This window comes from Pogoniulus pusillus, chromosome 42 (assembly GCF_015220805.1).
Source record: "Pogoniulus pusillus isolate bPogPus1 chromosome 42, bPogPus1.pri, whole genome shotgun sequence".
In the NCBI taxonomy this organism is placed as follows: Eukaryota; Metazoa; Chordata; class Aves; order Piciformes; family Lybiidae; genus Pogoniulus; species Pogoniulus pusillus.
The window spans coordinates 1,689,706-1,756,009 of record NC_087305.1 but is presented as its reverse complement, the minus strand read 5'-3'; the positions used below and the strand labels follow the sequence as shown (position 1 = coordinate 1,756,009).

At 62.7% G+C, this 66,304-nt stretch overlaps 4 protein-coding genes across 10 annotated transcripts in view; 2 read left to right on the top strand and 2 right to left on the bottom strand.

The window, feature by feature from the left end:
- Positions 1 to 10,424: 10,424 nt before the first annotated feature.
- On the bottom strand, positions 10,425 to 20,422 carry LOC135192548 (peptidyl-prolyl cis-trans isomerase A). 3 transcript variants are annotated; one of them, XM_064175774.1, is made up of 21 exons: positions 19,450 to 19,574; positions 19,248 to 19,362; positions 18,905 to 19,107; positions 18,627 to 18,819; positions 18,291 to 18,545; positions 18,033 to 18,206; positions 17,874 to 17,939; positions 17,621 to 17,792; positions 17,055 to 17,199; positions 16,016 to 16,226; positions 15,824 to 15,929; positions 15,259 to 15,416; positions 15,111 to 15,178; positions 14,964 to 15,032; positions 14,610 to 14,851; positions 14,352 to 14,527; positions 14,019 to 14,237; positions 11,398 to 11,428; positions 11,203 to 11,291; positions 10,864 to 11,036; positions 10,425 to 10,734 (listed from the first exon to the last, which is right to left on the bottom strand). In XM_064175774.1, exons 1-21 carry the CDS (start codon positions 19,497 to 19,499, stop codon positions 10,599 to 10,601), a joined length of 3,051 nt encoding a protein of 1,016 aa, XP_064031844.1. In that variant the 5' UTR covers positions 19,500 to 19,574; the 3' UTR covers positions 10,425 to 10,598. The 3 variants fall into 3 exon arrangements, with proteins under 3 accessions (XP_064031844.1, XP_064031846.1, XP_064031845.1); XM_064175775.1 differs by lacking the exons at positions 10,425 to 10,734; positions 10,864 to 11,036; positions 11,203 to 11,291; positions 11,398 to 11,428 and adding exons at positions 13,388 to 13,897; positions 20,342 to 20,422; XM_064175776.1 differs by lacking the exons at positions 14,019 to 14,237; positions 14,352 to 14,527; positions 14,610 to 14,851; ... (12 more) ...; positions 19,248 to 19,362; positions 19,450 to 19,574 and adding an exon at positions 12,596 to 12,732.
- Positions 20,423 to 21,358: 936 nt separating this feature from the next.
- Positions 21,359 to 59,316, bottom strand: OGDH (oxoglutarate dehydrogenase). Of its 5 annotated transcripts, none has more exons than XM_064175663.1 (24): positions 59,231 to 59,316; positions 55,877 to 56,125; positions 48,430 to 48,618; positions 45,076 to 45,166; positions 40,968 to 41,012; positions 38,521 to 38,636; positions 36,371 to 36,525; positions 35,800 to 35,946; positions 34,549 to 34,639; positions 33,170 to 33,349; positions 31,740 to 31,868; positions 31,141 to 31,320; positions 28,353 to 28,505; positions 27,719 to 27,821; positions 27,450 to 27,578; positions 25,776 to 25,926; positions 25,544 to 25,671; positions 25,262 to 25,440; positions 25,028 to 25,099; positions 24,549 to 24,674; positions 23,333 to 23,405; positions 21,913 to 22,076; positions 21,664 to 21,818; positions 21,359 to 21,579 (listed from the first exon to the last, which is right to left on the bottom strand). In XM_064175663.1, the coding sequence occupies exons 2-24, from the start codon at positions 56,096 to 56,098 to the stop codon at positions 21,459 to 21,461; spliced, it is 3,099 nt and encodes a 1,032-aa protein (XP_064031733.1). In that variant the 5' UTR covers positions 56,099 to 56,125; positions 59,231 to 59,316; the 3' UTR covers positions 21,359 to 21,458. The 5 variants fall into 5 exon arrangements, with proteins under 5 accessions (XP_064031733.1, XP_064031731.1, XP_064031732.1 ...); XM_064175661.1 differs by lacking the exon at positions 45,076 to 45,166 and adding an exon at positions 44,819 to 44,921; XM_064175662.1 differs by lacking the exon at positions 45,076 to 45,166 and adding an exon at positions 44,819 to 44,921 and having other exon boundaries at positions 55,877 to 56,128; positions 59,231 to 59,310.
- Positions 59,317 to 59,434: 118 nt separating this feature from the next.
- Positions 59,435 to 63,319, top strand: LOC135192369 (interleukin-1 receptor antagonist protein-like). Its single transcript, XM_064175459.1, has 6 exons — positions 59,435 to 60,974; positions 61,059 to 61,107; positions 61,199 to 61,385; positions 61,486 to 61,656; positions 61,752 to 61,897; positions 62,799 to 63,319. The coding sequence occupies exons 1-6, from the start codon at positions 60,934 to 60,936 to the stop codon at positions 63,009 to 63,011; spliced, it is 807 nt and encodes a 268-aa protein (XP_064031529.1). The 5' UTR covers positions 59,435 to 60,933; the 3' UTR covers positions 63,012 to 63,319.
- A 1,217-nt stretch (positions 63,320 to 64,536) lies between these two features.
- The window catches only part of CKAP2L (cytoskeleton associated protein 2 like), an 8,503-nt gene continuing 6,735 nt past the window's right edge, over positions 64,537 to 66,304 (top strand). The window contains exons 1-2 of the mRNA XM_064175437.1: positions 64,537 to 64,599; positions 66,240 to 66,288. Coding sequence (XP_064031507.1) covers positions 64,590 to 64,599; positions 66,240 to 66,288 — 59 coding nt within the window. The 5' untranslated portion in view covers positions 64,537 to 64,589. The remainder of the gene's footprint in view (positions 64,600 to 66,239; positions 66,289 to 66,304) is intronic.

Here is a 66,304-nt window from a genome sequence, read left to right as displayed (position 1 = left end):
GGCAGACTGAGCAGGACCAGCTCTGTTAACTGATCCCCTGCTGTTCACCAGCCAAGTGGCTTCTGCAAGGTGCTTCTCCCAGTTTCTGAGAGTTCCACCTCCCATAGCCTTCAGGGTGGTTTCCAGCAGGCCATTGTGTCGCTCAATCTTTCCTGCAGCCTGTGGGTAGTATGGGATGTGATAAACCCATTCTATCCCATGCTCTTTTGCCCAGTTGCTTACAAGGTGGTTCTTGAAATGGGTCCCATTGTCTGACTCAATTCTCTCTGGGGTACCGTGTCTCCACAGGATGTGGCTCTGCAGGCCCAGAATGGTGTTACGGGCAGTAGCATGAGGTACTGGGTAGGTTTCCAGCCACCCCGTGCTTCCCTCCACCATGGTTAACACATACTGCTTGCCACTACGAGACCGAGGCAGAGTGATGTAATCAATCTGCCAGGCCTCCCCATACCTGTACTTTGACCACCTTCCCCCATACCACAAAGGCTTCATGCGCTTGGCTTGCTTTATGGTGGCACAGATGTCACATTCATGGATAACCTGAGTTATGGCCTCCATGGATATGTCCACGGATCTGTCTCGGGCCCATTGGTATGTGGCATCTCTTCCTTGGTGACCAGAAGAGTCATGTGCCCACCGAGCTAAGAACAGTTCACCTTTGTGCTTCCAGTCCAGGTCAATCTGGCAGATGTGGGCAGCCTGGTCAGCTTGGTGGTTATGCTGCTGCTCTTCAGTGGCTCTGCTCTTTGGGATGTGAGCACTGATGTGTCGGATTTTAACTGGCAGTTTGTCCAGGCGTGCAGAAATGTCTTGCCAGAGATCAGCAGCCCAAATAGGCTTCCCTTTTCTCTGCCAATCATTTCTCTTCCACTCCTTCAGCCACCCCCATAAGGCATTTGCTACCATCCATGAGTCGGTGTAGATGTATAGCATTGGCCACTGCTCTCGTTCTGCAATGTCCAGGGCCAGCTGGATGGCTTTCACCTCAGCATACTGGCTGGATTCGCCTTCTCCATCTCTTGCCTCTGCAACCCTGCGTGTAGGGTTCCAGACGGCAGCCTTCCATCTCCGCTTGCTGCCTACCAGGCGGCAGGATCCATCTGTGAAGAGAGCATATGCCTTTTCCTCCTCAGGAAGGTCACTGTATGGAGGGGCTTCCTCGGCACGGGTCACTGTCTTCTCTTCTGCTGGCTTTCCAAAGTCAGTGCCCTCTGGCCAGTTGGTGATGACCTCCACAATGCCTGGACGCTCGAGAGTCCCCATCCTAGCCCTCTGAGTTATCAGAGCCATCCACTTACTCCAAGTGGCATCTGTGGCATGGTGCGGAGTCGAACCCTTCCCTTTAAACATCCAAGTCAGGACTGGAAGCCTTGGAGCTAAAAGGAGTGGTGACTCCGTCCCAATCACCTCAGAAGCAGCTCTAACTCCCTCATAGGCAGCTAGGATTTCTTTCTCTGTGGGGGTATACTTGGTCTCTGAGCCTTTGTATGCCTTGCTCCAGAACCCGAGTGGGCGGCCTCTTGTCTCATCAGGAGCTTTCTGCCATAGGCTCCAGCTAGGACCATTCTCACCGGCTGCTGTATAGAGAATGTTCTTAATCTCTGGGCCGGTTCGAACTGGTCCCAAGGCCATGGCATGGACCACCTCTCGTTTGATCTGGTCAAATGCCACCTGCTGCTCAGGTCCCCACTCAAAGTTATTCCTCTTTCTTGTAACGTCAAAGAGGGGTTTCACAATTTGACTGTACCCGGGAATGTGCATCTTCCAAAAGCCCACAAACCCCAGGAAGGATTGTGTCTCCTTCCGGTTAGTGGGTTCCACCATAGTGGCCACTTTATTCACCACATCCATAGGGATGTGGCGTCGGCCATCCTGCCATCGAACTCCCAGGAACTGGATCTCTCTGGCAGGACCTTTCACTTTGCTTCTCTTAATGGCAAAACCAGCATCCAACAGGATATTAATGATCTTCTCACCCTTCTGGAAGACCTCCTCTGCTGTCTCACCCCATACAATGATGTCATCGATGTACTGCAGATGTTCCGGAGCTCCACCCTTCTCCAGTGCAGTCTGGATGATGCTGTGGCAGATTGTAGGGCTGTGCTTCCACCCTTGAGGCAGTCTGTTCCAGTGGTACTGGACTCCTCTCCAGGTGAAGGCAAACTGCGGCCTACATTCTTCTGCAATGGGGATGGAGAAGAAAGCATTAGCAATGTCAATTGTGGCATACCATTTGGCCTCCTTCGTTTCCAGTTCATACTGCAGCTCCAACATGTCAGGCACGGCTGCGCTGATTGGAGGAGTCACTTCATTCAGGCCTCGGAAATCCACCGTGAGTCTCCACTCCCCTGTCTCCTTTCGCACTGGCCATATCGGGCTGTTGAAGGGCGAGTGGCTCTTGCTGATGACAAGCTGCTGCTCCAGGCGGCGAATCAGCTGCTGTATGGGTAGCAGGGAGTCTCTGTTGGTGCGGTATTGCCTGCGATGAACTACACGAGAAGCAATAGGTAACTTGACATCTTCCACCTTGTGGGTACCAACCACGGAAGGGTCATCTGACAAGCCAGGCATGATAGACAGCTGCTCTTTGTCTGCAGTCTCTACAGCTGCTATGCCAAATGCCCACTTGTTCCCCTTCGGATCTTTAAAGTACCCTTCCCGGAGAAAGTCGATCCCCAGGATGCAAGGTGCATCAGGGCCAGTTACTATGGAGTGCTTCTCCCACACATTCCCGGTGAGGCTTATCTCAGCCTGCAGCACAGTCAACTCCTGAGACCCCCCTGTGACTCCTGCAATTGTAACAGTATCTGTCCCCCTGTGGCTGGAGGGGATCAGAGTGCATTGGGCACCGGTGTCTACCAACGCTCTGTACTTCTCGGCTTCAGAAGTGCCAGGCCATTTCACAAACACGTCCCAATATACTCTGTTATCCCTGGCCTCCGCCTGGCTGGAGACAGGGCACCTCTAATTCTGAGCAGTGTGACTGCATGAGGCACATGGACCTGAGTTACTGGCTTCACCACCCCTTGAGCGTGAGCGCTGCCTGCGGGACACTGGGGCAACCCCTCTTCTGGAGGAGTTATTCCCTGTGTTTGTCCCCTGCAGTTCCCTTACCCTGGCCCATAGAGCTGAGGTGGGCTGGCCATGCCATCTATCCATGTTTTCCCCATGGTCACACAGTGTTCTCCAGAGTGACCCCCTGTGTGTACCCTGTCTGCTCTGGGCTGGTCTCCTGCGGGGAGGAGGAGGAGCACGGCGGCGTGTGTTCCTTACAGCTGAGACTTGCACCCATTCTGAAGGTGAAGAGCAGTCATCCTCTGCCTTCTGCATTTCAGAGAAAGAGGCTTTCAGCTCGTTCATTTCTTGGGTGAGGGTCTCTACAGTGGCAATTAAGGTTTTCCTCGACAAACTGTCTTCAAACTGTCTTAGGTCATTCACAAACTCCCTGATTGTGGGAAGGTTGTTGGGGTCTCTGCCCAGCAGCAGTGCTCCCAATGTGGGGGCATATGTGGAAGGGGCACACTGAGTCAGTTTCTTTAAGAGGGCTGGCTTCATGCGGACATCATCAGGGTCCGAGGGCCTCTGGTCGGCTCCATAAATTATCTCTTGAACCGCCATTTGCCTCAGGTATGAGATCCCCTGTTCCATATCTGTCCATCTAAGGGGATGGAAAATCATGTCATCCTTAGTCGGGTACCTGTACCTCACAGCTATCAGAAGCCTGGCCCAAAGTGAGTGGGTACCATCGAGCCTTCCCAGCTCCTTATCCACACCTCCATCCCTCGACAAGGATCCCAGCTGCTTCGCCTCCCTGTGATCTAGGTCCACTGTTTCTGCTCCTGCATCCCAGCATTTCAAAAGCCAGGCTAAAAGGGACTGTCCGTTTGCCCTTGCATACTCCTGCCTTATGTGCCTGATTTCCTTTCTGGGCGTGGAGCTGATAAGGATCACTCCATTATCAGGTCCATTTCCAGCTGGTTGCTGTTGCTGGGGGGTGCTGGTTCCCGAAGAGGTCCCTTGCCCTGGATCGGCATCTGCGGGAGGGTTTTGATTTGATCTTGCGGGCCGCGTCGTAATTGGCGCTAGGTGAAGGGGGCTGGGCTGAGGGGGCAGGGTCCGGGGGGCTGCCCTGGGCGGGACCGGAGGCGGAGTTCGGGGCGGAGCCGCGCTAGGGGCGGTCTGCCCTGTCGCCCATCCCCCGCAGTTGCAGCTGGGGCAGTGAGGACCACCCCTCCCCCTAAGCACCCTAATGGCGGCGCCCACTCGATATTTCCACGTGTCCCAGTTCACCGCTATCTTATTAATTCCCAAACCCACATTTACACACAGTGAAATAACAGCTATCCAGTACCATTTTTCCCCCAAAATATCTGGAGCTTCTGTGCTCCAATGCATATACTCAGATTGATTCCATGTTCCAGAAACATTTCTAAACACAGTGATATTACTAACAGAATTCAGGAAATAGGCATAGACTCGGGCAGGCAAATGCTTAGAATATTCCCAGAGCATATCAATGACAATCCAGAAGACATGGTAACTTATAAACTTTAACAGCCAGCCCCACAACAGCCATGCAAAAGCGTTAATGATTAAGACTTTCAGAATATCCATTTTTTAACTTCCAAATCTTCTCTGAAAGAATTCTTTCTACCTAGCCCCACGTTGAGACGCCAAATAAATTGTTTTGGGTTCAAATGCAGGTTCCCAGAGACTCTTATAAATTTGGTAGACCCAATGACAATTTATAGAATTTATAGAGTTTATAGAGTGCCCTCCCCCTCCTCCCCCTCCTTTCCCCGAAAGACAGGGAGAGAGATAAGAGGTAGGGACACCCCCAATAAATCAATCTCACTCGATTTGGAAGTTAAAAAGGAAAAGTTTAACAATAACTTAGAAAAAAGGGATTGGAGGTAGGGGAGTTTACAAAGGATAAGGAAGGGAAAACAGCAAAATACAAAACAGGGATGGATACAACCCGAGTAGTGTGATGGTGTCTCTGCCTCGTGGCTGGTATGCAGTATCAGTGTGTGTGTGTATTCGTGAACGCAGGTAGGGAGAAAAGAGGGCGAAAAGAGAAAAGAGAGCGAGGAGCAGGAAGTGCTCCTCTTTTATACCGCAGGAAGTGGGGGGAGTGGGCTAACCATCACCTGGAGTGTGGCCCACCCCTGAGGAGGGGCCGAGACCCCTAGGGTCAGGTTCAGGGTCACTCCCCCAGGAGTGTTAACCCTATACATAAGTTTGAGCTGCATGGAAAAAAAACCCAGTTGAAAGAAGCAGGAAAGCAGAGCCCCAGCCATGGCTGGAGTTTGAGGTGCTGCAGGAGAACAACACTTCAGAAGCAGCAGAGACCAGGTGGAGCACTCTGCTTGCCTGCCTCACCTCCCCAGCTGTGCCTGAGGCCCTGGCAGCAGGTGGCCATTCTAGTGGGGATGTGGATGATAGGCAGCCTGTGTCAGAGGGCTTAGCATGGTCAGAGAGGCCTCCAACCATGTAACAACCTCTTCCACGAGCAGCAAAGAGTCTTTGTGGGGGAGTCACTTCTAAAGTGAGCAGAGTGCCCAGATCAGGGCTGTCACTGCCCCAGCTCAGAGCAGGGGTCAGACTATTGCCTACTACTGATCTTCCAGACAGGTGGGGAGGAAGGTGCATCCCATAGTGTGAGGGAAATGAAGAGAGACTTCAGGGCTTTGGGACTTTTGGTGCAAGAGCTTGGGGCACAGGTGATTTTCTCTTCCCTCCTTCCAGCTGCAGGTGATGGCATGGGATGGAATCGCAGGCTCCAGGCTGTCAGAACCTGGCTCTGAGGCTGGTGCCACAGGCAGAGCTTTGATCCTGGCTGCTTTTATGAGAAGAGCCCAGGCCTGACAGTGCTGTGTGGGAAAAGCTTCTCTGGCAGGGGTAAGAGGGTTCTAGGACAAGGATTAGCAGAGCTCCTTCACAGAGGTTTAAGTAGATTGGAAGTGGCTCAGGGTGGGCCTGGTTTGGCACCAGTGGGGCAACCTTCTGGTGTTCACCAAGAGCAGAAGGCCTCTCACTGCCCTAAGGTGGAACTGTTGTGCTCAGTTCCCTCCCTGCAGTGCCTGCACAGCAGTGCCTGCAGCATGGGGAGGAAATAGGAGCAGTCAGACATCTGTGTGTGACCAAGGGGGTCTGATCTGGTGGCAGTTCCAGAGCCGTGGTGGCACAGTTGACATGACTGGGACATGGTCAGGGATGGCTGTGACCTATTCAGGAAAGACCTCAACAAGGTGTGCTGGTTTGAAAGTAGCTGGAATATTGTGGTGAGAGGAATTAGATATTAGGCTGTGAAAAGGAAACAGTGCTGATGTCTGCTTCACCCACAGGCTTGCTGAGATGGATGAAAACAAGAACATAGATATAACAGAGTTGCTCTCTGGCTCTGGCTGCCTGCACTGCTCTCTCTAACCTGCTGTCTGTGTGCACAAAAGGCAAAGTCTGGGGTAAGGTAGAGGGGTAGAAGGGAGATTGAGAGCCCCTCCTGGGGACTCTGGTTTCTGGGAGGGCTGCTGTGTTCCTGTATCACCTTTTACATGTCTATTCCTGTCTCTAGCTGTATGGGTTGTATGCCAGGATGAGGCACTTGGTGCCATGGTCTAGATGACTGGCTAGGGTTGGGTGCTAGGTTGGACTGGATGGTCTTGGAGGTCTCTTCCAACCTGGTTGGTTCTAGGATTCTATGATCTGCTTGTATCCTGTGCTAAGCTGTCACTATAAGGCTTGATTCTAATTTCCAGCTCAGCTGAGCCCAGCCTGGGTGAGTGGGCAGCTAACACCCAAACCACTGCACAAGGGGAGCTGGAGGAGTTGTTATTGACATGAAAGAGCAACACTGAGTGCTGCCCAAGGGCAGGTGAGGAGTTGAGCATTTGTGGGTGCAAGTTAAGGGGCAGGCTGGCATGGGTGGTACTGCTGTGGCTGTCTGTTACCACCACCTGATCAGGCTGAGGAAGTTGATGAGGCCTTCTATGGGCAGCTGGCAGGAGCCTTGACATTACAGGACCCTGGCTGGTGCAGGGGGAGCTGGCAGAGGTCATTGCTAGGGCACACTGCAGTGTCTTTGGTAAGTCCTGGGGAACAAGAGAGGGGCCTGAGGACTGGGGGAAAGGAAATGTCACTCCAGACTTCAAAAAGGGCAAGAAGGAAGCCCTGGGTCACTGTAGACTGCTCAGCATCACATCCATCCCTGGCAAGGTGATGGAGCAACTTCTCTCAGTGCTGTTTCTTGCCACATCAAGGATGAGAAGTTCAGTACTGGGCCCAGTAGTAGTCAATATATCCATCAGTGACCTGGGTGAGGGAACAGAGTTTGCTGATGACACCAAATTGAAGGCTGTGCTGCCATTCTTCCAGACCTGGACAGCTTGGAGAGGTGGGCAGAGAGACACTCAGTGAAGGACAAGTGTAGAGTCTGGCACCTGGGAAAGAACAACCCCATGGAGCAGTACAGGCTGGGGACTGACCTGCTGGAGAGTAGTGCAGAGGAGAGTGTCCTGGTGGACAGAAAGCCAGTGGCACCCTGGGGTGGATTAGAAGGGCTGTGGTGAGTAGGTTGAGAGAGGTCCTCCTCCCCCTCTGCTCTGGCCTAGTGAGGCCACAATCTGCAGTATCCTGTTCAGTTCTGGGCCATTCAGCTTAAGAAGGACCTGAGGGGACTGCTTGGAAGAATCATAGTATCAAGCAGGTTGGAAGAGAGCTCCAAGCTCATCCAGCCCAACCTAGCACCCAGCCCTGTCCAGTCAACCAGATCATGGCACTAAGTGCTGCAGCCAGGCTTGCCTTGAACATCCCCAGGTGACTCCACCACCTCCCTGGGCAGCCCATTCCAATGCCAATGTCTCTGTGAAGAACTTCTTCCTAACACCCAGGGCCTCCAGGGGACATTCTCCCTCCTCCTCTGTCTGCTCTTGTGTCGCTGAGTTGCTGCTGGCAGCCTGGGGCACACTGATCTGCCCCCCCTGAATGCAGCTTCAGGTCTTCCTCTCCCCTTTCAGGTGTTCTCCACGCTGCTGTTTTGCAAAGCAAATGCAGTTACCATCCTCATGCTCCCTTCTTGGGCCACACAGCCCTTAAGTAGGTCTCGCTGCAGGTCCTTATCTCTGATGCTCCACAAGCAGGGAGAGGTTTGTGTATGCTGCAGGAGCTGAGACGCTGCCACGATCCCTGCGGTGCTGAGGGCTGTGGTTTAGCACTGGGTTTGGTAGCTGGAGGATGGGTGGACTCCAGGATCTTCTATGGTTTGGGTAGCCCAAAGCTGCTGCTTCGGGACAAGGCTGGTTCTCCTCCTTCCTCTGAGTGAGGTCCTTCAGCCATGCCGAGTGAACACCAACTGGGTGCTGGTGTAAGGACCTCGTCCTCAAGACAGATCAGTGCAGCAGTGAGACGCTGAGGTTCCTGAGACAGCCTCTGAGCACTGCCCTGGGGCAGAGAGGCAGTGCCTGGGTGGGGAGAATTGCTCACCCCACGAAGAAGATGCCAGAGCCAAAGCCCTGACGCTAGTCCTGTGTGATGGTTTGGGTGTTCCCTGCCCCCCCACACTTTGTCAAAGCACCCAGACTAGCCTCAGCTGGCTCTGGGAATATGAATGAAGCTATTTATTTACAGCTAGCACAATGTACAAGCAGATATTCACAGTACATACAGTTACAGACAGAAATAGACAGGGGAAAAGGTGATACAGAAACACAACTCCCCTCCCAGAAACCTGAGTCCCCAGGAGGGGCTCTCGACCACCCCTGCACCTTCCCCCTGCCCCTCTCAACCTTACCCCAGTCCTAAAGGAGAACAGAGGTTCAGCCAAGGGGTTAAGCAGCAAAGGTGAGTGGAAGGTGAGGTTAGGGAGCTGCAGCTCAGTCAGAAGCCCAAGGCAGAGAGTGACAAAAATGGCCAGAGTGTTAGCTAATGTTTCCTTTCTTCTTCAGCAAGGCTCTGAGGGAAGCAGACATCACCACTGTCTTCCTTTCACAGCCTGTGATCTGGTTCTCCTCACCAAAGCATTCTACCCTGCTTCCACCTAGCAGAGTCCTGGCATCCAGACCTCACCACAGCTGTGCCTCGCTGCCAGGGGAGCTAAGCTCTGCCCCAGGAGCAGCCCCAGCAGATGCTCAGAGGCCGCCGGAGACCCTGAGCGCCGCCGGGCTGGGGCTCCGCAGCAGGCTCCGGGCACAGCGCCTGAGAGCCGGCAGGGGAGGAGGCCAAAGAGCGGCGCTGACCCGGACAGCTCCGGAGGCAGACACCGGGAACAGCTCAGCACCGAGCGCCCGCCACGGGCACCGAGCGCCCACGGCTGCCGCCGGGTGCGGCACGGAAAGGCTTTCCCCGACCCCCTGCGTGCAGCTCAGAAAGGCTTCCCCCGGGCTGCCTTGGTGCAGCACAGAAAGGCTTCCCCCAGGCTGCCTCGGTGCGGCATAGAAAGTCTTCCCCCAGGCCGCCTCGGTGCAGCTCAGAAAAGCTTCCCCCAGGCCGCCTCGGTGCGGCATAGAAAGTCTTCCCCCAGGCCGCCTCGGTGTAGCACAGAAATGCTTCCCCCGACTTCATGTGTGCAGCACAGAAAGGCTTCCCCCGGGCCGCCTCAGTGTGCCACAGAAAGCCTTCCCCCGACTCCATGGGTGCAGCACAGAAAGGCCTCCCTTGAGGCGCCTCAGGGCCGTCTCTATCGGCCGGGGAATGGCTTCCCCAGTGCCAGCCTCTGCCTCTGCCTTGTGCACCCAGCAGCCGCCGCTCGCCCCCTCGGGCTCTGCACCCTGCTGCTGCTGGCCCTGCCCTTGGCAGCTTTCACAGCCCCACCCGTGCCGGAGCTCAGGTTCCTAAGGGACCTCATCACCCGGCGAGGGTCGACTGGGGTCCTGCAGGTCCCAGCACCACCGGCTTAGGGCCCAGGTGCTGCTGCAAGCACCCTCCACGCAGGAACAAGGCTCAGTGATCTGCCCCCACCCATCACCCCCAAAGCCCAGCACTGCAGGACTCTTGAACTGGGAGCACCAATTACTAACCCATGACTACAACAGACGTCCTCAAATTGGGACCCCTGGGGTGCTCCCAACACAAACCTCCCTCTCAACCGGGTTGCTCGAACTAGAATCGTCCTTGACTGGGCTCTCCCTTACTGGGACCCCACAGCGCGGGGCAGCAGAGACCTGCAGTCCCCACTGCCTGTTAACACAAACCCACAAGCTGCAGATAAAGAGCAGCAGAGCTCTAAGGAGGAAAAACACTGCAGCAGGGCCCACAGCCTTTCCCCACTGGCAGCACTAAAACCTCAGGCACCAGCCACCCAAGGACCAGCTACCTGCCCCTCTCCCCCTCTGGACTCAGCACCCACAACCCCAGCACCACTTTCTCCCTCCCCCCACTAGCCTCACACCCCACCCCCACTCGTGAAGGGGCAGAGAAGGAATCTCTGCCATGATTTAATTCGTTTATTGACTCAAAGGTAACTGCAGCCCAGCTGGGCTGTGCACATGGGGCCGAGCCCCAGTAGAAACGCAGCAGTAAGTCAGGAGCAGGGGGGAGGGGGTGAGCTGCAGCGGGGTGCAGCACCCAGGCTGCTGCAGGAATGGTCAGTTGGGAGCAGGGGTTCACGAGAGCTGCCCGCAGTCGGTGATGGTGATCTTCTTGCTTGTCTTGCCATCTTTGGAGCCGCAGCGCTCCATGGCCTCCACCACGTTCATCCCTTCCTTGACACGGCCAAAGACAACGTGCTTGCCATCCAACCTGCAGGAGAGAAACGGCTCACAGCTGCCACCTGCCATCCCCCCCACGCACCCTGGCACCCCATCTGTCACATCACCTCCCTGCTGGAGCGGGTGCTAGGAACCCCCCCATGCTTGCCTCCCAACTTACCACTCGGTCTTGGCAGTGCAGATAAAGAACTGGGAGCCATTTGTGTTGGGGCCAGCGTTGGCCATGGACAGGATGCCAGGGCCTGTGTGCTTCAGGATGAAGTTCTCATCAGGGAACTTCTCCCCGTAGATGGATTTGCCGCCGGTGCCATTGTGGCGCGTGAAGTCACCACCCTGCAGGGAAGAGAACCCTCAGACCAGGTGCAGGAGCCCTGCAGAGCCTGCAAACAGCAGAGCTCCTTCCCACCCCAAACCTGCAAGCACCCAACTTCAGAACACACCCAAGCACTTCATCTCCTCCCCCAGCCACCTCCCCTGCTGCGGGAAGGGCACCACGCACCTGGCACATGAACCCTGGAATGATTCTATGGAAGCAGGACCCCTTGTAGCCAAATCCCTTCTCACCAGTGCTCAGGGCACGGAAGTTTTCTGTAAAGGAAGGAGAAAAGCACCGTGAGAGGCTCATTTAGCCTAGAGCTGGGGAGAGCAGCAAGGTCTGGTGTAGGCACAGCGTGGCCAGGGCCACTTTACCAACCTGCTGTCTTCGGGACCTTGTCTGCAAACAGCTGCAAAGAGAGGAGAGGACGTTAGGGCAGGGTGAAGAGCATCAACCACCCTTCCCCGGGGGTACCCGCAGCACAGCAGGCATCCTCCCTCCCCCTCGCTGCTCCCAGAGGTGATCCTAGCTGTGTCTGCAGCTGCAGAGGTCTCTCCACCTCACACTCGCATCTGGAGGCACCCGGGAACTCTGAGCTAACACAAGAAGCATCCAAAGGACGCCGAGCAGCAGGGCAGACGCGCGGCAGCTCCGTGCCCGGCATTCCATTCAATCCCTCCTCGACTCGAGCCTGCCCAGGCAGGGGCCAAGCTGCCTCCCAGTCACACCAGCTGGATTCGCAGCGAACAGCATCTGCGCTCCGGGCAGCTCCCCGCGGGCTCTGCGACAGCCGCAGTGCAGCCTCCCGGAGCTCGGCCCCGGCCGTGCCGGAGATGCTTCGCCGTCCGGGGGGGGCCAGCTCGGCAGGGCGCGAAATGCTTCGCTTCGGCCGCGACAATCCCGCCGAGATCGGGTTGCAGCCGCTCTCGCCCTCCGCTCCGACATCCAGGAGCGCCCCGGGGCCCGTGAAAGCATCCCCCGGTGGGAGCGGGCGGCTGGCTGGGATGCGGAGCGTGGCTGCGCGGCTGCTGCGGCCCCGATGTGGCGGGGGACGGGGACAAAATGGCGGCACGGGCAGCCGCGGCCCCGATTCTGCGGCGGGGGAAGCCGCCGCGCCCCCCCCTCCCCCATCCCCCTGGGGCGGAGCAGGGCGGCGCGAAGCCTGCCCGACGGTAATGGGCCGAGGCTGCCGCCGGCCGAGGGCAAGGCACGCTGCGGCGGAGCTGCCCGCGGGCGGCGGCACGCCCCGGGCTGGCTATACGCAGCCGCCACTTGCAAAGCGACTCCCGCCGCATCCTCCGCCCGGATCGGCGGAACCGGAGGCTATGCAAGGTCCTTTGTTCCCTCCGCGCCGGGCCTTGGCGGTCCGGCATCGCCATCCCTGCAGGAGCCACGTGGGAGCCGCCAGCCCCCCGCCGCCAGCCCCCTCCCCAGCAAGGACCCCGCAGCGCCGAAATGGCGGCAGTGCCCCTCCCCCGCCCGCGGCGCCCCCTGCCCCCGCCAGGAAATGGCGGCAACTCCCACCCCCCACCAAGCCTGCTCCCTTCAGCCCCCAGCCCTCAGACTCCCATCCCACCTCGAAGGTGACCCGACCCAGGGGTTCACTGTTGGCGGCGATATCGAAAAAGACGACAGGGTTGGCCATGGCTGGGCGTGCGCTGGGCAGCAGCAACACAACGGGGCGGCGGGCGCGGCGCAGCGGAAGGAGCTCCGCTCCCCGCCGAACCTTATATAGGGCTGGGAGAGCCCGCCTCTGCCGCGGCACTAGCCAACCGCTGCTGGCTTTTCCTCGGAGTGGCGGGACACACAGCCAATCGACGCTGGCGTGTCTGAGTCGGGGGGAAGAACGGGGGCGAGGGGCTGCCGAGCTTCGCGGCTGGGCAGGGCGGGTCGCGCATGCGCGGTGCCTGCGGGGAGGTGGGAGGGGGAAGGCAGAGCCGGGGCTGGGGGCTGGGCTGGGGCTGCGGGACCGGAGGCGTGGGGCAGGGCGGCGGCTGTGGGGCTGTAGGCGGGTACGGCAGGCCTGCGGCAGGCTGCCGGTTGCCTGCTGCCCTGCGATAGGGGTCTCGTGGGAACGGCAGCCACGGGCTCCATTTGGGTCGCCCACCGTGTTTGTGGGGCCATGGCGCAGCCGGGCTCCGCTACAGACCCGCCAGCCGAGGGCACGCCGCTGCCGCCACGCCGCGCAGGGCCTACCGGCAGCGCTGCCCGCGGGTTAATGATTGGCAGCAATGGTCACGGTTCACCGCCTCGCCCGGACACGCTCCCGCGGGAGGGAGCAGGATCCCTCCGGGCACCCACCGACCGAGGACCTCCTGCCCGCGATGTGGGGAGGGAGGAGGCCGTGGCCGACAAAGGACGGCGCAAGCCTCGCCGAAACGAAATCCTTTAATAGCCAGCGATGAGGAGACGAACGGGCAGCTCTGCGGGGGGGCCGCGGGGCGGCTGGGGGCCACCCCCACCCCCCGGGCCGGGCGCGGATGGTACGGGAGGAAGCAGCGTGTGCACATGGAGGGGGGCGCAGGCCGCCCCCAGCGATGCCTTTAAATAGGGGAGGGCGAGGGGCAGTAGTGTTTCTACACTATGTACAGCCTTGTGCTTCTGGGGGGAGCCCGGGCCCGGCTGCCGCTCCCATCGCAGCCCTGCGGGACAAGTCCTCGTGTGGCGGGAGGGGGTCCCGGTTCTACGGCAGGCAGGGGCACGCCAGCGCTGCCCCCCCCGGGCTCGTGGGAGGTTTGGGAGGGATCCGGTGCTGGGAGGTGAGGATGGCTCAGTTGTTCTCGAAGAGGGAGAGGAGGTCGTCGTTGCTGCTGCTGGGGAGGTCGGGGGGGCCCAGGTAGGAGAGCAGCTCGTCGGGGTTCGTCAGCTCGGGCAGGAGCTGGGGGCGGCAGCGGGTCACTACCGGGACCCCCCTCAGCTCCTCTCCACCCACCCCGCCGCGGATGGGGTCCCAAACCAGCAGCGAGACCCCCCCAGCCACCCCTCCCCGGGGTACTCACGTCAAGGGCAGGCTCTGACCCGTCGCCCGTGCCGGCCATGCCGGGTGCGGGGGGGAAGGCGAGGTCCGGGGCGTGCGCCGGGCCGGGAGGGGCCAGGGGAGGCCGTGCCGGGGCGCTCCGGTGGTGCAGTGGCTGCGCCGGCTGGCTGCCCGCGGCGGGGGTGTGCAGCCCCGGCTGCACCGGGGGATGGGACGGCTCCATCCGCCCCGGCAGGGGCAGCTGGCAGGTAAAGTGTAGTAGTCAGACCCCCTCTCCAGCGAGACCTCCCCCCTGCTCCCCCTGCAGGGAGAAGGAGAGGCCTAGAGAAGCCCCCATACTCACAACCCAGCTGACCTGTGTGGGGAGTGGGGGCGCGGGGGGCTTCTCAGGGGCCAGGAGGCTGCCCGGAATGTCAGACTGGTAGGAGATGGGGGGGGGAGCCGGGGCAAAGTCGGTCAGCGTTGGTGTGCCCGGGGCACCCGGGGTTGGGAAGGGCTCTGGAAAGCCTCCCGGGCCCGGAAAGCTGGAACCTGCGTGGGGAAAAGAACTGAGTGGGGGTGGGGTGGGACAACTGACAGGTACTGCCCCTGTCCACCGTGGCTCCCCCCGTACCCGGGGCACCGTAGTCAGCAGCAGCACCGGCCGGTGGTGGCAGTGCCGGGAAGGGCACAGAGCCGGGCCCCAGGGCTGCGATCATCTCCATGATGTTGGGCAGCACCATGTGCGTGGGGCTGAGGGTTCGGCACCGCTTCAGCACCGGGCCCTCGGGCTCCTCCTTGACGTGGATGTCAGGTTTGACCGGGACGGGTTTCCAGCTACAGGTCGGGTCGATGGTGATCTCCTCATGCTCGGAGCTGATGGGCATCAGGATGGCAAAGGGACTCAGTTTGGAGAGGCAACTGCACAGCCTCCCAAGGGGTGGCATAGTGCTGGCCACAGATGGACAGACAGGGCAGGGATGCTTACTTCTGGATGTAGATCAGGATGCCCAGCATGTACTGGTCCACCTCCAGCCCCTCCAGCAGGGCTGTCTTACTGCGGGCAGAGAAGAGCAGGGTGAGGACAGGGAACCACGCCCGCAGGCAGGGCACTTGAGGCACAGCCCCCACTCACTTGCAGACAGGACACCGCCACGTCCCCCGCTCACAGTTCAGCTGCAGGTAGGACTCCAGGTCGAAGCACTGCAGAGGGAGAGCAGCAGCTGAACCAGCTGGGGGGAAACGGGGTGAGGGACACACCCCAGACCTGCCACCACACCTACCTGTATGTGCCGGCAGTCGTGGCCCCTGGCAGGGAGCTGAATCCTCCGGAAGGTGATGGGACACTTGAGGGACACCTTGATGGCTGTCTGCTCCACCCCGTCCTCGCCATTGGGCCCTGGGGTCCCGGGGATGGTCCCACTGCTGAAGTTGCGTTTGACTGGGGGAAGCAAGAGAGGTCAGCACTAGGATGCTGGTGTAGTGGTGCCACTGTGGTGGCGTCTGTTGCCTTGTCCCCCATATCGTGCACCAACCCCAAACCAGGATGTCCCCTGCACCATGCTGCAGCCCTGGACCAGAGTGTACCCCCAGACCACACTACAGCCCCAGACTAGGGCGAACCCCAGACCACAATGCAGCCCTGGACCAGAGTGCACCCCCAGACCATGCTGCAGCCTCAGACTAGAGTGAACCCCAGACCACGATGAAGACCTGGACCAGAGTGCACCCCCAGACCATGCTGCAGACCCAGACTAGAGCGAACCCCAGACCACAGTGCAGCCCTGGACCAGAGTGTACCCCCAGACCATGCTGCTACCTCCCACCCCTAGGGCCCCAAGGGCTCACTTTTGGTGATGCAGTGCTCGGCAGGCAGCAGTCGCTTCTTGATGAGGCCCTGCAGCACGGAGCGCACCGAGGGGCGGTGCACCAACTGCAGCACGAAGAGGTGGGACTGTGGGGACACAGGGCAGGGGGCGTTGAGCCGCGGTGCCAGCTGCCTCCCGCCGGGCCCGCGGCACGCCCCGCGCCGTGACTCACGCAGCAGCAGGCGGTGACGGTGATCTGGATGGTGTTCCTGCCGGGCTGGCACACGTGCTTCAGGTAGAGCGGCTTGTGCGAGGTCTTGTTGTCGCCGCGCTCGATGCTCAGCGGCGTGGCGTTGACGCTGACCTGCACCGACGCCGGCCAGTTGGTGTTCATCTGCCGGTCCTCGTGGTGGTAGCATTTGAACTGCAGCTCCAGGTCAGGCCTGGCGGGGCGGGCAGCGGTGTGGGCAGGCAGCAAGCATGCCTGCACCCCTGCTGCTGTGCCGTGCTGAGCCGTGCCGCGCACCGCCATGTGACAAACCGCACTGAGCGCCACCGCACGGCGCCGTGCCAAGGCACGCTGTGTACCATCGCCCCTTACAGCGCTGTACAGTGCCAAGGCATGCTGGGCACCGCTGCATCACACAGCACTGTGCCATGCCAGTGCACACCGTGTACCACTGCCCCATACAGCAGTGTGTGCTGTGCCAAGCCATGCCATGTACTACTGCCCCATACAGCAGTGTGTGCTGTGCCAAGCCATGCCATGCCATGTACCACTGCCCCATACAGCAGTGTGTGCTGTGCCAAGCCATGCCATGTACTACTGCCCCATACAGCAGTGTGTGCTGTGCCAAGCCATGCCATGTACCACTGCCCCATACAGCAGTGTGTGCTGTGCCAAGCCACACCATGTACCGCTGCCCCACACAGCACTATGCTGTGCCAAGCCACACCATGTACCACTGCCCCATATGGCACTGTGCCATGCCAAAATGTGCTGGACACTGCTGCATAATACAGCACCATGCCATGTTGAACCATGCCATGTAGCATGACAGCACCATGCCACGCCACACCAGGTACTGCCATGCCATGCACCAGGTGACAAGCTGTACCGCATGGCACCGCAGCATGCACTGTGCCACACAGCACCACACCAAGCAGCACTGCCTGACACTGTGTTGCTCTGCCACACGGCTGCCATGCCCTGCAGTGCCGTGCCATGCCATGCCATGCCATGAGGCTTGCAGCCCCCCTGCCACCCCCACCTCATCATGAGGGTCTTGTAGACGGAGTCGCGCAGCTGGAAGACGTGGTTGCTGACGGCCAGGTTGTGCTGCAGGCGGAAGGGCTCCAGCACCACCCCGTCCCGCACCGGGAACGTCAGCCGCAGCTCCTCCCCGGGGGCCGGCCCTGCTGGCGACACCATCAGCGGGGACCCCGCGCCCCGGCCGCGCCCCTGGCCACGCCCCGGCAAGCCCCACCCACTAGTTAAGGCCCCACCCTGCGGGAAGCTCCGCCCCACAGAATCGCCTCTCCTTCGTGCCCACTCTGCTTGGCAGCCCAACTCCAGGTCTCCCCCTAAAGCGCGAAGGCTCCCGGCACTGGCAGCCTCTCCCGAGCCCACTCTTGTCATAAGCCTCAGGCTGCCCACCCACCGGGCACCGTCTTCAGGACATCCCCGCAGCCTTTGGCAGTGCCCACACCCCCTGTGCCAAAGCCCCATCCCCTCCTTCTCTCCCCTCGGCCTGCCAGCCGCTGGGACACTTGCAGGGCCCCGGGGGTATGGAAGGGAAGGGTCGTCTGTGATGTGGCCCCCACGCAGGACACCTACCCGAAGGGGACTGGTGCAGGGAGGTGACGTTGGGCTTCATGTCTGGCAGGAAGGGCGACTTGAGCTCCTGCCCAGGCGATGTGTACTGTGGCATGCCGCTGCCTGGTGTCATGGGTGGTGTGGGGTTCCCTGCCAGCGGCGAGCTGGGGTACCCTGGCAGCGACCGGCTCGGCTGTGGAGGCACCACGCACCCTCAGCACCCAGTCGGGCTGGCACTGCCACCCCCCACACACACCCTGGTGCTGGCACTCACCCCGTTGACAGCTGCCTGGCTATAGCTGCCGAAGCTGGCACCCTGCCCGTTGAACTGTTCGGCTGGCTGCAGGGGAAGGAAGGTCCGCAGGGGCTGTCACCGAGGGATGGCAGACACTTGCCCCCCCCTACCCTGTGCCTGCTGCACCCCCTGCAGTACCTTGTAATAGGGTCCGGCGTTGCTGGAGGCGGAGAGGTACTGGCCCACGCCCTGCTGCAGCCTGTGGCCGGGGTAGGAGGGCGACGGAGTGGAGGGCTGTGGGGCACTGGGGGCATACTGGGCACCGGCCGCAGCATACTGCCCACCCTGCAGGTACTGCTGTGCTGGGTATCCCTGCGAGGCCAGAGGGTTCAGTGCCAACGGTAAGGAGGGGGCTGGTGCCAGCACGCCACGGGCCCCACCAGCGTGTCCACTCACCTCGCTGGAGTATGCCCGCTTGAGGCCCTGCCGGGACACCTGCTGGCTCGCAGGGGGGCCGGGGTAGGCATGCTGGGGCATCCGCTGCCCGCCGTACAGGGGGCCAGCGCTGGGTGCCCGTGCGGGGCTCATGCTCACAGGGGAAATGCCAGAGGGAGCCATGACGCCTGCCATGCCAGCAGGGCTCATGCCAGCAGGCCCACGGGGTCCGGCATGGGGCAGGAACTGGCTGCTGAAGGGCTGTCCCGCGCCCATCTACAGCACGGAGAAAGGGGTGGTCACAGCGGGGCCGCGGTGGCAGCTGGCTCCCTGGCCGTGCCACGGCTGGGCTCTTACCGCGCTGTACTGGCTCAGTTCCTGGCTCTGCTTCTCCTGCAGCGCCGCCACTGTCGCCGTGGCCGTGGCCGTGGCAGTGGCGGCGGCGGCAGCCACGGCGGCGGCAGCAGCTGCCTGGGTGAAATCAGCTGGGGGCCGGCCGGTGTGTGAGGGGAGCCCCATGCCACCCGGGCCAGTGGGGCTGCCGGCGTAACTGCAGGACAGAGAGGTAGAGAAGGGGCACATGATGCCCCCGCAGCAGGGCGGCGCCGGGATGGGGTGCGCAGGGACACCCTTACCTGGCGGCAAAGCCTGGCCCGCCGGGGTAGGCGCTGCGGCCGTAGATGCCCGGCTGCACGTAGCCCTTGCCAGGTGCCCCCTCGGTGAAGGGCTGCTGCGGTAAGAACGGCGGCGAGCTCATGCCCGAGCCGGTGCCAGCCATGCCAGGCAGCAGCGGAGTGCTGGAGCTGCCTCCCCCGGGGCCCATGGGGCTGCCGAAAACCTAGAGGATGGCATCGAGAGGCAGGGGGTCAGGCAGAAGGACGGCACTGGGTGGGCAAGGGGTCAAGTGGGGCACAACCCTGCCAGTTTGCAGGGCAGGGTGGGGAGCCCGGGGTGGGGGCCTCGGGTGCCTCCGGGTACCTGGCTCTGGGAGGTGTTGCTGACACCCCAGACGGTGGTTACCACGGAGAGGGATCCCGCGGGCTGATTGGAGCTCTGTTGCCAGGGAACAGCCTCGTATGCAAATGAACCATCACTGGAATAAACCCAAATTAATGAAGAGCAGGGAAGGAGGGGCCGGGGGGCCGCGGGCCAGGGGGCACCCGGGGGTGCCGGCTCTCACCCGTGGGGGGTGGGCGGCAGAGAGGGTTTCATGGGGTTCATGGGGTTCATCGACGGCAGCCGGGCGCGGGCTGGGTCTTCTGAGGCCGCGGCGGACGCTGCGGGACGGCGTCACCGTCACCGAGGCTGCGGGAGTCAGAGGAAGCGGCGGGTGAGGGGGCGGCCGGCCCCGGAGGGCCAGGAGCTGGGGGCGCCTGGAGCCTACATGATCCCCCCCCCCAGCTCCGGCACCGCCACTTAGTGTCCTGCTCGGTCTGGCACGGGGACACGGCCGGCACGGCTCGGCCCCGCCGCCGGGCGAGGAACGGGGAGGTGCCCGTGGGTCCCTCGGGAGCCTCCCCGGAGCCAGCCCACCGCGGTTCCCCCCGACATCCCCGCGGACACCGACTCGGCCTCGGAAGCCGCAGGGCCGGGGGCTTTCCCCACGCCCGTGGGTGGGGGCAAGCCGCGGGGACTTTCCAGGGCGTGACCCGGAGCGAGGGGCAGGACGCGGCCCCCTTGACATCGCCCCCCAGCGCCGCCCGGGGCACGTCTAAAGGAGGGGGCACCCGGGGGTGCTGCTGCGGGGTCACCCTGGCGCCTTCCGTTCCCCGCGGGAGGGCGGCGGGGGGCGTGGTGGTGGCCACCCGAGCCACCAGGAGGTGCCACCGGCCACGGCGCGCCCCCGCCGACGGTGACAGCCTCTGCCTCACCTTCCCCGGCCGCGAACCCGGCAGCACCGCGGGGCCAGGCCCCGGGCCCGGACCGCCCTCCCCGCACCATTGCCACGGCAACAGCCCCCGGGCACAGCGCCCGGAGGGGCGCGGGGCTGCGCGCGGGGCCCCGTCCTGCGCGCCCCCCGCCGGCCCCAGCCCGCCGCCGCCCGGCCCCGCCGGCCCCTGCCCCGCACTCACCGTCGCGATCGGCCCAAAATGGCCCTGGCGGCGCCGGGCGCGCGCGGCTGCGCGGAGGCTGCGCGGGATGTTCAGCCCGCGCGCGGCCGCGGCCCCATGGCGGCGCGGGCGGGACGGGGCGCGCGGGGCCGGGGCGGGGCCGGGCCGGGCCGAGCCGAACCGGGCCGGGCCGAGCCGAGCCGAACCGAACCGGGCCGGGCCGAGCCGAGCCCGCGCCGCCGCCGCCGCCGCCGCCGCGCACAATGGGGCCGCGCGCTCATCGGTGTGCTCGGCGCGCCCCGCCCCGGCCAGGCGCAGGCAGCCGAGCACCGAGCGCGGGAGCGCGGCCACACGGCGCGGCCAGGGGCGGCTGTGCCACGCGTGTGCGGCAGCCCGGCCGGGGCCGAGGGCTGCGCGGGGCGGCAGGGCGCACGCGTGTCCGCGAGCAGGGCGGCGCACCCCGTGTCCGGGTGACCGTGGGTGGCGTGCGGCAGAGCGGCCACCTCCGCCGCGGCCGCGTACCCGCTGCCAGCCTACACCCGCGCCCACGGCGGCCCCGGGTGCCCCAAGAGGACTCGGTGCGAGCCTTGGCCGGGAGGCTCCATCCTGCGCTCTCCCGGGACTCCCCCCGGACCAAGCCCCATTGCCAGCCCAGGGCCTCTAGAGCGGGGGGGGCAGCTCCAAGCCAGGATGCACACAGCGCCCGGGCTGCCTGAGGGCCTGCGGGTGCTCTGGGAGCTGGCTGGGGGCCGAGGTCCTCCAACCCTGCCTGGGCCACCCCGTCCCGTTCCCCTGGAAGCAGCAGGGGCCGCAGGGCCAAGTGCAGCACCAGCTGAGGCTGGCTGGACCCACGGCACTCGGCCTTGCCAGAGATAAGCTCCTGGGCCTGACCCCCCTCCTGGGGGACCGGAGAGGCTGCGGGTCCCACCCGTCACGGCTGGGGTGGGGCTGCTCCTGGCCGCTCTTGACCGAGCACCGGAGCAGCTGCTCCGACGGCAGCGCCGGCGCAAGCTAGACAAGGACTTGCAGGCACCAGCGTGGGGTTTGACAGGCTCTGTAGTTGAGGAGGGAGCGGGGAGACGAGCGAGGGACAGACGGACAGGCAGACGGGAGCGTGCTGCCGCCAGCGGGCTGGCGCTCAGGCCAGATCCTTGAAGGCGTCGAGGTTGAAGGCCGTGTCGAGGAGCCGCTGCAGCTCCGTCAGGTGAGTCTTCTTGTTGCCGGTGGCAGGGGCAGCTGCCGGCTCCCGCCCTGCGTACCTGCGGGCAAGAAGGTGGCAGTGAGGGTGGGCTCTGTGCTCCGGAGCGTGTCCCCCAGCGCCACAGCCGCTGCTGGCTCCCTACCAGACAGGCTTGGCGCGGTTGATGGTGGTGCGCAGCCGGGGTTTGACGTAGTCGTAGTAGCCCTGGTTCTTGTGCTCCTCCTGGCACCACACCAGCTCGGCCGCGGGGTACTTCTCAGCCTCCTGCTGCAGCAGGTCGAAGGGGAAGGGCGAGAGCTGCGGGGAGGGATGAGGAGGGGAACACAGGAGCGGTGTCACGGCAGGGGTGTCACAAGCACCCGCGGCAGCCCCGGGCCCGGACCGTGCTCACCTGCTCCACCCTGGTGATGGCCACATCGGCCTCCATCTGCCGAGCCTTGCGCTCCCGGGTCAGGTCGTAGTAGACTTTGCCGGTGCAGAGCAGCAGGCGCCGAACCTGGTCGGGGCGCTGCGCCGCGGGGCCGCTCTCGGGGATGACGCGGAGGAAGTGAGTGCCTGGGGAACCACAGAGCCGCCCGCGTTGGAAAGCCCTCGGGGATCGAGTCCAGCCCAGCACCGCCACGGTCACCAAACCACCTCCCCAAGTGCCATGGCCGCAGGGTTCCGGAACACCTCTCCAAGGATGGAGACTCCACCACTGCCCGCGGGCAGCCTGTGCCGATCCCTGACCACTCTTGCGGGGCAGGAATTGTTCCTCATCTCCAACCTGAGCCCCCCCTTGGTGCAGCCCGAGGCCACCTCCTCTGGCTCTCCAGCACGGTGCAGCAGCCGTTCCCTCTTGGCCCGCGGCAAGACGGCAGCGGAGCCGCTGCAGACCTTGGAGGTCAAAGACTCTGAGGGGTGCCCATGCTGGAGCCATCCGTGGATGAGAAAGGACCCACGCCCGTGGGAGAAGCCTGTGCAGAGCTGTGGGAGCTGCAGCAGTGCCCAGGAGGAGGAGGAGCAGCAGGTGGTGACTTGGTAGGGGTTTGGTGTAAATTAAAATGCTTTTGTTTGCCCAGGCCACAGCAGCACAGAATGGGTTGGGTGGGGGTGGGATGGATTGGGTTGGAACAGCCTCTGAGATCCTCCACTCCAGCATCGACCCAGCACCACCACGGCACCAAACCATGGCCCCAAGTGCCATGGCCACACGTTTCTTGAACACCTCCGCCAGTCCCCTGGTGGGGAGGATGCCACAGCAGAGCATGGCACCATCACCTACAGCAGCCTAGGGCACCATACTGACAGCTGCCTGCACCTGCATCCTGTGCCAGCCCCTACGGGAGGCCAGCCTGGGCAGGCAAATGGGCAAGGAGCACCAGGCAGGAGGTGCTGGGTCTAGCTCCTGGTACGAACCATCACAGCTCGATGGCACTCAGGGCTGCCAAACCCCAGCCATGGCACTCTGATGGGTAGCAGCACCATGGCAAAACCTGCAAAGCTGAGCCTCATCTCTCCAGGGTGCCAGCCTGCACCAGCAAGGGGCAACTCCATTCTACTGGGTAGATGGCCACAGCTGGCACACGCTGCCCTGCCACTTGGGTGCTGGCAGGGAGCAGGGAGGGCAGAAGGAAGCCCCTGTGCCACGCTGGTGCAGAGCTGTCTGCATGTGCTGTCTGCAGAGGCCTGATGCCTGTGGTGTCAGCCTCACATGGCTGCCCTTTGGCATGGAAAGGCTGCTGCCAGGTGGACTTTACCCAGGGCAGCCAGCTCCTGCCCTTCACCCTTCATCCCATGGCAGGCAGTGGGCACCTCTGCCCTGCTTGTACCTGGCAGCATGTCATCGAAGCTGGAGCGGGCTTCAGGGTGGCGCAGCAGCGACTTTGGAGTGAAGATGATGAGCTGGGGAGGGGAGGAGTCAGAACAAGGTGGTCACAGTCTCATCTGGGCATGGAGCTGCTGCCCTCCCTGCCCAGGCACAGCAGCAGCAGCCACAAGAGGTTAGCTCCTGGCTCAGCTGCCATGCTCTGCCAAGCTGGGCATTGCTTTCTCGTGGCAGCAGCTTTCCCAGCTTGAGTTTCCCCTGAGAAGACTGAGATGGTGCCAGGGACCTGCCTGCCCCACAGCTGCAGCTGAAGGCAAGTGGCTGGCATGAGGCACTGACTGGTGCCTGCCAGGCTCAGCACCTCTGGTGTCCCTGTGGAGAGCAAGGAAGGGGCTGCGGGCACTCTGGCCTGCCCCCAGTCAGTTGGCAGCACATCATGAGCCAGCCCTGACCACCTCGAGGTCCTTGGCCTGGGCAGAGGCAAACTGCCCAGGTTGGCTGCCAAGCTGCAAGAACAGGCCTGCTGTGAGTCCTGGCCAGAGGCTTGGCAGAGATGTGTGGCAGGGATGCCCTGGGAGCAAGCTGGGCACAGCGCAGCTGGCACTGACCGGTTTGGGGAGGGGCAGCAGGGGCTGGCACTGACTGGTTTGGGGAGGGGCAGCAAGGGCTGCACTGAGCAGCTTCTGGATGGGCAGCAGGGCTTGGCACTGACTGGTTTGGGGAGGGTGGTAGGGGCTGGCACTGGCTGGTCTGGGGAGGGCATCAAGGGCTGACACTGGCACTGACTGGTTTGGGGAGGGCAGTAGGGGCTGGCACTGGCATTGACTAGTTTGGGGAAGACAGCAAGGGCTGGCACTGCCACTGTCTGGTGCGGGGAGGGCGGCAGGGGCTGACATTGGCACTGACTGGTGCGGGGAGGGTGGCAGGGGCTGGCACTGCCACTGTCTGGTGCGGGAAGGATGGCAGGGGCTGACACTGGCACTGACTGGTGTGGGAAGGACGTCAGGGGCTGGCACTGCCACTGGCTGGTGCAGGAAGGACGGCAGGGGCTGGCACTGCCACTGGCTGGTGCGGGGAGGGCTGCAGGGGCTGGCACTGCCACTGGCTGGTGCGGGGAGGGCTGCAGGGGCTGGCACTGCCAGTGGCTAGTGCGGGGAGGGCTGCAGGGGCTGGCACTGGCACTGGCTGGTGCGGGGAGGGCTGCAGGGGCTGGCACTGACCGGTTTGCGGAAGGGCAGCAGGATCTGGCGCCGCAGGACGTGGAAGAAGTTGGCAGGGGTGGAGCAGTTGACCACGATCCAGTTGCAGTCGTAGAGCTGCCGCACATCGAAGTCCTCCAACAGCTTCTGCCTCGGTGGGCAGGGGGATGACAAGGAACAGGAGGTGCCCCTTGGCTCACAGCTCCAGCAGTGGGCAGAAGTGCCCTGCTCAGCCCTCCCACCCTCCTCTCCTCCTTCAGAGCACACCCGGGGTGGGGGCTGCAAGCCTGTGCCCTTCACCACGGGCTGGGCACAACCTCTGCCTCATGACACCAGCAGTGGTGAAGCTGCAGCCTAAGTGCCAGCTTCAGCCCCTTTGCCCTGAAGCCTCCAAGCTGCAGCTGCAGCTGCAGCCACACCTTCCCCCCGCCCCCCCGCTGTGGCTGCCTCCCCTGCCCCCTGACAGGCAGTGGCTGGGTGCCCGGGAGCTGCCCACTCACAGGGAAGACGTCAGGGTCATCGTTGCACATCTGCAGGAAGCGCTCGGGGCGGGCAGAGGAGTGCTCGGGACCCTGCGTGGGGACAGCCAGCGTGGGGCACGGCCGGCACCGGGAGCCGCTGCCGGGCGGTGCCGTGCTCCCGGCGGTGCCTCCTGCACGCCGCTGCCCTCAGCTCGGCTTCTGGTGCAAGCGACGGGCACCGCGGGGCGCCCCTGAGCTGGGAGGGGTCCTTACCATGCCCTCCATGCCGTGGGGCAGCAGCAGGACGATGCCATTCTGCCGCACCCACTTGGCCTGCCCGGGGCAGATGAATTGGTCGATGATGCACTGCGCAGTGTTGTGGAAGTCCCCGAACTGTGCCTCCCACAGCACCAGGGCGTTGGGGCTGGCCATGGCGAAGCCCAGCTCGAACCCTGAGGGCGAGAGGAGAGGCCCAGGGCGTTGGCTAAGGGCGTGGGGGCAGGGTGGGCGCCGGCAGGGGGCAGGGTGGGCACAGGCAGCGGGCAGGGAGCTCACCCAGGACGCCGTACTCCGAGAGGGAGCTGTTGCAGACGGTGTAGGGAGCTTGGTTGGGCCAGAGGTGGTTCATGGGGATGCAGGTCCTCTTGTCCACGTTCTGGTCGTGCAGGACGTGGTGCCGGTGGCTGCCGTGGGGTCGGGGCGGGGGGGAGAGTACAAAAGAATCACTTCAGTGCCACTGTCTCCCGCGTGGGCTGCAGTTGGCCTGCGTGGGCAGCAGAAGCTCTACCTGAAGGTGCCCCTCTCCACGTCCTGCCCGCTGAGGCGGATGTGGATGCCCTCCTTGAGCAGGGAGCCGAAGGCCATGTACTCTGCCAGCGCCCAGTCCACCGTCCTGTTCTTCACCAGCTCCCCGCGGGTCTTCAGGATCCGGCTCAGACCTGCCGGGCAGACCCTGGGTCACAGCTGCGGGAGCCTCACAGCTGCAGGAGCCTCACAGCTGCAGGAGCCCCACAGCTGCAGGAGCCTCACAGCTGCAGGAGCCCCACAGCTGCGGGAGCCTCACAGCTGCGGGAGCCACACAGCTGCGGGAGCCTCACAGCTGCAGGAGCCCCACAGCTGCAGGAGCCCCACAGCTGCAGGAGCCTCACAGCTGCGGGAGCCTCACAGCTGCGGGAGCCCCACAGCTGCGGGAGCCTCACAGCTGCGGGAGCCTCACAGCTGCGGGAGCCTCACAGCTGCGGGAGCCTCACAGCTGCAGGAGCCTCACAGCTGCAGGAGCCCCACAGCTGCAGGAGCCTCACAGCTGCAGGAGCCCCACAGCTGCGGGAGCCTCACAGCTGCGGGAGCCACACAGCTGCGGGAGCCTCACAGCTGCAGGAGCCCCACAGCTGCAGGAGCCCCACAGCTGCAGGAGCCCCACAGCTGCAGGAGCCTCACAGCTGCGGGAGCCTCACAGCTGCGGGAGCCCCACAGCTGCAGGAGCCTCGAAGCTGCGGGAGCCTCACAGCTGCGGGAGCCTCACAGCTGCGGGAGCCACACAGCTGCGGGAGCCTCACAGCTGCAGGAGCCTCACAGCTGCAGGAGCCTCACAGCTGCGGGAGCCACACAGCTGCGGGAGCCCCACAGCTGCAGGAGCCTCGAAGCTGCAGGAGCCTCGAAGCTGCAGGAGCCACACAGCTGCAGGAGCCCCACAGCTGGGTCACAGCCTGCCCGCACCCCACCGCTGCCGGAGGGCTGAGCCATGACTGCAGGGAGGGAAGGATCAGCCCCCAGGAGCTGCTCCCGAGTTCACTTCCCTTAACCACAGCTCCCTCAGGAGCCAATTCTCACAGACTCACAGAAGAGTTTGGGTTGGAAAGGACCTCCAGAGGTCACCTAAGGTGCTATGGGCAGGGACATCTTTAACCAGAGCAGGTGGCTCAAAGCCTCATCTGACCTCACCTTCAACTCTTCTGACAGTAGAGCATCCCCTGCTGCTCTGGGCAGCCTGGGCCAGGCTCTGCCCACCCTCAGTGCCAAACATTTCTCCTTCTCTCCACTCTCAGTCTCCCACTTGGAGGCCCTGGGCCTGTCCCAACAGGTCCTGCTCAAAACTCTGTCCCCAGCGTTCTGCTCAGCTGCTTGGAGCACTGCAAGGCCCCCAGAAGGTCTCCCTGGAGCCTTCTCCAAGCTGAACTCTTCTCCAGGCTGAACTCCCTCAGCTCCCAGCCTGGCCTCAGGGCAGAGCCCTCCCAGCCCTTGCATGGCTTTATTGTGACCTCCTCTCGACCTGCTCCAGCAGGTCCTTGTCTGTCCTGACCTCCAGGAGAGCTCTCAGGAGGCTGAAGTGGAGGTGCAGGATCCCTTCCCTCCCTCTGCCAGCCACACAGATCAAAGCTCCCTCCCGGGCCCCATTCCAGTCCTATCCCACACCTTCCCTGCCGCAGAGGCCCAGCCTGGCACAGCTCCTGCCAGCTCCTACCTCCGTGGATAGTGAAGTCCTCCACTGGCACGGAGCTGGCCACTTGCCCGATGTGGGTCAGGTCCTCCTCGTTCAGCCCCGTGGAGGGGCAGCTCATGCTCCGTGGTTGCCCATCCAGAGTGAAGAAACCTGCAGGGGAGGAGCAGTCCAGTGCCCAGCACCACCCCCAGAGCTCAGGGCACCCTCAAGCACCAGTAGGTGTGCCAGGAGCTGTCTGGAGAGCCCAAGCTCTCTGCTGGCAACCCCCCAGCAGCCTGCTGGTGACTGACCAGGCCAGGGTGAGTCCAGCCAGTGCTTGATGTGCAAGATCTTCTCGTCCTTGGACCTGGCATGGGCCTCCTCACAGATCTTGTCATACTTGGCAATCTCCTCCTGAAGGGTAGAACCAGGAGGTGGAAAAGCATCACCGAGGGTGCCAAGTCTGGAGGCCTCGTGGTGAGCTTGCCAGGGTGCTGAAGGGCACAGCTGGTCCCCATGGTGCTGAGCAGCCTGGCCTTGGAGAGCAGAGCTGCTGCTGGAGGCCCCTGGCCCCAAGAGACCACAGCCCTGGGGCAGAGCTGCTGCCAGGGCCCCACACACCTGCAGAGCACAGAGAGCCTGAGGGCTGCAGAGCCCAGGTGAGCCCCAGCCATGCTCCAGGGGCACGGTGCCATGTGGCCTGTGCTGCCCTGGCCGTGGGGGCAACCCTTGGACGAAGGCTTCTCAGAGCTGACAGGGTCCAAGCCCAAGCCCTGGCATCTACCCAGGGCCTGCAGCTCTTGCCCAGCCCTTTAGGTGACAAAGCAAAGCAGAAGCAGGCACAGGCCCTGGCACAGCCTTCGCTGCCAGCTCTGACCCAAGGGAAGTCGTTTTCCCTGCTGATGCTGCCTTCAGCTTCCCCCCCCAGCCCCCAGGGGCCAGTACCTCATACTCTGGCTGATTGACCACCCCCTGGGAGATGAGCAGCTCAGCATATTTCTGCAGCACAGGCTTCTGCTTGCGGATCTGTTTGTACATCAGGGGCTGGGTGAACATGGGCTCGTCCATCTCGTTGTGCCCATTGCGCCGGTAGCAAACCTGCAAGCAAAGAGCTCTCAGGGCAGCTCTGGCAACCTGCAGCTCCAAAAGCAGCCACAGACTCACAGCAGGTTAGAAGCTCCGTGGAAGGGACCTCCAGAGATCTTCCAGTCCAATCCCTGCCAGGGCAGGGCACCCAGAACACATCCAGGTGGGTTTGCAAAGCCTCCAGAGGAGACTCCACAACCTCTCTGGGCAGCCTGCTCCAGGCTCCAGCACCCTCACAAAGTCTCCACTTCTATTCCTGTGGCACCTCCTCTGCTCCAGCTGGCACCCAGTGCCCCTTCTGCTGTCCTTGGGCACCCTGGGCAGAGCCTGGCTCCAGCCCTGCACATCTCTAGCACAGCACTGAGGGCAGCCCTCAGGCTCCTCTGCTCCAAGCCCCCAGCCCCAGCTCCTCAGCCTGGCCTCAGAGATGTTCACTGCCTGCAGCAGCTCTGGCTCTGGGCTGGGCTCTCTCAAGCACTTCCCTGAGCTCCTTCTTGAGCTGAGGGGCCCAGAGCTGGGCACAGTATTCCAGAGGTGGCCTCAGCAGGGCAGAACAGAGGGACAGGAGAACCTCTCTGACCTACTCAGCACACCCAGGATGCCCTCAGCCTTCCTGCCCACAGGGGCACACTGCTGGCTCTGGGCATCCTTCCATGCCCCAGGTCCCTCTGCTCTGCTCTCCAGCAGCTAAGTGCCCAACTCTGCTGCTCCCTGGGGTTGTTCCTTCCCAGATACAAGAGGTGCTAGGAAGGGTCTGAAAAAGCCCAGGAGGGACCTAAGTGCATCCCCCTGAACACAAGAGGTGAGGGCATGCTCCTGGCAGGGAGCAGTCACAGGCTTACAGGATATCAGGGGTTGGAAGGGACCCACAGATAAAGTCCAACCCTCCCTGCCAGAGCAGGACCACACAATCTAGCTCAGGGCACACAGGAACACATCCAGACAGGCCTGGAAAGGCTCCAGAGAAGCAGACTCCACAACCTCTCTGGGCAGCCTGTGCCAGGGCTCTGGGGTCAAGAGGTTCCCTCTTGTGTTGAGCTGCAACCTCCTGTGCTGCAGCTTCCATCCATTGCTGCTTGTCCTGTCCCAGGGAGCAGTGAGCAGAGCCTGTCCCCCCCTCCTGACCCCCAGCCCTCAGAGAATTACAGACATTGATTCAATCCCCTCTCAGTCTTCTCTTCTCCAGACTCAGCCCCAGGGCCCTCAGCCTCTCCTCACCAGGCACTGCTCCACTCCCCTCACCATCCTCATAGCCCTGCACTGGACTCTCTCCAGCACATCCCTGTCCCTCTTCAACTGCCTGACCAAATCCACCACCACCACCTCCTGATGGGAGCTACCTGACCCAATCCACCACCACCACCTCCTGGTGGGAGCTGCCTTACCAAGTCCACCTCCACCTCCTGATGGGAGCTGCCTGACCAAATCCACCACCACCTCCTGATGGGAGCAGCCTGACCCAATGCACCACGAACTCCTGATGGGAGCTGCCTGACCAAACCCACCACCACCACCTCCTGATGGGAGCTGCCTGACCAAACCCACCACCACCACCACCTCCTAGTGGGAGCTGCCTGACCCAATCCACCACCACCACCTCCTGATGGGAGCTGCCTTACCAAGTCCACCACCACCACCTCCTGATGGGAGCTGTCTGACCCAATGCACCACCACCACCTCCTGATGGGAGCTGTCTGACCCAATGCACCACCACCACCTCCTGATGGGAGCTGTCTGACCCAATGCACCACCACCACCTCCTGATGGGAGCTGTCTGACCCAATGCACCACCAACTCCTGATGGGAGCTGTCTGACCCAATGCACCACCACCACCTCCTGATGGGAGCTGCCTGACCAAACCCACCACCACCACCTCCTGGTGGGAGCTGCCTGACCAAATCCACCACCACCACCTCCTGGTGGGAGCTGCCTGACCAAATCCACCACCACCACCTCCTAGTGGGAGCTGCCTGACCAAATCCACCACCACCACCTCCTGGTGGGAGCTGCCTGACCAAATCCACCACCACCACCTCCTGATGGGAGCTGTCTGACCCAATGCACCACCACCTCCTGATGGGAGCTGTCTGACCCAATGCACCACCACCACCTCCTGATGGGAGCTGTCTGACCCAATGCACCACCACCACCTCCTGATGGGAGCTGTCTGACCCAATGCACCACCACCACCTCCTGATGGGAGCTGTCTGACCCAATGCACCACCAACTCCTGATGGGAGCTGTCTGACCCAATGCACCACCAACTCCTGATGGGAGCTGCCTGACCAAACCCACCACCACCACCTCCTGATGGGAGCTGCCTGACCCAATGCACCACCAACTCCTGATGGGAGCTGCCTGACCAAACCCACCACCACCACCTCCTGATGGGAGCTGCCTGACCAAATCCACCACCACCTCCTGGTGGGAGCTGCCTGACCCAATCCACCACCACCTCCTGATGGGAGCTGTCTGACCCAATCCACCACCACCACCTCCTGGTGGGAGCTGCCTGACCCAATCCACCACCACCACCTCCTGGTGGGAGCTGCCTGACCAAACCCACCACCACCACCACCACCACCTCCTAGTGGGAGCTGCCTGACCCAATCCTCCACCACCACCTCCTGGTGGGAGCTGCCTTACCAAGTCCACCACCACGTCCTTGTGGAAGGTGCTCCTCCACTCTGCTGCCACGTTGCAGACGTAGACCACGGCCTCGGGGTCGTCGGCGTTGACGTGGAAGATGGGGGCGTTGACCACGCGTGCCACGTCGGTGGGGTAGGGCGAGGAGCGAGCCATCCTGGGGTCTGTGGTGAAGCCAATCTGCAGGGGCAGGCAGGGCACGGCGCTGGCACGGCGCTGGCACAGGTGCAGGCCTTGCAAAGCAGCAGCCAGGGCCCGGAGGGCAGCTCGGGAGCTGTGCCATGGCACTGCCCCTCAGCACAAGCCGCTCCACCTGCCTGCCTGCTTGCACCCCTGGGCACAGCCTGGTCCCAGTGAGAGGGCTCTGGCTGAGAGGGGGGCACAGCAGGGCAGGCCTGCATGCCCTTGCAAGATGAGCGTCAGCTTGTGCCACCCCTGTGCCAGGCTGGATGCCAAGGGCTGCTGCTGAGCTTCCTTTACGTGCAGCTGGGTGTAAAGCCCAAGCCTGTGGCTGGGGTCAGGCTGCAGCCAGCACCCACCCAGCCCTGAGCTGGCAGCAGGGCCCAGGCAGGGTGCCCTGGTGGGCAGCTGCTCCTCACCTGGTTGTTGACCACCACGTGGACGGTGCCGTGGGTGGTGTAGGAGGGCAGGTCGCTCAGGTGGAAGGTCTCATACACGATGCCCTGCCCGGCGAAGGCAGCGTCCCCGTGCAGCAGGATGGACATCACCTGGCAGGGGCAGCAGAGAGCTCAGCCTGGGCTCAGGGCAGGGGCAGCCACCAGCCGAGGGCACAGCTCTCATCCCCATCAGCCTCTGGTGTCCCAAGGAGGACAGAGCAGCTGGCTCATGCCTCTGCTGCCCTGCCAGGGGGTCAGAGTGCAGCTGGGCATGGGTGGTGACCCCTCCACTGAGGGGGCTCTGGCCTCCAGGTGACTTGTGCAGGGGCAGCACTCAGGGAGCCTCCAGCAGGCACACAGGGCCCAGGAGGTGAATGCCAGCCCCAAGCACACACCTCAGAGCCATCTGCTGATGAGGGCAAGATGGCAAAAATGCTCCATGCCCTGCGACTGTCACCCCAGGAAGCTTTGGGCAGGAGCTGGGCCAGGAGCCTGCCAGCCAGGGCCAGGCTTTGTCTACAGCCAACCCCCGGGGTGCAGGAGGCCCTTTGGGCCTCACCCTGCCACCTCTCGGCGCTGGAGCCAGGTCTGCAATGGACCAACCCTCAAACAACTCCCCCTGCAGCCCCCTCCCCACCTGGCTGCAGGCAGCTGCCTCCTGCTGCCAGCTCCAGCTGCCCCCTGCTTAGTCCTGGGCACGGTGAGGTCCCTCAGCTGCCACTGCTGAGCCCCCCCAGGCTTGGGTTGCCTCCTGCTCCCCACAGCCCTGCCAGGGGAAAGCAGAGCCTGGGCTGGGCAAGCCCTTGCCAGAGCTCTCCCCCAAACCAGCAGGGAGCAAAGGCAGAGTGATGGCAGGGTGGCAGCAGAGGAAGGGGCACGATGGCCAAAAGCCATCTGGCTTTCTTCACCTGCCCACCAGCCTGCTCCACCCAGCCTGGGGGACCTCACTGCAGGGTGCCAGCACCACTCAACCTTCTGCTGCCATCCCTAAACTTCTTCTGAGGTGGTCCCAGCACCACTCAACCTTCTGCTGCCATCCCTAAGCTTCTCCTGGGGTGGTCCCAGCACCACTCAACCTTCTCCTGCCATCACTAAACTTCTTCTGCCATCACTAAACTTCTTCTGGGGTGGTCCCAGCACCACTTAACCTTCTGCTGCCATCCCTAAACTTCTGGGGTGGTCCCAGCACCACTCAACCTTCTGCTGCCATCCCTAAACTTCTGGGGTGGTCCCAGCACCACTCAACCTTCTGCTGCCATCCCTAAACTTCTGGGGTGGTCCCAGCACCACTCAACCTTCTGCTGCCATCCCTAAGCTTCTCCTGGGGTGGTCCCAGCACTGCTCAACCTTCTTCTGCCACCAAACCCCACCCAGCCTGGAGGCCCTCATGGGGGGGTGCCAGCCCCACTCACCTTCTTGCCCTCTGTGTCCCCACAGTAGAACTGCTCTGCCTTGGTCTTGCCCTGCACCACAGGGTCGGCTGCCTCCAGGTGGGAGGGGTTTGCCACCAGGCTGAGGGTGATGTTCCTGTCGGTGACGCGGTTGATCCGCCGGTGGTACATGCCCAGGTGGTACTTGACGTCCCCAGAGCCCTGTGGAGGGGCAGAAGGAAGTGAGCCCAGGGTCGTGGATGGCTTCTGAAGCACAGGAGAGGGCCTGAGGCAGGGCAGCAGTGTGCCCTGGCTGCGTGTCCTGCTGGCACTGGCGGCAAGCGGTGGGCACTGGCTGGCTGCAGGAGCTGTCCTGGCACCCAGCAGAGCAGAAGTGGCCTGCTCCAGGTGCCAGTGGGGCACCAAAGCTCAAGGGAAGACCAAGCCCAGCTAGGGAAGGCTGTGGGTGCAGGGAGAGGCAAAGAACAAACTCACTGAGCTCTGTTCTGGCACAGTACAGCCATGCCTGGCACCACTGGCAGTACCCTGCAGCTGCCAGCTGGAGCACCTGGATGCCTCAAGCTGCTGCTTCCTCACCTCTAAAGCCCATCTGAAGGCCATGGCAGGATAAAGCTTCCCAAAAGCCAAATCATCCCAGCTCATGGAGCTGGAATCATGGAATGGGGTGGGCTGGAAAAGCCTCTGAGGTCATCCAGCAACTCAACGCCTCCCTGGCATCAAACCATGCCCCCAGGTGCCATGGCCATAGCTTTCTTCAACACCTCCAGGGATGGGGACTCCACCACCTCTCTGGGCAGTCTGTGCCAGTCCCTGACCAGCCCTACAGGACAGGAACTGTTCCTCATCTCCAGCCTAACTCCCCAGGCACAGGAACCTTCAGAGCATGGGCACATTGCACTGGCACAGCCTACAGCAGTTCAAGCTGTGGGGCTTTTAAGACCCTGCATGAGGACCAGGGGCTGCTGCATGCCAAGCTCTGCCTCTGCCCTCCTGCCCCTCACCTCCTTCACCCCAAGGCTGCTTTGGCCCCGTGGGGAGCTGCTGAAGGCCCAGTCTGTGCTGCAGGCACCAGCAGCAGCCTGGGTGCAGGTCACCTCCAGGCCAGGCAAGAGCAGCCCAGCACTGGCACTGCCGTGAAGGCTGCAGCCACAAGGGCACAGCTCAGTCACAGGGGCACAGCTCAGTCACACGGGCACAGCTCAGTCACACGGGCACAGCTCAGTCACACGGGCACAGCAGTCACAGGGGCACAGCTCAGTCACACAGGCACAGCAGTCACAGGGGCACAGCTCAGTCACACGGGCACAGCTCTGCCGATGCCACCCAGCGCCACCGCAGCCGGCGGGCACCAGCTGGGGCCAGGCCAGAGCAGGCTGCTGCGGGCAGCAGAGGGCACTCACCTCATCGGCAGCCTCCAGCTTGGAGTCGAACTGGCAGAAGATCTGCTCCAGCTCCTTCCTGATCACGTTGGCAAGGACGTTCAGGCGGCCCCTGCAGACCCAAGACTGCTGTTGGCAGCCAGCAGCACCAGGGAGCTGCCACCCCACACTGGCACACGGAGGCTGTGGCAACCTCACAGCCCCTGCAGTGGCTGCAGGGTGACCCAGGGAGGAGGCTCTGAGAGGAAGGCTGCAGGTGGTGATGGAGCAGCATGGAGCAGACAGACTGGGCTGGGTCGGAAGGGACCTTCCAGGCTCACCCAGTCCAACCCCCTGCAGCCAGCAGGGGCAGCCCCAGCCAGAGCAGGCTGCTCAGAGCCCCAAGCAACCTGACCCAGAATGGTGCCAGGCTTGGGGCATCTCCCAGCTCTCTGGGCAGCCTGGACCAGGCTCTGCCCACCCTCAGTGCCAAACATTTCTCCTTCCCTCCACTCTCAATCTCCCACTTGAAGCCCAAACCCTCACCCCTTGGCCTGGCCCAACAGGTCCTGCTCAAAACTCTGTCCCCAGCTTTCTGCTCAGCCCTTGGAGCACTGCAAGGCCTCCAGAAGGTCTCCCTGGAGCCTTCTCTTCTCCTCCAGGCTGAACTCCTCCAAATCCCAGCCTGGCCTCCCAGCAGAGCACTGCTGTGGCCTCCTCTGGCCCTGCTCCAGCAGGTCCCTGTCTGTGCTGTGCTGAGGGCTCCAGAGCTGCCCCAGCACTGCAGGGGGGGTCTCAGCAGGCACAGCAGAGGGGCAGAATCCCCTCCCTGCTTCTGCTGCCCACACTGCTGGGGACCAGCCCAGGGCAGGGCTGGCCCTGGGACTCATGTCCAGCTTTGCACCCCCAGCACCCCCAAGTCCTCCTCAGGGCTACTCTCCAGCCCTTCACCCCCTGCCTGGATTGATGCCAGGAGTTGTCCCAGTCCTGGCACTTGACCCTTGCAGCCCCTCACGAGGTTCACACAGCTCACACAGCCTGCCCATGCTGAGTCTTGGCCTGGCACTTCAACTCTGCCACCCAAACCTCCACCCCTTGCAGGCAAATTCACAGCCAAGCTGAAGCTAAACTCCCCAGGGTGGACAAAGAGCAGAGCCAGGGGCTGAGCTCTCTGGCTAAGGCTCAGCCCCAGCCAAGCCCAGTTAGAGCTGGCAGCAGCCACTGTGCTCCCCAGCACTGCACCTCCCCCCCTCCTCCTCACCCCCAGCACCACCACGGCAGAGGCAGAGTTACCTGTGGGGCATGCCCATGATCACATAATCCACTCCCTTCTCACTTGACTTATCAATGATGGTCTTTAAGGCTGGGATCAGCACCTCACAGCCCTCCAGACCAAAACGTTTCTCTGAGGACCATTTTCGATGGAGAAACTCCTCAAACCTGGAAGGCAAAGGGACAGGAGGGGTCAAGGTCAGAGCCAGAGCTGAGGGCACCTGGGCAGAGGATGGGGATCGCACCAGGGAGCTACAGCAGCAAGGATGCTTGAGCAGACTTGATGCAGCAGCAGCCCAGCAGCCCTCCCAGCCCCCTCCTGCAATGCCCAACTGGCCCAAGAACCCTCCCCTGGCACTGTGCTGCATTCAAACCTCATTTTGAGACCTTTCCTTTCAGACTCTCCCAGGTCCTTGGGCTCTCTGCCAGCCCCAAGCCTGCCAGCTTCACTGGCATCACCCTGCTGATGAAGCCAACCACGACAGCTGACGTCAGCAGGTGACTCAGGTGGAAACTGCATCGCTCCAGCTGGCAGCAAACCTCCCCCCGGGGATGGCAGGAGCAGGGAAGCAGGGCAGGGCAGGGCTGGCACCTGGTGGAGCGGACCAGCCTGGCCAGCAGGGTCCTCTTCTCCTCGTTGGTGAACTGCATGATGCCAGGGGTCTCGAACTTCTGCCGGATCCACTGGCACTGCTCCAGGTCGTTGATGAACATGAACTCCACCCCGATGTGCTGGCAGTATGCCATCTGCCCAGCGGGAGGAGAAGGGCAGTGAGTCAGGGGCCAGGGCTGCAGCACCTCCTCACCTCCCCCAGCCCTGCAGGCACAGCCGGGCACGGGCACGGGCACCGCACAGGGGCCAGGCCAGGGGCTCCCTAACTGCCCTCTGCCACCTTCTGGGCAGCCAGAGCCCTCCTGCAGCAGTGCAGGCACAAAATCTCTTGCTGCCAGCTGCACCAGGCTGTCAGGATGGCAGCCTGGGGGGGATCACAGGATGTTAGGGGTTGGAAGGGACTCAAGGAGCTCATCGAGTCCAACCCACCCCTGCCAGAGCAGGACCACACAATCTAGCTCAGGGCACACAGGAATGCATCCAGGCAGGGCTGGAAAGGCTCCAGAGAAGGAGACTCCACAGCCTCTCTGGGCAGCCTGTGCCAGGGCTCTTCAGTATCTGAAGGGGGCTCCAAAAAAGCTGGGGAGGGACTTTTGAGGCTGTGAGGGAGTGGCAGGAGTGGGGGGGATGGAGCAAAGGTGGAGGTGGGGAGAGTGAGGCTGGAGGTGAGGAGGAAGTTGTTGAGCAGGAGAACGGTGAGAGGCTGGAATGGGTTGCCCAGGGAGGGGGTTGAGGCCCCATGGCTGGAGGTGTTTGAGGCCAGGCTGGCTGAGGCTGTGTGCAGCCTGCTCTAGGGTAGGGTGTCCCTGGGCATGGCAGGGGGGTTGGAACTGGCTGCTCCTTGTGGTCCCTTCCAACCCTGCCTGATTCTGTGATTCTATGACCCTTACAGTCAAGAAGTTCCCCCTTGTGCTGAGCTGGACCCTCCTGTGCTGCAGCTTCCATCCACTGCTCCTTGGCCTATCCCAGGGAGCAGTGAGCAGAGCCTGTCCCCTCCTCCTGACCCCCAGCCCTCAGAGAGTTATCGACACTGATTCAATCCCCTCTCAGTCTTCTCTTCTCCAGTCTAAGCAGCCCCAGGGCCCTCAGCCTCTCCTCACCAGGCACTGCTCCAGTCCCCTCACCATCCTCATGGCCCTCCCTTAGACCCTCTCCAGCAGATCCCTGTCCCTCTTCAACTGGGGAGCCCCAAACTTTAGGCAGTATTCAAGATGAGATTGCAGCAGGGCAGAGAGGGGAGGAGAACCTCTCTTGATCTGCTGGACACACTCTGCTTAATGCACCCCAGGAAGCCATTGCCCCCTTGGCCAGCAGGGCACATTGCTGTGCCACGGTTAAGTTGGTAGCCACCAGCAGCAGCCAGTCCCGCTGGGAGCCTTGGTTTGAGCTGCCAACGCAGGCAGCATCCCCAAGATGCTGCTCACGACCCAGCATCAAAATGTTTCATTCCCTTTCCCCCTGAACCAGAGCCTCGAGTCCTTCACATCCACCTCACAGCTGAGGTTTGCCCTCTCAGTGGCACCGCAGCTGCGCCTGGGTCCCACTTCAGCCTGCAGCAAAACCTCCCCCGGCAGCCGAGGAGCTTCGTCCTGCAGCTCAGCTGAAGTGGTGACGCAGTTTTGCTGCTCCCAAGGTCAACCTGTCTCAGCAGAGCCCATCTGAGCCAGGCTGCAGCTCGCCTGGGAGCTCACAGCAGGCTGCAAACCGCTGCAAGAGAGCTGCAAGCCCCAGCCCGGAGCTGCTGCTGCCCCCAGCCCCTCCCAAGTGCCACCACCCGGCGCAGCCTGGTGGGCACTGCCTGCCACCGGCCCCCTCCTGCACTCTCCCAGCATCATCTGCTGCTTTCCAAGTGGAAAACGCAGCTGGAGAGGGTTTTAAACCGCAGGACTCTGTTGCCTGAGACTTGCTGCACCTCGGCGAGCCCAAAGGCGACGCTGGAGGCGCTCAGCGGTGCGCAGGCGACAGGAGGCAGCTGCCACGCGTGGGGCAAGCTCCAGACCTCAGAGTCCTACAACGCAGAGGCTGGCCCAGGCTGTGGGCATCAGCAGGACCCCAGGACCTCCCAAAAAGCGACTGCTCTGCCCCCGCCCCGGGGCTGCAAAGGGCTCCTGCCCCCTCTGCCCCCTCACCTCCAGCCGCCGGATGATCTCCCGCAGGGGCAGCGCAGATTCGTTCCCACCGATGAAAGTGGTCGTGGGCAGGTGGAAAACTTTGTCCAGGTCAGACTCATCCAGTCCGTAAAAGCCTGCAGGAGTCCCCATGGGTAGGACAAGCACAAGCAAGAGAAAGGAAGAAGGGAGGGACGCGGGGGCGGGGGAGGGGAGGGCACCGCCAGGCAGGTGCCAGCGGCGTTGGGGAGCGGTGGGGAAGGGAGACACAAAAACAAGGAGAAAAGCGGCACAAAAAGCAGAGAGTGAGCTCGGAGGAGGCTCTGGAGCTGTCAGACCCGAGCGGGAATTACACACGAAGCCCCCCCCCCAGGGGTTACGGGAGGGGACAGGTCAGATCCCGGCAGCCGCCCGCAGCGCCCCGACCGAGAGGAGCATCCCCGGGGACACCGACGGCACCGGGGAGAGAGGGGCACCGAGCACAGCGCGGCCGGTGGCACCCGGCGGGGGGGGCACTGAAGACGGAGAGGTGCAGGAGGAGAGGGTTGAAGCAATGGAAGCCCCGAGAGGGACAGAGAGAGGAGAGGGAAAGGTGCCAGGGGCTGCCAGGGACTCTCCTGAATAGCTCAGCCCGGGAGCAGGGCAGGCGGCCCCGGGGGGCTCCACTCTACCCCCGTACCCCAATTAACAGCCTTTTAATCAGGGGCTTAGCCCGGCCCTGCTCGGCAAACCCTCTGCTTTTTGGGGCTGTGCTCCATGGGCACCTCCTGCCCAGGGCCACTGCAGAGCCATGGCACTGCCTCGGTGCCCACCGGAGCTCAGGGGATGTCTTTGGGGAAACTGAGGCACAGAGGAGGAAGGGCAATGGACCCCCCGAGGTGCTGCAGCAAGGCAGAAGCAGAGCAGGGAAGGTGACTGGGGAGGCCCCAAGGCTGAGCCCTGCCTGAGGCAGCAGCTGGGCTGGCAGCAGGGTGGCAGAGCAGAGCTGCCCCCTGCCAGCCAGAGGCCCAGCACCTCCCTCAGCCCCTCCTCTGTCCATTCCAAGCTTCCAGCACTGCTGCCTTTCACCGTGGAGCTGTGTCCAGGTGACCTTCAGGAGGTTCTACAAGGCTCAGGGCACCTGGGCTGGGGCAGCCTCTGGCATCAGTGCAGGCTGGGGGTGAGGGACTGGGGAGCAACTCTGAGGAGAAGAGCTTGGGGGTGCTGGGGGTGCAAAGCTGGACATAAGCCCCAGCTCCAGCCCTGTCCTGGGCTGGTGTCCAGCAGTCTGGGCAGCAGGGAGGGGATTCTGCCCCTCTGCTGGGACCCCCCTGCAGTGCTGGGCACAGAGCTCTGAGCAGGGCCTGCTGGGCCAGGCCAAGGGGTGAGGGTTTGGGCTCCAAAAGGGAGATTGAGAGTGGAGAGAAGGAGAAATGTTAGGCACTGAGAGTGGGCAGAGCCTGGCACAGGCTGCCCAGAGGTGGGAGATGTCCCAAGCCTGGCACCACTCTGGGTCAGGCTGTTTGGGGCTCTGAGCAGCCTGCTCTGGCTGGGGCTGTCCCTGTTGGCTGCAGGGGGTTGGGATTTTAAAGTCCCTTCTAACCCAAACCCTTTCTTGATTCTCTGTTTGCTAACCCAGGGTAGGGGCTCCAGAGGAGGCAGAGGCACCACAGCTGCCCTCAGATCCCTCTCAACCAGCCCAATAAATGCCAGGGCAAGCCCACAGTGCTCTTCCTGGGTGCCAGTGCTGTGCCTCCCCTCCTCTGCCCACAGCAGCCTCCTGGGCACAGCCAGACTCCAAGGGGTGGAATTGAATCAGCCCCTGCAGAGCTGTGCCTTGGAGCACTGAGCCACAGCTGGAGCAGGCAAGGGTTGGGCACTGCACCCCCAGCACTCCTCTGCACCTCCTGTCCGGAGCAGCTCAGTGAAGCTGCTGCCTGCAAGCTCCAGGGAAGCCTCCAGCTGTGGCTCCATGGCACGGGGCTGGCTCTGCTGCTCCACTGCCAGGCCTCAGCCACATTCTGAGGGGGATCAAAGTTCTGCAAGGAGCTTTCTGGGCTCTCTTTGCTTCTGCTTTGCTGCAGCCCTGCCGCCAGCGCTCAGCCTCTCAGACCATCAAGAGGAGGCTGCCAAATTGTCAGCAGGGCAGAGGCAGGAGAAGACAACTTGGATTTGAGATTGGAACTAACAGGGGAGATTGAGGCTGCCTGAAGTCACTGCTGCCAAGCAGACAGGTCCTGCAGCCAGCTGGGCATGCACACAGGCAGGCAGAGGCAGCCAGCAGGGCTCTGCTCTGGGCAGCTGGAAGCAGCACTAAGGGAGCACCTTCAGCGAGGCTGTGCAGAGGGACAAGGTGAAAACAACCATGCCAGAGGGTTCCAGAGTGGGGTGAGAGGGCAGGGGACAGCTTTACCAGCCTGGTTCATGCCCAGATTAACCTATTCAGAGAGTCCTGCACTGCAGAGGGTTAGAGGCTGTTAGCTGCATACCTCCTACTGTTAACACTCTCAGCCGCTCCTTGAACACTGCCAGGTCTGGGGTGGGCAGGGAAGGGAGGTGCAGAAAGGGAGAAGATAGAGAGATGCAGTCAAGAGTTAGTAAAAAAAAACCTCTGGAACTGTGCAAAGTCCTCGTGGAAAGCACAAATAAAACCAAAAGAGCATTTTCAATACCATCAGAGGCAACAGGGGAGGGAGGAGAAGTGTCAGGCAGAACAGAAATGCTGGAGAGAGGAGGGAGGAGGAGAAGGGAGGGCAACAGGGCACCAGATCCTGGAGAGCAGTTGAGCTGCATGGTTTGAGACCTCCTCAGGTGGCAGGGGAAGACCTCCTGGCATGGAGTCTTTTGACTGCTTCACACCACCACCAAAACTCAGCTTCCCCCTGCCACTGACATCTGCTGCTGCCAGGTTCTACCCACAGGCTCTGAAGGGGACTCCAGAGGAGGCTCCACTGCTGCCAGCACTCAGGCAGCAGGCAGATCAGGGAGCTTAACAAGCAGGCTGTTAGTGAGGGAGCAGGCACAGTGCCCACCAGGTGCCAAGCATGCTGGGTGCAGGCAGCAGTGCCAGCAGGCTGTGCCAGCTGCAGCGAGCAGCCCCACAGCTGCCTTAGGTTAGGAGCTCCAAGGGCCTCAATCTCACCCAGGTGACAGGAGAGGCTTTGGGAAGCCTTCTCCACCTGCTCAGACGTTTTGGGGAGAGGTTTGCTCAGCAAGGTCTCAAAAGTGGGGAAGGAAGTGGCAGAGCTCCAGCCCACAGTCCTGCCAGGGCTGGCCTGGCTGTGCCCCAACTGGAGGGCTCCCATGGGTTGCCCTGGGCAAGAGGCAGGAGCAGCTGCCTCGAACAGACAGACAGACACAGATACTGACAGACAGCCCTTGGGCAGCAGCCTGCTCAGGTGGGCAGCTGACACTGAGCTCCTGCAGCCACCCTGGCTGCTGCTTTCCACCACTTACCAGAGCAGAGCAGCAGCAGCTGCAGAGGAGAAACCTTCGAGGGACCAGGCCAGGAGGGGTTTGCTGCCTCCAGCCCCAGCAGCCCTGGGCAGGCTTTTGTCCACCCTCACACTGCAAAGGGAGCTCTCAAAGCAGACCCAAACCAGTTGCTGAACAAAAGGCAATTCAGGAGCCAGCCAAGATCAGGCAGGGAGCTCCTCTGCATTCCAGCCCTGCTCAGCCTGGGCTGGACCTGCTGGCAGCAGCACTCCCAGGAGCTGACCTTTAGGGACTTCACTGCTCAGGGGAGCAAACCAGAGGGCTTCCAAGTTTCCAAACCACTCCTGTTCTTGGCTGCCCTGGCAAGGTTAGCAAATGCTCCTTCAAAGCCAAGAAAGCCACTAGGAGCTGCTCAGAAAGGGCCTTTCTGCCACAGGCAGGTGGCAGGCAGCAGCCAGCCTTGGGCTCGGCCACCCTGCCCCAGCTCTGCTCTCCTGCCCCCTCACCGAGTGCTGCTCCCAAGCTCTGCTCACCAGGGGGGGTTTGAAAGTCAAGCAGCTGAGGTTTGGCAGGAGAAGAGCAGGGGAATCTCTCTTCACTTATCCAGACCTGCAGCAAGGAAGCCTCCTGTGATCAGTCACCACAGGCTGGGCTCCTGCCAGGGGGCAGCTGGCAGCAGCTGCTTCCTCTGGATCCCTGGATTGCTAAGGCAGCACCAGGAACCACAAGGAGCATGCAGGCTGTGAAAGCCTCTGAGGTACAGAGGTTGGATTTAGAAGGGCATGGGCTGGGGGAGCAGCCACTGTGGAGAGTTGGGCAGGGCCATGCTGCAAGGGCAGTCCTCGGTGCCAGCAGAGAGGGGTGGGGGTGTGAAGGGTGGGTGGAGGATGGATGGAAGGGGAATGGATGGGGGGGTGATGGATGGATGGAAGACAGATGGAAGGATGGATGGAAGGAGGATGGAGGATGGATGGAAGGAGGACGGAGGATGGAGGATGGATGGAAGGAGGATGGAGGATGGATGGAAGGAGGATGGATGGATGGATGGATGGATGGATGGATGGATGGAGGATGGATGGATGGAGGATGGATGGATGGAGGATGGAGGATGGATGGATGGAGAGCAGCCTTACCAAAAAGGATTTGTGGACCCTAAAGGGTGGCAAAATGTCCCTAAGCCACCAATGTGTGCTCAGAGCCCAGCAGGACAGTGGTGTCCTAGGCTACAGCAGAAATGTGACCACCAGGCCAAGGGAAGGGATCCTGCCCCTCCAGTCCCTTCTCCTGAGCACAGCTCAGACATGGACCTGTTGGAAGAGGTCCACAGGAGGCCACAAAACCAAAGAGATCCAAGGGCTGGAAGGGCTCTGCTGTGAGGCCAGGCAAAGAGAGTTGGGGGTGTCCATTCTGGAGAAGGCTCCAGCAGAGCTTCTGGAGGCCTTCCAGAGGTGCAGAGAGCCTTGTGAGCAGGGCCTGCTGGTCCCAGCTGGCAGCAGGACAGAGGCCATGAGATAAGCTGCCAGCAGCCAGGGGGTGATCAAGGACAGGCTGGACAGGGCTTTGGGCCACCTCTTCTGGTTGCAGATGTCCCCAGCAGGACAGAGGTGGCCTGTGAAGGGAGAGCAGTCCCTGTGCCACCTGCAGCTCAGGGGCTGCTGCAGACCCTGCTCTCCTTGCCAGGTGGGCACAGAGCCACCAGGTCCTGGGCTCTGCTGCTCCACTTCAGGGCTGCGGCGCCAACAGCCTTCATCTAGAAAAGGTCCTCCTCACCCTTCTTCTTCACCAAGAGTGGCATCAGTCACCCACAGAAGTCTCTTGGAGCTGGCTAGAAGCCCCTGGGGTCCTCTCTGGTGCCTGGGTCACAGCCAGCACCTCCCCAGCAGCACCTCCCAGCCACAGGACTGGCTCTGGTGCAGAGCTCCCAGGATGCAGCCAGGGACAGGCAGAGCAGACCCCAGCCCGAGGCAGCTTCCTCACCATCCCTGGAGCTGGGAGAGCCAAACCCTGCTGCTCCCAGCACACCTCTTCCTCTGTGAAGGTCCAGCAGGTCCAGGGCTGGCAGCTGCCCAGGGAATCCTGCTGGGTTCCATGCCCCATGGCTGAGATGTAGTTGGGCAGGGTTAGTAACCAGCACTGCTGCACTACTCTAGGTTAGAAGCAAGCCCCTGGAGCCCTCCTTGTGCCAGGGTAACCACCCCTGGGAAGCACCAACAAGAAAGAATTGCTCAGCACCACGACCTCCTTGGAGCTGGGGCTCTGGAGATCAACTCTGGAGCACACTGAGAGGTGCTGAGTTTAAGCTCTGTCAGAGCAGAGTTTCACCTCCTGGGCACCACACAGGCTCTTGTGCCACACTCATGCAGCTCTCACCCATGGGTGCTGGGTTCCCACCTCTCTGCTGGGACAGAAGCACCTCCCAAAGCTTCCTTGTTATGATCACAGCAGGGACTCAGAGCTCAGGCATGGGCAAAGAGGACAATTGAGGAATTGACTGCAGCAACTGGGGAGTGAGGGAGGGCAGGGCAGTGCCACAGGGCAGGCTGAGATAAAGCTGCCCTATTGCCCTCAGCTTTGGGGTTCAAGGGGCACAGCTCAGCCCCACTTCCCCCAGCAGCAGGAGGAGCTGAGGGAGCAGACCTCCAGCTGGCTCCAGCACAAACCCTCCCTGCAGAAGCTGCAATTGCTTCCACTGCTGAGTCTGCAGGTCCAACGGCATCATCAGCTGGCACCACAGGAGCTGGGCACCAGACCCCTTCAGAGGGAGCCAGGGTGGCAATTTGGGAGTGATCATGACTGAGGAAACTTCAGAGCTTTCCCCGCCCCGGGCTGGTGAAGCATCTCCCTAGCAAGCTGTGAGAGAGAGGAGCTCAAGCAATGCAGCACTAACTGCTCTCAAAGCCCTCACCCAGTTTGTCTGTGGATGTGATAATGTCAGCTGGAAGGGAGGAGTCCAGATCTGCATCCAAGATGCCCAAGGGGTCGAGTTGTGCTACATGGTGCCCTCGAATCTAGGAAAGGGGCCAGGGGTGGACAGGAGAGAGACAGGAAGCAGGGAGGGGGGAGGGAAGGGGGGAAAGGGAGGTGAAACAAACAAACGAAAAAGAGGGGAGGGGGTAAAAAAGTTTAAATTACATTGGGGCTAATGTGCAGAGCAATTCTCACCGACGTTTGGAGAGACGGTGAGGGGAGCATCGTCAAAGTTTACACAACTAATGCCCAGGGGGTCCAGCTTTGCAATGTGGTGGCCCCTGACCTGCAAGCAACAACACAGGTTAGTGACTGAGGCAGCTCCTGCACGGAGCTGAGCGACTGAGGCAGCTCCTGCACGGAGCTGAGCCACTGAGGCAGCTCCTGCACGGAGCTGAGCCACCGAGAGAGCTCCTGCATGGAGCTGAGTGACTGAGGCAGCTCCTGCACGGAGCTGAGCCACCGAGGCAGCTCCTGCACGGAGCTGAGCCACCGAGGCAGCTCCTGCACGGAGCTGAGCCACCGAGAGAGCTCCTGCACGGAGCTGAGCCACCGAGAGAGCTCCTGCACGGAGCTGAGCCACCGAGGCAGCTCCTGCACGGAGCTGAGCCACCGAGAGAGCTCCTGCACGGAGCTGAGCCACCGAGAGAGCTCCTGCACGGAGCTGAGCCACCGAGGCAGCTCCTGCACGGAGCTGAGCGACCGAGGCAGCTCCTGCACGGAGCTGAGCGACCGAGGCAGCTCCTGCACGGAGCTGAGCGACCGAGGCAGCTCCTGCACGGAGCTGAGCGACCGAGGCAGCTCCTGCACGGAGCTGAGCCACTGAGGCAGCTCCTGCACGGAGCTGAGCCACCGAGAGAGCTCCTGCACGGAGCTGAGCCACCGAGAGAGCTCCTGCACGGAGCTGAGCCACCGAGAGAGCTCCTGCACGGAGCTGAGCCACCGAGAGAGCTCCTGCACGGAGCTGAGCCACCGAGAGAGCTCCTGCACGGAGCTGAGCCACTGAGGCAGCTCCTGCATGGAGCTGAGCCACCGAGAGAGCTCCTGCATGGAGCTGAGCCACCGAGAGAGCTCCTGCATGGAGCTGAGCCACTGAGGCAGATCCTGCACGGAGCTGAGCCACTGAGGCAGCTCCTGCACGGAGCTGAGCCACTGCACCAGGCCACGCCTGGCACCTTCCCCCTCTTGGCATTCAGTACAGTGCCAGCCCAGAGCTGAGCTCCCACTAAAGCCTGCAGAGGTTGGCTGCAGCTGCAGCCTGCAGCAGGTGGCTGTGAGTGCCAGCAGCTGCCAGCCTGCTCTGCTGGCCTGAAGCAGTCAGAGGAGTGGGCAGGGGACTGCAGAGACCTCCCACAGCTGAGGCCTGAGGATCTCTCACTGCTCGTGTCCAGCCTGAGCACTGCCCCTCTGCAGGTGCAGGAGCTCCACACTGATGGCTCCTGCCTGAGCACCACTGGGCTGGAAGGGACCTCTGGGCATTACCCAGTCCAAGCCCAGGGGCAGCCTTCTCCAGGCCTCCAGCACCCTGCTGCTGGAAAAGCTTTTCCTGGTGTTCCTGTGGACCTGAGGACCATCTGCCTACCTGCAGCCCACAGCAGCCTTTTGGTGAGAAGCCTCCAGCAGGACCTGCAGCATTGCTCTGGGGCAGGGCAGGGGCAGACATGGCACCAGAGGAGCTCTGCTGGCTGCTGGGCTGGCAGCCCAGGCAGGAGCCACCACGCTGGGCTTGAAGCAAGAAGGCACCAAGGAGCTCTGCCCTGCAACCTTCACAGGAGGGGACCATAGACAGACCCCAGCACACCTCACTGGGCAGCCCTGGGCCATCTTGGTGCCCACCAGCCCAAGCTTCAGGCTCAGCTGCACTGGCAGTGGGGCAGGAAGCTCTGCTGGCAGGGTGTGGGCTGCAGAAGAGGCTAAGCACAACATTCCTGGGCCAGCAGCACTGTGCCCAGCGTTGGGCAAAGCAGAGGGGCTGGTGTGAGCCCAGGCAGGGCAGCCCTCTGCAGGGAATGCCAAAGGATCCCTGGGAGCCCCCCGGGGCACTCCTGCTGCTGTGTCCTCCACATGCAGCAGCAGCAGCTGCCAGCTGCAGGCAGCACCACTGCAGGCCCTGACCCTGCGAGCCCTCAGCCACAGGACCACAGAAGGGTTTGGCTCAGAGCCCAGCCCTGAGCCAGCACTGCCAGGGCAGCACCAGGCCATGGCCCTCAGCACCACAGCTCCAGGGATGGGGACTGCAGCACTGCTCCAAGGGGCTTGAGCTGCCACCCAGAGCCCCACAAAGCAGCCTTGGTCTTCAGACCCTTCACCTGGAGCTGCTGCCTCCACCCTCAGCCACCACTGGTTTGAGCTTGGAGTCCCCCAGCTCATCCCAGCAGCAAGGAGCAGGCTCAGGGAGCTGAGCACCACCTCCCAGCCAGCAGGTCCCCAGCAACATGTCCCAGCTCCTCCCGAGAGCAAAGCAGGGGCAAAGCTGGCAGACCTCTGCCCAGAGCTGCAGCTCCTGCCCTGCCCTCTGGCCTGGCCCCTGCCCAGAGCTGAGCAGAGACACAGCCTGCAGCAGCTGCTGCTCTGCAGGGGAGAAGAGCACAGCCAGGAGCATGGGCACAGCTCCACAGCATCTTGTTCACTTCTCAGAGCCCCCACGCCTGCAAAGCAGAGCACACCTCAGTGCCCTCTGCAGTGCCCTCTGCAGTGCCCTCTGCAGTGCCCTCTGCAGTGCCCACAGCCTCACCAGAGAGGTCCTGCCCGAGGCTTGTGCCTCCTGACAGGCTGAGCTGGGCCCCAGCTGCAGCCCAGCAGCCCTCCCGCAGCTCTCCTGCAGCAGGGAGGTGTTGGCTGAGCTGAGCCCTGGGGGCTGAGGGTGCCACAGCGCTGCCGGGCAGGCAGCAGCCCAGGGGGCAGCAACGCTCCAGGGGGCACCAAACCACCTCCCCCCCCGGGCCCTGCTCTGCTGCCTCACAGCAGCTTTCACTCGCTGCTGTCCAGCAGAACATCAGCACCCCCTGCCCCCATCAGCTCAGCACCTCCTGCCCCCACCAGCTCAGCACCCCCTGCCCCCATCAGCTCAGCACCCCCTGCCCCCATCAGCTCAGCACCCCCTGCCCCCATCAGCTCAGCACCCCCTGCCCCCATCAGCTCAGCACCCCCTGCCCCTCACCAGCTCAGCACCGCCTGCCCCCATCAGCTCAGCACCCTCTGCCCCTCACCAGCTCAGCACCACCTGCCCCCATCAGCTCAGCACCTCCTGCCCCCATCAGCTCAGCACCCCCTGCACCCCCTGCCCCCATCAGCTCAGCACCCCCTGCCCCCATCAGCTCAGCACCCCCTGCCCCCATCAGCTCAGCACCCCCTGCCCCTCACCAGCTCAGCACCACCTGCCCCCATCAGCTCAGCACCTCCTGCCCCCATCAGCTCAGCACCCCCTGCACCCCCTGCCCCCATCAGCTCAGCACCCCCTGCCCCCATCAGCTCAGCACCTCCTGCTCTCACCAGCTCAGCACCCCCTGCCCCAGCAGGCCCCCTGCATGTTCCCCCTCCCCTCCTTACCTGGTAGGCCCTGATGAGGGACTGCACTGCCAGGTGATCCTCCACCAGCTTGTCCACGTTGGGCTGTGCCTGCACCAGGAACTGGGCTTGGGAGAGGGAGGAGAGGCTGGAGCCGAGCGGGGGAGGGCTTTGGTAAGCGGTGCCTGGGGCGGCTCCGGCGTTGGCGTTGCGGAAGAAGATGTCCCACGACTGGCAGAGGGCAGAGAAGAGAGGCAACAGGGTCAGCACCTGGCACCCAAACCTCTCCTCGCTCCAGGCAGCTCAGAGCTGCCTCCTGCACCCCAGCTCCACACAGACGCTGGCAAAAGCACCCAAGCTCCTTGGGCAGGGAGCACCCAGGCTCAGCACTACCTCAGTGCCAGCCAATCGAGCCAGGGAGGGGATTCTCCCCCTCTGCTCTGCTCAGATCCCACCTGGGGGGCCTCAACCACCTCCCTGGGCACCTCCCTGGGCAACCCCTGCCAGCCTCTCACCACTCTCCTGCTCAACAACTTCCTCCTCACCTCCAGCCTCACTCTCCCCACCTCCAGCTTTGCTCCATCCCCCCCACTCCTGCCACTCCCTCACACCCTCAAAAGTCCCTCCCCAGCTTTTTTGCAGCCCCCTGCAGATCCTGGCAGGCCACAAGAAGGTCACCTGGGAGCCTCCTCTGCTCCAGCCTGCACAGCCCCAACTCTTTCAGGCTGTGCTCACAGCAGAGCTGCTGCAGCCTCTGAGCATCCTCCTGGCCCTGCTCTGGACACTCTCCAGCATCTCCACAGCCCTCTTGGCCCAGGGGCTCCAGAGCTGGATGCAGGACTCCAGGTGGGGTCTGAGCAGAGCAGAGCAGAGCAGAGCAGAGCAGAGCAGAGGGGCAGAATCCCCTCCCTGGCCCTGCTGGCCACACTGCTGCTGCTGCAGCCCAGGCTCTGCTTGGCTCTCTGGGCTGCAAGTGCACACTGCTGGCTCCTGCTGAGCTTCTCCTCCAGCAGCACCCCCAAGTCCCTCTCCTCAGGGCTGCTCTCCAGCCTGGCACTGCCCAGCCTGGAGTTGTGCTTGGCATTGCCTCGACCCAGCTGCAGGACCCTGCACTTGGTCCTGTTGAACCTCCTGAGCTTGGCTTGTGCCCACCTCTGCAGCCTGCCCAGGTCCCTCTGGCTGGATCCTGCCCTCCAGCCTGGCTCAGCACCACACAGCTTGGTGTGGGCAGCAAACCTGCTGAGGCTGCACTCAGTGCCTCAGTCCATGGCACCCACAGAGATGTTGAACCAGACTGGTCCCAGGACTGGTCCCTGAGGGACTCCACTTGTCACTGCCTGCACTTGGCCATGGAGCCATTGGCAGCCACCCAAAGACCACCCACCCAGAGACTATCCCTGCGTGGGCACAGACTCCTCCCTCCAGCCCTCAAGGCCTCACCCAGCCTGGCCCTGAACACCTCCAGGCTTGGAGTCAACCTCTCTGGGCAAGCTGTGCCAGTGCCTCACCACCCCCCTGGGGAAGAATTGATTCCTAATGCCCAATCTCAGTCCAGCTGACTCCACTTTGAAGCCATCATCCCTTGTCCTGGCACTGCCAGCCACTGCCAGAAGTCCCTCCCCAGCTCTCCTGGAGCTCCTTTAGGCTGCTCCAAGGTCTCCTCCTCCAGGCCAAACAGCCTCAACTCCGCCAGCCTGTGCCCACAGGGGAGGTTCTCTGCCCCTTGGATCATCTTTGCTCCCCTCCAGCCCTCCCCATGCCATGCCCCCATGCCATGCTCCTCCAGGGTGCTCTGCCTGTGGCTGGGGTGCCCCTGCTGATGCCAAGATCAGAGCCATCACCTTCCTGCTCCTGACTGTAGCCCCCCACACCTTGGCACCCCAAACGCTGCTGGGCCAACCCCACGACCACAGCACAAGGCAGCAGCCAAGGGCAGCTGCCCCTAGCCAGGCTCAGCACCAAGTGCTCAGCACCAAGAGCTCAGCATAGGCTCCTCTGCTCAGAGCAGCCCCCAGAGCAGCCCCTTCCAATCAAGCAAACCCCACAGAAGGCTTCTGTGAGCCAGCCCTGACTTGAGAGCCAGCTGGGAGGTGAATGGCACACAGCAAGGGGCAGCTCTGCCACATCCCTGCTCCTTCTCCTGCTCCAGGGGGCAGAAAGCACCACCCAGAGCTGCTACCTCAGACAGCAGCTCCTGACCTCACCAGGGGAAGAGAGACAGAGACCTGCTGTCTGCCTCCCCCTTCTTGCCCCCCTGAAGGCTCCAAGGCTGTCCTGAGGGGCACCGAGAAGAGTGTGGGCAGCAGGGCAAGGGAGGTTCTGCTGCCCTCTGCTCTGCCCCCAGCCTGGCTCCAGCTCTGGGCTGCCCAATGGCAGAGCCTGGCAAGGGCTGCAGAGAGTGCAGGGCAGGCTGGGCAGGTGCTGAGGGGCCTGGAGCAGCTCTGGCAGCAGCAAAGGCTGAGAGCCCTGGGGCTGAGAGCCTGCAGCAGAGCAGCCCCAGAGGGCAGCTGAGCAGTGCCCAGGCAGAGCTGAAGGAGCTGTGGGGGGCAAGAGGCTGGGGCCAGGCTCTGCTGAGCGCTGCCAAGGGGCACAGAGTGGAGCCCAGGAGGGTGGAGCTGAGCAGCAGGAGAAAGTGGTTTGGTGTGAGGGTGCCAAGGCCTGGAGCAGGCTGCCCAGAGAGGCTGTGGAGCCTCCTTGTGTGCAGAGCTGCCAACCCCCAGCCTGGGCACTGTGCTGCTGGGTGAGCTGCTGTGGGTGCCCTGCTGGAGCAGGGGGCATGGCCTGGGGCAGCTCCAGAGGCCCTGCAGGTTCAAGCAGCACTGAACCCACTCTGCACAGCTGTGCCACTGGCTGCTGTTTGGTAACAGCAGGCAAGAAAGGGGCAGCTCCCTCGGGGGGAGGTCTCACCCTCCCCAGCAAAGAGCAGCAGTGGGCAGCAGCTGAGCTCTGCTCCCTGCAGGGCACAGATAAGCTGCAGGCACCTCCCCCTGCCAGCCCAACTGGTTTGGGGATCTCCACCCTCGGCTCTGCCCCTGCCAAAGCCTCTCAGGGACAGAGGAGGCTCAGCTGCTGCTGCCACCTCATGCCAGAGGGGCTGCAGGAGCCCCAAGGGCCTCAACACCAACCCCACTGCAGCTCCTCTGTATCCTGGAGGGACAACACAGCCACGGAATTGTGGAGAGGAGGCAGGGGCAAAGCTAGGAGCTGGGATGGGGTCACTGGAATGAGGTGGGATGCAGCCAGGAGAGCCAAGTGTGAGGGCCAGGGGCACCAGGGAGTAGCAGCAAAGTCCACATCAAGTCAGGTATCAACCCCAGCAGGTCTGGGGCCCTGGAGCTGCAGTTTGTGTGACCACAGAACGCTTGGGAGCCAACTACAAAGAGCATCCAAGTCCAGCCTGCCTGGTCCAGCCCCTTTCTGCCAAGCAGGATGCCAGCTTGGTTTGGTTCACAGCAGTGCTTGAGGGCTGCTATTCAGCTCAGCAGCACCAGGTCTGCCTCCTGGCCGTGCCAAGGCCCCTTCCATTGGCACAGGACCCTCCTGCTGCCACCAACCACTCCCAGCCACACTGGAGCCCAAACTCCTCCTGCCCTAAGCACTGGGGAGAGCTTCAGGGGGCACCTGGGCTGCAGGGCAGGCTGCAGATCCTCACCAGAGTGTTGGCCTGGGCAGGTGCTGCAGTTCCACCCCTGGAGATGCAGGAGGCTCTGAGCGACCTGCCCTGGCTGTGCAGCTGGAGGTCACTCCCACGCTGGATGCCACCAGAGGTGCCAGAGGCTCCTCCCAGCCTGCACTCCCCTGCAGAGCGCTGCGGGCACTGCACTGCCCCCGCCAGGGGCCGAGCAGGCTGCAGGGGCCGAGCAGGCTGCAGGGGCCGAGCAGGCTGCAGGAGCTGCAGGGGCCGAGCAGGCTGCAGGGGCCGAGCAGGCTGCAGGGGCCGAGCAGGCTGCAGGGGCCGAGCAGGCTGCAGGGGCCGAGCAGGCTGCAGGGGCTGAGCAGGCTGCAGGGGCCGAGCAGGCTGCAGGAGCTGCAGGGGCCGAGCAGGCTGCAGGGGCCGAGCAGGCTGCAGGAGCTGCAGGGGCCGAGCAGGCTGCAGGGGCCGAGCAGGCTGCAGGAGCTGCAGGGGCCGAGCAGGCTGCAGGGGCTGAGCAGGCTGCAGGGGCCGAGCAGGCTGCAGGGGCCGAGCAGGCTGCAGGGGCCGAGCAGGCTGCAGGGGCCGAGCAGGCTGCAGGGGCCGAGCAGGCTGCAGGGGCTGCAGGGGCCGAGCAGGCTGCAGGGGCTGCAGGGGCCGAGCAGGCTGCAGGGGCTGCCTGAGAGCAGCCAAGAGCAGAGGCAGAGCTCTGGCTGCAGCACTCGGACACCTCCCAGGCAGCTGCCCTGGGCTCTGCCTCCACATCTGCCCAAGCAGCACCCAGCAGGCAGCAGCTCTGGGGACCCAAGAGCTGCTACCAAAGCAGGGAGCCCTGCCCAAGCATAGAACCGGGGCTACCAGTGACACCAGCGACACCAGTGACACCAGCGACACCAGTGACACCAGTGACACCAGCGACACCAGTGACACCAGTGACACCAGCGACACCAGTGACACCAGTGACACCAGTGACACCAGCGACACCAGTGACACCAGTGACACCAGCGACACCAGCGACACCAGTGACACCAGTGACACCAGCGACACCAGTGACACCAGTGACACCAGTGACACCAGCGACACCAGTGACACCAGTGACACCAGTGACACCAGTGACACCAGTGACACCAGTGACACCAGTGACACCAGTAACACCAGTGACACCAGTAACACCAGTGACACCAGTGACACCAGTGACACCAGTGACACCAGTGACACCAGCGACACCAGTGACACCAGTGACACCAGTGACACCAGCGACACCAGCGACACCAGTGACACCAGTGACACCAGTGACACCAGTAACACCAGTGACACCAGTGACACCAGTAACACCAGTAACACCAGTGACACCAGTGACACCAGTGACACCAGTGACACCAGTGACACCAGTACAGTGCAGCCCTCAGCATGAGGACAGAGCCATGGCCTTACACCAGCCCTGCCCCTGAGGGCCTGGCCTGCACCACTGCCTTGCAGCCTTTCCTCACTTGAGGGCAAGGATCCACCCAGAAGGACCTTAACAGGCTTGAGAAGTGGACCAGTGCCAGCTGCAGGAGGTTCAACAAGTCACAGGGCAAGGTCCTGCAGCTGGGTAGTGCCAGCCCCAAGGCACAACTCCAGGCTGGGGGCAGAGGGGGTTGAGAGCAGCCCTGAAGAGAAAGCCTTGGGGGTGTTGGGTGCTGAGCAGCTGCCCAGGAGCCAGCAGTGCCCTCCTGCAGCCCAGCAGGCAGCTGTGTGCTGGCTGCAGCCAGAGCAGTGTGGGCAGCAGGGCAGGAAAGGGCATTGTGCCCCTTGGCTCTGCTCAGAGCTCACCTCCTGCCCTGCCTCCAGCTCTGCTGTCCCCAGCAGCAGCAGGGCACAGAACTGCTGGGGGAGGCCAGAGGAGGCCACAAAGATGCTGCCAGGGCTGGAGCAGCTCTGCTGTGAGCACAGGCTGAGGGAGCTGGGGGGGTGCAGCCTGCAGAGGAGAAGGCTCCAGGGGCAGCTCAGAGCTGCTGCCAGAGCCTGGAGGGAGCCTGCAGGAAGGCTGCAGAGAGACTTCTGCTGAGGGAGCCTGAGCCAGGCCAAGGGGGAATGGTTTGGAGCTGAGGCAGAGCAGGCTGAGAGTGGAGCTGAGGAAGGAATTGTTGAGTGTGAGGGTGGTGAGAGCCTGGCACAGGCTGCCCAGGGAGGCTGTGGCTGCCTCCTGCCAGGGAGTGTTGAAGGCCAGGCTGGATGAGGCCTTGGGTAGCCGAGAGGTGTCCCTGGCTGTGGTGGGGAGGTTGGAGCAGATGAGCTCTGAGCTCCCTTCCAACCTGAGCCATTCTGTGATTTCCAAGTCTGTGCTCCTTGGCTCAGCCACACATTGGCCCCAACAGAAACATCCCAGCAGAGTGCTGAGGGCTGGAAGGGACCTCCAGAGACCATTGAGTCTGCCAGAGCAGGGGCACCCAGGGCAGGGCACACAGAAGCACATCCAGAGCAGACCCCACAACCTCTCTGGGCAGCCTGCTCCAGGCTCCAGTACCCTCACACCAAACAAGTTTCTCTTCACCACCTCCAGGCAGAATCTCCTGGGTTCCAGCTTGTGCCTGCTGCTGCTTGTCACATCACTGGGCACCACCAAACAGAGCCTGGCACCTTCCCCCTGACACTCACCCCCAGAAGTCCATAGACACTGAGCAGATCCTTCTCAGCCCCACTCAGCACCCACACAGCCTTCCCTGGGCTCTCTCCAGAAGGTCATTTGTCTCTCTTGGACTGGGGGGCCCCAAACTGGACACAGGATTGCAGCTGTGGTCCCAGCAGGGCAGAGCAGAGGAGCAGCAGAACCTCCCGAGCCCTGCAGGGATGCCCTTGGCACTCTTGCCCACAAGGACACTTTGCTGGCCCATGCTGTCTGCCTGCACTCCAAGGTCTTTCTCCATGGAGCTGCTTCCCAGCAGGATAACCTCCACCCTGCACTGCTGCTGCCTGCTGCTGCTCCTCTGCCCTGCTGCCTGCTGCTCCTTGCCAGCTGCAGGACTCTGCTCTTGTCCTTGTTGAACTCCACGAGGTTCTCCTTCCCCCAGCTCTCAGGGATGGCAGCACAGCCTGGTGGACTGTGCCACCCCCAAGGCTGCTGAGGCTCAGCCAGGTCACTGAGGAAGCTATTGGCCAGAACTGGACCCAGTGTTGATCCCTGGGGACCATCATTGGGCACAGGATGGGCACCAATGCAGCTGGGTTCCAGAAACTCTCTTCCCAGCTAAGCCCTCTGGACTCTGTGTTACAGATCTTGACCTTCTCCCTGCTGGAGGAGCTGCAGGAGCTGGGATGCAGACAGCCCTCTGCATGCTGCCCAGGGTGGTTGCCTTCCCAGCTTTCAGCCTGGGAGCAGCTGGGAATCTCTCTGACCCCCAGTACCAGGCTGCAGAGCAGGATCTGGCCCTTATTATGTCCACAAGCTCAAAGTGGAGCTTAGCTGTGGTCCACCTGCCCCACCAGGTACCAGCACCCAAAGCAAGAAGCAAACCAAGATGGGCACAGCAGCCCCTGCCCCCCCCTCCAGCATGAACCCTCCTGCTGAGCCATCAGAGCTGCACAATTGGGACCATCAGGAGCTCATCCAAGGTGGACTCCCCGGAGGTGGCCTTGCTTGTATCCACTTGTGCTGCAGGTTGCTGCCCACGGTGTCTCCTCTGGCACACAGAAGCTCCTCTTGGCTCTTGCTCCAGCAGCTGCTGACCCTTCTCTGGGGCAATGCCAGGCAGAAGCAGCATCCACAACCACCTGCCCCCTCCGGCTGAGTCCTGTCCTCCGTGGGACACCTGCACTTACCTGGCCCCACTGCTCAGACAGGTGGAGGTGGCACCTTGGGGGGGGGCTGCTCCTTACCTTGTGGACACTTTTGGGGTTCTCCAGCCAGGCATAGTACATTTCCTCCACGTAGTTTGAACTAGTCCCACTTAAAAAAGGCTCTGCAGCCACGGGTGCGCTGTAGCACCTGATGTGTGTGAACGTCCTGGGTGCTGCCAGCCTGTGCTGGGGCAGAGTCCTTACAGTCTGAGAGGCTGTCAAGGGCCTCAGCTTTGCCACACAAGTCCTTAAGTTCAGCATCTTTGTCCTGTCACCTCACACAAGCTCCTGCTGGGGGAGAAGGGAAAAGTGGGTTAGAAAGTGGCGCAGGAGAGCCCAGAGCAGAGACCACCCCCACACCTCTGCCAGCCCCAGGCACGGAGAGCTGAGCTCAGGGTCAGTGCTTCCCAGCATGGCTTAGGCAGGAAGGGACCTCAGAGGTCATAGAATCAGTTTGAGTTGGAAGGGACCACAAGGAGCAGGCAGTGCCAACTTCCTGCCATGCCCAGGGACACCCTACCCTAGAGCAGGCTGCACACAGCCTCAGCCAGCCTGGCCTCAAACACCTCCAGCCATGGGGCCTCAACCACCTCCCTGGCAACCCATTCCAGCCTCTCACCACTCAGGTAGGTCACCTACTGCAACCTCCCTGCCATGGGCACAGAGAGCTGAGCTTAGGATGGGTTTTTCATAGCACAGCTCAGGTTGTAAGAGACCTCAGAGACCTACTGCAACCTCCCTGACACCTCTCAACCAGCCCAGGTTGCTCAAGGCCTCATCCAGCCACAGCCTCCCTGGGCAGCCTGTGCCAGGCTCTCACCACCCTCACACTCAACAACTCCTTCCTCAGCTCCACTCTCACCCTGCTCAGACCCCCTCAGCAGAAGCCTCTCTGCAGCCTTCCTCCAGGATCCCCTTCAGGCACTGGCAGCAGCTCTGAGGTCCCCCTGGAGCCTTCCAGGCTGCACCCCCCCAGCTCCCTCAGCCTGTGCTCACAGCAGAGGTCTAATTAACTCCAATTAATCCACCCCTCCTCCTCAGTTCCAACACCATCTCCTCCTTTTCCATCAACCAATCCCCCCCCAGCACACTTTGGCTTCCTTGGATTGTTTTATTCTCCCTTTGGGAATCCTTTTTCTGTTTAAACAGGAAAATCCTCTCCCTGAAACCAAGACCCCAGCAGGAGCAGGACAGTTTGGGTCCATCTGCAGGGCTACTGGAAAGGACCACGCTCAGAAGGTGCTGGAAAGAAGCACTTCCAGCTGGATTTTCCCACTGACCAGCAGGGTTTTTTCCCCTCCATCTCAGCATGCTGCACCCCTGCAGGTCTGTGCAAGCTGCAGGGCAGCTCTCACTGTGCCAGCCCAGCACAGAAGCTTCTTCCATCGCTCTCTCTTCCAGGTCTCAGTTCAGCTTTTGCTGCAGCCACTCTGCTTGGCCACACTTTTCTCTTCCCAACAGTTTAGCTCCTGGACAAGGCTGGGAAGAAGCCATCCACAGGGAAGCAGCCTGGCAAAGTCTGGTGGGACTTGGGATGTGGGCTCCAGGCCAGACCAGACCTTCAGCACTTCTTACATGCTCACTCTCAAGAGGGCTAACAGACCTGGAAGGCCCAAAGAGAGCCCAGAGAAGCCACAACCACCACCCAGGGCTGCTGTGTGACTCCTCCAAGGTCCTCCAGCATTGTTCACCCTGTGGCACTTGTGCATAGGCAGTAAAACCTGGAGCTAACCTTGCTCCTGGTCACACACAGGAACCAGGGCCACAACCCCAGGGGAAAGTGCTGGAGCAAGATCACCTCAGAGGAAGCTCTGGAACTTGGAGTCAGCAATTCTTGGAGCTGCCCTTTTCACCCAGGCTCCTCCACAAGAGGCAGGACCCGAGGCTGGAGGTGACCCAGCTGGATGGTTTCCATAACCCCAACCAGTCCAACAAGCAGCAGCTCAATGTCACAGCAACTATCCTGTGTTTACCAGGCCAAAAGGAAGTTTTGCAGCCAAGACTGGAGGAAAACAAAACCTTCAGGAGCAGCATTTCACCAGCCAGACTTCCAGATCCACCTTGCTGAACCTCCTTCTGCTCAGCACGATGGCAGCTATGCTTCCTGCCTCAACAGCTCTTGGTCCAAACAGCCTGAGGAAGACCCAGGATTGCTCCAGGGGCAGGGAGAAGCTCATTCCTGCTTCTCACCCTGCCTGCTTCCTTCTGCCCACGGTCACACCAGGACCATGACAGCCCAGAAGCAGCATGACAAGGAGCATGGCAGCACTGGGAGTTGTCCTCGCAGCTTCCCCTCCTCGGGCTGAAGCACCAAAACAGAGGTTCCAGCGAGGTGCCAGCAGCCTGGCACTGGGGAGGGGGGGGTGTGAGGCTTTGGGACAGAAGTGGTGGTGGCATCTCCAGCTCCGGTGTTGGGTTTCAGTGCTGCCACTCAGCAGTGTCCTGGTGACCTCTCCAGAAAACAAGGGGCTCAGTGCCAGGGTTTTGCCCCAAAACAAGCAGAACCACCACGGCGGTGCTGGATGGCCTCTTGCAGAGGAGGCTTTGGCTGCGCTCCTGCAGCCCAATCTGTACCAAAAGGTCACGGAACGGGGACGTTCCGCAGCCGGGACAGGCAGGAGCACATCGTTAAGCAGCTTAAGGAACATTTGACCTCTGCTAGGCGAAATCCCTGGCACCTGCCCCGGGCACTGAGCTTCCAGGCGGGGCCGGGGGGGGTTAAAACCGGACCGAATTCAGCGCTAACGCAGCGGCAGGGCCAGGGCTGCTCCAGCAACAGACGCCTCCGGGATGGCGGCAACTAAGGGCTTCGCGGCAGCCGGAGGCACGGTGCAGACCCTCTCCGAGCGGGGCACCATCCCCTCCCAGCCCCGGGCCCGCCCGAGCCCTCCGAGGCCGCCCAAGGAGGCCCCGCGGGGCCTGAGCGGGGGACCCACCCGCCGGGCGGGGCGGAACGGAACGGGGCACCCTGGGCGCGGCGCCGCGGGGGGAGGCGCCGGGCAGAAGGGGGTGCGGAGGGTCCCCGGCGGGGTCCGGAGGGGTCCCGCCGCGGCCCCACGTGCGGGCGCGGGAAAAGGCCGCGAGACCCCCCCACCGGCCGCGCGCGCGCCGGGCCCGCCCCACGCCGGCCAACGAGCGCCGCCAGCAGCCTATAGCAGCGAGGCCAGGCGCCCAGCCGGCTCCCCATTGGCCGCGCCGGCTGCCAGTCCCGCGGCAGCCCCGCCTCCCGTCCCCGCCCCGAGGCGCCCGGGCGGTGGCGCCAAGGACACCGGGGAGCGGCCGCGGCCCCCGAGAGTGCCGAGAGCCCTCTCCCCGCCACCTCGCCCCGGGCCTGGCCTCTGGCCCGCCTCGGCTCGCCCCGGCCCCGCCGCCCGGCCCCGCCGCGGTACCCACCGGGCACGTCCGTCCGCACCGCTCGCAGCCCCGGCTCTGACAGCGGCCCCCAACCGCCGGCTGCCGCCCCGCGCCGCCCCGCCCCGAGCGCTGCGTCACCGCGCCCGCGCGCCCCGCCCCGCCCCGCCCCGCCCTGCTCTGCCCCGCCCCGCCCCGCCCCGCGCGCGGGGCGTGCCGCCTGCGTCGCAGCCTTCGTCCGGTGCGCCCCGAGCCGAGCGGCGCCCGCGGAACGGTGCCGGAGTCGGGGGTCAGGACGGGGCTGTCGCCGTGGGTATGCCGGCAGGGCCTGGGCACCCCTGGTACGGCCTCGAGGGTCCTCAGCACGATCCAGGGACCCCTGGTACGGTCCGGAGACCCTCACCACAGCCTGGGGACCTCTGCCACAGCCTGGGATGCCCCAACGCGGCCTGGAGCCTCCTGCTGTGGCCCGGAGTCCCTGCCCGCGGCCAGGGCACCTCCGCTACAGCCTGCAGGCCACTGCCGTGGTCTGGAGATCCCCACCGTGATGTAAAGATCCTCACCAGAGCACTGAGACTTCCTCCACAGCTTGGAGATCCCTGGCATGGCCTCAGGGCCACCACCATGGCCTGGGCCCCCTGGTATAGCCTTGAGATGCCCATCACGGGCTTGGCACCTTTGCCGTGGAGGGAGGTCTCGTTTGGAGTACACCCTGGTGTGGAGGACCCCATTGCCTGGAGGACCTGAGGACTTGGCAGGCATCCCAGCACGGGTGGCAGGCAGCAGGGCCTCGCCCGAGCAGAGGGCACCGGCAGGACTGGCTGGGAGCGTGGGCAAGGCTGGGCAGGCAGGGGGTGCCCAGGGTATTTGGGGCTTGCTGGCGATTTCCTGCCGGGTGAGTCATGGCCGCAGCAAGCCCTGAGCCAAGCAGCTGCGTGGGACTGCCTGGCACTTTCGGGAAGTGAAACCAGTGCCAGGAAAACACCCCAACAGCCCAGGGCCATGCAAGCACAGCCACACGTGTCCCTGGCACTGCCAGCGTGGCGCAACCACCGGCACCCCGCATGGACACCGGGCACGCTGAAGGGCAGAGCCTGCTGGGAAGCTGGTGGCAAAGAGTGCCCTCGAAGGCACAGCATGTGCCCAGGGCAGCACAGGTGGGCACGAGGGACCAAGCAGGCCCTGCTGCCTCTGGGCATGGGGCGGTGAGGGCAGGAGGGCTGACAGAGGAGGCCCTGCAGCGCCAGAGGAAGCCATGGGGAAGTGGCAGCGCTTGCGCCACCAGCCCCTCCCCGGCAGCAGCCATCCCGGCCCTGACGAGGGCAGGCGTCACGGTGCCCGGCTGGGCTGGGGCAGTTCCTGCTGAGTCAGGCAGCTCTCCAAGGGCTGTGCTCCCACGGGGTGACCCCAAGCATCGCCCCAGCTCTGTGCCCAACTCACCAGCACCAAAGCATGCCCCCTGCTCTGCCCCCTACGCAGCCCCCGCTCAGCCCTGTGGCGCCACTGGGGCACAGGCAGCCCCCCCCAGCCCTGCCAGTGTCACCAGAGGAACTGGGCAAGCCCAGGGCGTTGCGAAAGGTGGAAATCCCACTCTGACGATGCTTCCTTCCAGGCACCCTTGAAAACCTCCTGTGCCCAGCCAGGGCTCACAGAGCACCCAGGCCACGCTGCAGGCACCACAGGCACAGCGGCACTCAACAGGTACCAGCAGGTCTCTGCCCAGCTTTGAGCAGCCACCAGTGGACATGGCCTTCGTTCCCGACCTGGACATGCTGGAGAGCAGCAAGTAAGCGTGGCCGTGCCAGAGGGACACTGGGGACATGATGCCACTCTGTTGCCATGGCCTTCACTATCTCCCTTTGCCTTCCAGCCTGAGCGAGGACACCTTTTACGGCCCCGAGTGCCTCTGCCCGCAGGAGGTAACGCTGAGGGGGGTGGCACCTGGCAAGGGCAGGGCCCCCTGTGGTGGGGACGCTGAGTTCTCACCTCCGGGTGCCCTTTCCTCTCCAGAAACCCCATCGGGAGGTGAAGGTGATGTCACCTGAGGTAGGCATCCAGGTGACAGTGACCGAGGGGCACTCTGCCAGGACCTTCCGCCAGGCTGCGGTGCTGGTGGCAGCTGTGGCCAAGCTCCGCAGGCAGCCGCGCAGGGACTTCGCCGACAGCGACCTTGGGGACCTGCTGGATGAGATTTTCGGTACGGAGCAGTGATGCCAGGGGGGTGGCTCCAGGCTTCAAGGGGATGCTCTTGGACCCGGGGCTATGGGCACGCCCCTGAGTCACCCCTGTGCCCGCAGAGCCAGTGCCCTTCCAGCACACGGAGGGCAGCCGCGCAGGGGCTCCTGTCTACCGCTACACTCGCTCCCAGTCCTTCGACATCCTCGACATCGACCACAAGTGCTTCGTGCTGGAGTCACCCACCCAGCTGGTGGCACTGCACCTGCAGGGGCCCTCTGCCAAGCACAAAGGTGAGAGGAGGAGGAGGTCCCCACCCGATGATCCCAAGCCTGGCACCACCCAGAAGCCCCGAGGGCAGCCCTTAACCCGTTCCTCCCCTCCGCAGTGAAGCTCAACATTGCTCTGTACCGTCCCCGAGCGTCGCAGAGTGGGCTGGGCACCGGGCAAATGCCAGTGGCATTGGGCATCAAGGGCTACCAGCTCTACATGGCCTGCGTGCTGAGCGGGGCCCAGCCTGTGCTGCAGCTGGAGGTGAGTGAGGCTTCTCGGGACCTCCATCCCCTGGGGGGCTGGGGGACTCTATCCTACCCTGAACCCCATTTCTCCTGGGCTCCATCCCACCCAGAGCTCTGTTTCCTGGGGGCTCCATCTCACCCTGAACCCTATTTTCTGGGGGTCTTTCCTACCCTGAATTCTGTTTTCTGGGGGCTCCATCTCACCCTGAACCCCATTTCTTGGGGGCTCCATCTCACCCTGAATCCTATTTTCTAGGGGTCTTTCCTACCCTGAATTCTGTTTTCTGGGGGCTCCATCTCACCCTGAACCCCATTTCTTGAGGGCTCCATCTCACCCTGAATCCTATTTTCTGGGGGGTCTTTCCTACCCTGAATTCTGTTTTCTGGGGGCTCCATCCCACCCTGACCCCCATTTCTTGTGGACTCTATCCTACCCTGAACCCCATTTCTCCTGGGTTCCATCCCATCCAGAGCTCTGTTTCCTGGGGGCTCCATCTCACCCTGAACCCCATTTCTTGGGGGCTCCATCTCACCCTGAACTGCATTTTCTGGGGGCTCCATCCCACCCTGACCCCCATTTCTTGTGGACTCCATCCCACCCTGACCCCCATTCCTTGTGGACTCCATCCTACCCTGAACCCCATTTCCTGGGGGCTCCATCCCACCCTGACCCCCATTTCTTGTGGACTCCATCCTACCCTGAACTTCATTTCTTGAGGGCTCCACTCAATCTCAGCCCTGTTTCTCAGGGGTTTCATCCCACCCTGAACCCCATTTCTTGTGGACTCCATCCTACCCTGAACCCCATTTCCTGAGGACTCCATCCTACCCTGAACCCCATTTCCTGGGGGCTCTATCCCACCCTGAGCCCCCTTTCCGGGGCTTCCCCCGCAGCCTGACCCCTCTCTGTGCCGCAGGAAGCTGACATCCGGAGGGACATCGACAGCTCGGAGCTGCTTCGCTTCATCTTCTTCCGCCTGGACAGCCCTGCGGAGGGCACCACTCGCTTCGAGTCCGCTGCCTTCCCCGGCTGGTTCGTCTGCACCTCGCTGCAGCCTCGCCAGCCTGTGGGCATCACCAACCAGCCCGACCAGGTCAACATTGCCACCTACGAGCTGAGCAGGCGCTGAGGGCCCCCCGAGCCCTACCCAACCCAACCGGCAGTTGCCGGTTTTCAGGCTGTATGTACCGAGTACAACCTCCCCGCAGCGGGACACACCCCCCCCCCCCCATCTCTATTTCAGGTGAAATAGCAGCTCTGGGCCCCGTGGGCCCAAAATGCCCCCCCAGGGCTATTAATTTATTGTCCCCCTTTAAGCTTTTCATACTTATTTATTGTGCCCACATACACCACACCCCCCCTGCCCCTGCTGGCAGCTTGTACCTGGCACTGGGAATGCCAGGGGTTGGTTACCAGGTGTGGGGGTGCTGGTTGGTGCTGGAACTGGAAATAAAAAGGTTTCCTAGGATGGTGTCTCTCAGCTGGTTGCTGCCACAGGGGTTGGATGACAGGAGGGTGGCTCATGGGTGGGACAGTCCCATTGTGCTTGCTGCTTCTGGGCACCCTCCAGGCAAGGGCACAAAGCACCAGGGGTGGCTCACGGGTGGGACAATCCCATTGTGCCTGCTCCTTCTGGGCACTCTCCAGGCAAGGGCACAAAGCACCAGGGGTGGCTCACGGGTGGGACAATCCCATTGTGCCTGCTGCTTCTGGGCATTCCCCATGCATGGGCACAAAGCACCCTTACAGTGCCCAGTGCTGCACCCAGTGCAGTGCTGCATCCACAGTGCCCATTGTTGCACTCACAGTGCCCAGTGCTGCACTCACAGTGCCCATTGCTACACTCACAGTGCCCAGTGCTGCACCTAGTGCCCAGTGCTGCACCCACAGTGCCCATTGCTGCGCCCACAGCGCCCATTGCTACACTCACAGTGCCCATTGCTGCACCTAGTGCCCAGTGCTGTACGCACAGCACCCAGTGCTGCACTCACAGTGCCCACTGCTACACTCACAGTGCTCAGTGCTGCACTCACAGTGCCCATTGCTACACTCACAGTGCCCAGTGCTGCACCTAGTGCCCAGTGCTGTACCCACAGTGCCCAGTGCTGCACCTAGTGCCCATTGCTGCACTGACAGTGCCAATTGCTACACTCACAGTGCCCAGTGCTGTACCTAGTGCCCAGTGCTGCACTGACAGTGCCCATTGCTACACTGACAGCGCCCAGTGCTGCACTCACAGTGCCCATTGCTACACTCACAGTGCCTAGTGCCGCACCCAGTGCCCACTGCTGCACCCAGCGCCCATCTCCAGCTGCTGTCACCCAGCACCGCCAGGTCTTTTTTTCTTCACCGGGCAGTTTCCATCCGCTCTGCCCCCAGCCCGGAGCCTTCCTGGGGCTGTTGAGAGCCACGTTACGGCACAGCCTGGCAGGAACGGGACTCCGGCATGGGCAGCCCTGGCAGCGCTGCCGTCCCCCGAGGGGCAGCAGCCGGTACCGGCCCCGCTCCGTCCGAGGGCTGCCGGCGTCGTCGCCTTGGCCCCGCCCCTAGCGGCCTCTAGCCAATCACAGATGCCCTCTGTCGCCCCGCCGCAGGGAGCTGATGTTTTCTCGCTCTCCATTGGTCGATTTGAAGGGCGCGGCAGCCAATGGGCGCGGCGCGCCGTTGACGGGCGGGCAGTTGGCCGCGCCGAGGCGAGCGGGCGGCGATGGAGCAGGGTGAGGCTTCGGGGGGTCCTCCGGGGGCTGGGGGCACCCAGGGGGTCTGAAGGAGAGCGGAGCCCTGGGGGCGCGGTGAGGATCGGGGCCGGGCGCTTCCGAGGGGCTGTGAGCGAGCGGCTGCCCCTCGGGACGGGGGACACACGGCCCGGTTGTGGCGTCCCGAGGGGCGCTCCGTGGAACCGGGGGGCGCCGATTGGGCGAGGATGGCTGCGCTCGACCATGGGGGGGAAGAGAAGGGCAGGGAACGCAGTCGGTGGCTGCCGGTGCTGGGAGGACATCAGGGTGGTCTGGGGGCGTCCCCGCGGAATGCGCTCGCTGGGGCTGCCGCTGCGCTCCTGGGGCTTTGCAGGAGGTGCAGCACCAAGGGAGGGGTCTGGCAGGGGGGCACCGAGGTGCCCTCACAACCCCGGGCCGGCAGGTGGGGGTGGGACAGCTTTAGGGACAAGATGGGGTGGTACTGGGCTCTGCCAGGCCAAGCCGTCCTGCCACGGCATGCCCCAGCAACCCTACCGGGGGTATCCCGGGCCCCACCGTCAAATCCACCTCTCCCCTCCAGCTGCCTGCCTTGGCAGAGGGCTTGGCACGGGCTCGGGGCAGAGGCAGCATCTCCCCTGACGCACAGCTGGAGCAGAGGCAGCATCTCCCCTGACGCACAGCTGGAGCAGAGGCAGCATCGCCCCTGACGCACAGCTGGAGCAGAGGCAGCATCGCCCCTGACGCACAGCTGGAGCAGAGGCAGCATCGCCCCTGCCCTGCCCCACGCAGCAGAGAGCTCTGCTCCGTCTGTGCCCATGTGCCCCTGGGTGGGCAGGCACCGGAGCAGGCTGCCCGGGCAGCTTGTGGATCCCCGGAGGTGTTCAAGGCCAGGCTGGATGAGGCTTTGAGCCTGGGCTAGTGGGAGGTGTCCCTGCCCATGGCAGGAGGGGTTGGAACTGGATGATCTTCAAGGTCCCTTCCAACCCAAACCGTTCTGTGAGTGCAGGGATCGGGCAGTGTTTGTGTGCAGGGAGATGCTCTGCTTGGCCAGGCGTGGGTGGGGAGCTCGGGACGCCTGCGTGGTTGTGTTGGCAGTGTAAAGGAAACCCAAACACTGAGACTGTGATGCCTGCACTGCAGCTCCCTACCATCTCCTCACCTCCTCTGCCCTGGTGAGGCTACAACCAGAGCAGTGGCTCCAGTTCTGGGCTTCCCAGCTCAGGAAGGACAGGGATGTGCTGGAGAGGGACAGAAAAGGGCTGCTGAGGGGTCTGGAACAACTCTGTGATGAGGAATGGCTGAGAGAGTTTGGGCTAAAGTCAGGAAAAGAGCAGCCTGAGGGGGATCTGATCAATGCTGATCAGTGCTCAGAGGGTGGGTGCCAGGAGGACAGAACCAAGCTTGTTAGTGGTGCCCAAGACACCCTGGGCACAAGCTTGACCATCAGAAGTTCCATCTGGACATGAGGAGGAACTTCTTCATTTTAAGGGTGCTGGAGCCCTGGAGCAGGCTGCCCAGAGAAGTGTTGGAGTCTCCATCTCTGGAGACATTCCAAACCCATCTGGATGTGTTCCTGGGTGACCCTGCCTTGGCAGGGGGGTTGGACAGGGTCATCTCCAGAAGTCCCTTCCAGCCCCTCCCATTCTGTGATCTCTTTGCAGGAGAGCAGAGAGGACAGCTCCAGGAGTACCTGGGAGGCCCAAGTGCAAAGTAAGTCAGTAGAGAG

Excerpts from the sequence above, each read along its gene's own strand:
- LOC135192548 (XM_064175774.1), bottom strand. The coding sequence starts at position 19,499 with ATGAACCCCATGAACCCCATGAAACCCTCTCTGCCGCCCACCCCCCAC. Across the intron at positions 19,108-19,247 it reads GCAACACCTCCCAGAGCCAG|GTTTTCGGCAGCCCCATGGG; the intron begins GTACCCGGAGGC and ends GCCATCCTCTAG. Across the intron at positions 18,546-18,626 it reads AACTGAGCCAGTACAGCGCG|ATGGGCGCGGGACAGCCCTT; the intron begins GTAAGAGCCCAG and ends TCCGTGCTGTAG.
- OGDH (XM_064175661.1), bottom strand. The coding sequence starts at position 56,098 with ATGCTGAACTTAAGGACTTGTGTGGCAAAGCTGAGGCCCTTGACAGCC. Across the intron at positions 25,100-25,261 it reads CCCACGGCATGGAGGGCATG|GGTCCCGAGCACTCCTCTGC; the intron begins GTAAGGACCCCT and ends GTCCCCACGCAG. Across the intron at positions 23,406-24,548 it reads TGCTGCCCTTCCGCAAACCG|CTCATCATCTTCACTCCAAA; the intron begins GTCAGTGCCAGC and ends TCCCCTCCCCAG.
- LOC135192369 (XM_064175459.1), top strand. The coding sequence starts at position 60,934 with ATGGCCTTCGTTCCCGACCTGGACATGCTGGAGAGCAGCAA. Across the intron at positions 61,657-61,751 it reads GCCCTCTGCCAAGCACAAAG|TGAAGCTCAACATTGCTCTG; the intron begins GTGAGAGGAGGA and ends TCCCCTCCGCAG. Across the intron at positions 61,898-62,798 it reads AGCCTGTGCTGCAGCTGGAG|GAAGCTGACATCCGGAGGGA; the intron begins GTGAGTGAGGCT and ends TCTGTGCCGCAG.